The 72,089-nt window shown below is 41.9% G+C and overlaps 2 protein-coding genes across 3 annotated transcripts; both read left to right on the forward strand.

Annotated features, from left to right (window-relative positions):
• The first annotated feature begins 9,781 nt into the window (after positions 1-9,781).
• On the forward strand, positions 9,782-13,084 carry HSPB3 (heat shock protein family B (small) member 3). Of its 2 annotated transcripts, XM_072860085.1 has the most exons (4): positions 9,782-10,252; positions 10,374-10,436; positions 10,821-10,992; positions 12,680-13,084. In XM_072860085.1, exon 1 carries the CDS (start codon positions 9,782-9,784, stop codon positions 10,229-10,231), a length of 450 nt encoding a protein of 149 aa, XP_072716186.1. In that variant the 3' UTR covers positions 10,232-10,252; positions 10,374-10,436; positions 10,821-10,992; positions 12,680-13,084. The 2 variants fall into 2 exon arrangements, with proteins under 2 accessions (XP_072716186.1, XP_072716185.1); XM_072860084.1 differs by lacking the exon at positions 10,374-10,436.
• Positions 13,085-30,189: 17,105 nt separating this feature from the next.
• Positions 30,190-51,973, forward strand: SNX18 (sorting nexin 18). The gene is made up of 2 exons (XM_072859698.1): positions 30,190-32,033; positions 49,561-51,973. Exons 1-2 carry the CDS (start codon positions 30,461-30,463, stop codon positions 49,812-49,814), a joined length of 1,827 nt encoding a protein of 608 aa, XP_072715799.1. The 5' UTR covers positions 30,190-30,460; the 3' UTR covers positions 49,815-51,973.
• The last annotated feature ends 20,116 nt before the right edge of the window (positions 51,974-72,089 follow it).

Here is a 72,089-nt window from a genome sequence, read left to right on the forward strand (position 1 = left end):
TAAAAATAAGCCTAAAATATGTGAAAATAATGCTGGACAATTTTATATCAGGAAATTAAAATTATTATCAGAGTATGCAAAGTGACTTCAAAGACTAAAGAAATTGAACATCTACTGAGAATTACTAACTTTGAGTTTCTACATAATCAGAGTGTAGAACTGCAGCACTAGAATAACTAAAAAACACTTTTCCAGCTTGCAGAATAGTCTGGTGTCTTTTTATAGTATAGTCAGGATGCATCGTTAACTCTGTGAACAAGTAAGATACGAAGAACAGGAAACTGAGTTTGATCTCTCAAAATAGCAGAGTCCTTTTGCACTATTCAAGTAACTAACCTCGGAGGATGCTGCTTTTCTACGGTGCTAGACTAGACCCAGGATTACAGAATCACCAGTTGTTTGCATGTTGGTTCCAAATCTCTATTGCTATGCAGTCTGTGCTTGTTAGTCCTCCCAGAATTATGGTCCATACAAGAGTTCATTACTATTGTTTGCTCACTGATTGCTAATGGCTCATATGGCTTCCTATACCCAGGAAGAATGAAGTATGGCTTGGCAACTGAGGACCTAATTCTTGTTCCTGAGCAGAAAAAGGGGCCTCTCTCCTAATTACACAGATTCAGGTGGGAGAACTAAATCAAAACCAACATACAAACTCTATCAAAGTGGACCCTTACCTCCCAGGAAGGAACTAGAAAGCATCCCCTCCTCAGTTGGGTCATGTGCTTAACCCTAAAATGCTGTACACAAAAACATAAAACCATTGCCAAAAAAAAATCTAACATTGCACCAGTGGAAAAAAATGCCATAGGCTGTAAACCACTGGTATGTGGCTTAATGGTCTGTCATTGTTCGTAATCCTGTTATTGTTTTCTTTGCTGTTTGTTTCCACAGCAGAATTCCAGCAGTAATAGAAAATGAATAACAGTGAGACAGAGTGGAGTCCATCTGAAACTGTTTGGTGGTTCTTTTTCTCCTAGATTGTTGCTAGAATAAGGTTTAATCCTGCAACCTTTACTCCTCCAATATCCCCACTGAATGCTGTAGGAATAGCAATGCTAGTAGGGAGCTGGCAAACTGGGCAATCACTCACTATTCAACATCCAGCTGCCTCTGGCTACTATCATTTAGTATATTTTGCTGAGTGAGAGCTTCCTTGTACAGTAGTAATCAAATTTCTTCTGTTTTAGAACATTTCTCTCTATCCATTTTGTCTTTCACTCTCAGTCTCTTTTTCTGTCTTCTTTATCCATTCATCAGTCATTCTCCATATAACTGAATATATTTTGAATTGACGCAAAATGCCAACAGCACTAACTCCTTTGACTGGAGTCAAATCCCCCTCTGTGGTTTGTGGTTCTGCTTATGGTTAACTCTTCTGAATGATCTTCCTGTGGCTTTGTTCATCCCTAGCACAAAGAAGCCCCACCTCACTTTATAAATAACAGAGTCCATACTCTTTGGCCATCTGTAAGTAGCTTTGACCGACCTCAAAGAATGCTACAATCTATATGGAATAGCTAACACACTTAAAAATGCCCAGTAAAGATCTGAATTATTTTTAAAAACTTCTCTCCAAGAATAGGTAATCATTTAAAAGTCCAGTATTACCAATATAACTACAGAACTATCCTATTGGCCTGCACAGACCTAATTTACCTACTTTGTACAGCAAAGATTAATATGGAAAAAAGAGCTTCTACTGTGAAAATAAAACAGTTTCTATAACATGGGAGTTAAATCTGCCTTTATAAACATTATTGCTCTCTCATGATCTCACTACAAATGTTTTATTTCTTGTACAACATGCCTTCTAAACATAAACCTTAGCACAGTAAAGTTTAATTAAGGATCTTCTGACCTTCAGTAGAATATTATACAAGCAATAGATTTTGCACAGCAATTCTGCTCTATATTATCATAAAAGTAGCTGTATTGATAAATATTTGTTGGGAGGAAAGTATTGTAGTAATGCAAAGAAAATGCTACCTTACCTACTAACCAGGTATCTGGTTATATGTTATAAATGTTTACATGTACAGAGATCATTGCTTAGAGGGCATGGTAAAGACTGAGTGAGATTCTGCCGGTATGTTATATGATATAATGACTTTTTTAAGAAGAAAAGCAAGTCTCCCATTATTTTTTCCCAACCTATGTGGCATAGAGTCAAGGCAAGGGTACAAAGCAGGCCAGAAAACATATTTTCAGATTTTTCAAATATTAACATGTATGAACAGAAGCTCAAGTAAGAGAGAGGAGAAATAAGTTTTAAATTTCAGGCATAACACTTCATTAAAGCATTCACTACTCATGTCTGTGGAATATCATAACTGTCCAAGTCTTGTAAACTAAGATTCACAGTAAACTTAATCTGTGATCTTAAAGAAAAATCTGGCCAAGTGCTATCTTCTGAGCTGAACCTGTACTACAAAAGCACATGTAATTTCAGAACTAGTATGGATGATAATGTTAAAATCAAGGATGTAAATTCTGCACTGATATAGACTATATACAACTCCAATGAAGATAAAAGGATTACGTGTTTTATACGTCGGAATTTGGTCCTCAGATTTAACTGAAAACTCAATCTACAAAAAAAGATTTCTAACATCAGATTTTAAAACCTCTGCAGCCTTCCTGGCATCACCAAAGTCAGGAAATTAAGACAATATGAGAATATTGTTCTAACTCCAATCCTGAAAGAAACAACAATTCTGACATAGGAGCCAGATTTTGGTTGGCTTTCTCCATGTGGACAGGCAAGTGGAGGCAGTATTTTTGCCAATGAACTACTGGCTTTGCTTCTAAGACTGGAAACCTGGGGGAGAGGCTGGCTTTGTGATACAAATAGGTGGCCCATAGAATGGAGACATGGCTACCAACGAATTTCACATGATCCACTAAGTCAGCATATGAAGACAATATCAATCCCCTATCAGTCACTCTGAACTTGAGATTTTGGGGCAAGCCTTCCACTCTCATTACTAACCCACCCAGTCTCCAGCTGCTCCTTGTCAGTTAAACATGCTCAACATAGAATTTAATTCCCAAGGTATGTTGACATCAAACAGCATATTTATGTCACTCCAGCAAGGAATTGTTCGCTAACTATAGCAAAGTCTTCCTGTAAATCTTTCACAAATCACAGCAGCTGCTCTTTAAAGACTTCCTGGATGAGGTGCTTCTACCCTGGAATCAGTCACTGGCCACCTTCCAGACGAACATGTTGACTCTCAGCCTCAGTGAGTTTTGGGCTGAGTGATCAGGGATTCTTTGCTTGGCCTAGGCACCTAACCCACCTTGATGACACATGGTGGTAGGTGACTTTTATGTTATTTGGACAAATTTTTATGGATTCTTGATGTTAAAGAAGAAACACACTGATTCCAGTTGTGCCTACAAGACACAGTCACAAAGGACACAGGATGCAGCAACACAGGATGCCTTAAATCAGTGGCTTCATTTAGCATCCAGTGCTGAAGTTGCAGACTTTAGCTAAAGCCGCAAGCGACCTTCATATCAAGGGCCATTCAGCTGATTGCTAGAAAATACTCAGAAAATACTGCCCACAGCTCTAAAATTTACCAAGTATATGGAAATATGTATTCTATAATGTAGTTTTGACTCTAGCAATCATGTCATAATACAATATTTTCATGGTAGCTGAGCAATGAAGTATGTTCAGTTATACCTTTAGTCTCTTCCAACACTTCAACATAGTGAAAATTTTAAATCTTAAAATTCATTTAGTAAGTTCAATTATTTTCTGGGAAGTAATTATTTTGACAAACATATCCAGAGCATCAGTACATCATAGGTCTTCAATTCATTCTAGCTATTTAACTTCAGTATTAACTTTGTGCTTAGAAAAAACTAAACAAAATGAGATCATGGGGGTTTTGAGCTAATTACAGGTTAGCATGTTTTATGTGTAATTTAGGTCCTAGATTTTCCAGCCCTTACCCCTAGAAGATTTAGGGACCACCTAATTTTAAACAGCAGAAATATTCCTACTCCCAAATATTCATAGTTGAGATTTTCAGTACTTCTATTATTTTTATTAAAATGGTCAACCTCAAAACATGCAAACCTGATGATCTGATCCATGGAATAGATGTTTCACATCCTAAATAAGCAAGTGAGCACACTTACTATGAAGTTTAAACAGATCCAAAATAAATACATCTGTCTTATTTTACTCAACTGCCTTGAGTTATTGCTATCAAGTCTCAAGCCAAGATTTCAGTGAGGCAGAGGAGGAGGAAACCTGAAAATTGGCATTCTTCTTGGAACACTAGTTAATTTTTAACTGGTGAAAAATAAGACTGTTTCTACAGCAAGAGTGCATTAGATCCTGCCTTTCAGTGGCAAAACAGAGCTTCCAAGCCCTTAGGCACATTATTCTCTTTTAATTGTTCATTTCCTCTCTACTATTCTGTGTGCAAGAAGCAAACAGATTATTATTACTCTAATAAATACTATAATTTGCTTTCTAGAGGAGTTCCTCAAGAATTTGTGAGGCACAGATGCATTTGCCTATAACAGACATAAAAATGTTTAGAAAACAAGCCATGTGAATAACAGAGCAAATACTTGTAAAGAGTTCCATGACATCACTTTAAAGTACCTTTTATAGTAACTTGAAATTTTAAATTCATTATTATACAAGTCTCATTTTTATTCCTTCACTGTTCTGTAAAGATGCTGCTCCAGCAGCAGCGGCTGTGGTCCTGTCATCCCTCATCCTTATCCTTCATCTGCCCCTCTATCATCTGAACATGTCAAAAAAAGTCTTGTAATAGTGCATGTAACGTGTTAAAATGATGGTCCTTCCCATGCTTACTTATATTTCTTCCATAGCTTCCAAACAAATGAGCAAGCACTTGATTCTTAGTGCAAAAGCTGAGATTAGTTTTCCACTTCTTAAGAGGCCCCTACAATTAAGAGATCAAGTTTACAGCTACAAGTGAGCATCAGTGCCCTGGAGAGATTTTCCAAGAGGCTGGGCAGATCCAGCCTTTTCTAGGTTTTGAAGGACGTGACCCACGGACTGAAGCCTTCCTTCAGTTAAGCTGGCTGTGACAAAACACAGCCTTTACAACTTGCAGGAAGTTTTATAACACAGCATGAAGTCTTGCTGCAGAAAGACTTATGTTGTGATTTGCTGACCAATATAAATACCATGTGATTGGAATAAGACATTAATAAAAAAGAATCACTCAGTATTTCTTGAAAACAGAACACCTGACATCTGCTGATTAGACACTTGAAGTAGTTGTGATTACATTTTTGATTCCTTCGAGCTTATGTATATCCAGATCTAACAATCCAGCTAAAAGGACAACTCATAGTTCTAAGAAGTAATGGACTCAAAGTGACACAAGTAGCAGATAATAATTTTCTCACTCTACAAAAATATATTAAATACCATGTGGAAATTAGCTCTTTACCATCCAGTTTCCATAAGTGTCATGCCAAGTTCCATTCTCATATACATTTTATTTTACTATCTAGCTCTTTGGTATCGCTGCAAAGCTTAAACTCCCATATTGCATGTAACAGAGCCAGCACTGGTAAAACCCACCAAGTCCTACTCTTCCTTACGTTTCTTATGTATTGCCAAGTCTGAAGTGACAGCATCTCTTTTGAATGACATGTGAAGTAGATCATGAGTGGCATCCTTGGGTGCTTTGGTAAAAGTAATTGCAGTGCTCTGCCTAAATTCATCTCGATAATTACATGGCTCTCATTTGAATTTAGCCTGTTAGCTTTTGCTAAAAGAGTTCTTGTTCACTTCATCCTGCCAGCCTTTTTGTTTTTTTCCCCTTTCAGCAGTTACTGATTTTCAATGGTAGTTGAAATACATACTTCTCTTCAGGAAATCAAGCATGCAGAGAATTGCAACAAGGCAATCTATTCTTTTAAAGTTGTGTCAAGCAGGATGCACCTGTATTTCTTTAAGATATTGTCCTGGTTTCAGCTGGGATAGAGTTAATTTTCTTCCTAGTAGCTGCTACAGTGCTGTGTATTGGATTTAGTATGAGAATGTTGATAGCACACTGATGGTTTAGTTGTTGCTAAGTAGTGCTTACCCTGGTCAAGGCCTTTTCAGCTTCCCATGCTCTGCTGGGGGCAGAAGAAGCTGGGAGGGGGCACAGCCAGGACAGCTGATCCAAACTGGCCAAAGGGCTATTCCATACCATATGGTGTCATGCTCAGTATAGAAACTGGGGGGATTTGGACAGGGGGCAGCGATCACTGCTCGGGGATGGGCTGGGCATCGGTCAGAGGGTGGTGAGCGGTTGCATCACGTGGGTTTTTTTCCCTGTGTTTTGTTCCTCTCTCTCTCTCGTTGCTTTCCTTCTCATTACGGGCGGTGGGGGGGTGGGGTGGAGGGTGTTCCCAATTATTTAACTGTTCTTATCTCAACCCACGAGTTTTCTTACTTTTGCTCTTCTGATTCTCTCCCCCATCCCACCGGGGTGGGGGAGTGAGTGAGCAGCTGCGTGGTGCTTAGTTGCTGACTGAAGCTAAACCACGACAGATACGCATCAAAAATGTGTTATTCTCCTGAGTTTTTGCAAGTTACAATACAGCTTTACCAGGATGCCTGCTTTCTGTATCTTCCACGAGTTCAACACGAACCAAATATTCATCTTCTTCCCCCGCCCCCCCCAATACTGAGGAAGAAGCTTATACTAGCTTGGAAATAGCCTGTTGTAAGCTAAACTCTTGCGGTTCTCGTCCTCTGGTTCGCCTTCCCACTCGAGCGTGTCACGGAGGGGTAACGGCACCTGCCCAGCGCGCAGCCGGCGCTGGCGCTCCCCCTCCCGCCGCTGTTCTCCCGTCTCACCACAAGATGGCGGGGCGACCCACGGGTACCGGCACCGCCTCTCTGCCAGCCAACCCTTGCTAATCGCCAAAGGACCCTGTTCCAAAAATCCCCAGAAGATAGTGAGGCCGTACATACGTGCGATCAGCGAAAGAGAGCATGGGCTGACAAGTGCAAGGCCACGATCACCAGTTGCCTCACTTCAGTTTTGCAAAGAACAGCTCTGCCACACTTCCCACGCCGGTGGGTGGTTTCCCACCCGCTGCGCAGCGCGGGGCGAGGCCTTCGCGTGCACAGAAAAACGGGGAAAGAAAACCCGAGGCACCGAGCTGGCAATGAAGGACATCGATCCTGCTCCTGCCGGATCTGCTCTGAAGGTTTAAAATGACCTCAGTAATCAATGGTTTTCAAAATGTGTTGTTCAACTCAAGCGTCGTATAGTTATTTGAAGAGTATAGCTGCATAAGCATCAAAAGTTTCTCAGTATTGCAGCACCACGCCCGTATTTAAATTTGAAAATATATTCTAAATTGCTGGGATGTTTGCATTTCAAGGGTGTTTTCTTTTTCCAGTTGACATATTCTCCATGTTAGCAACAAAGAGATAAGAAAGACGGTGCTAATTCCTGAAGCCCTTAGATGGCAAACAGAGAGAGGAGGGGGCTGGGACCACGGAGAGAGCAGGAAGCAGAAAGAGGGTACGCGGCTTCATTACCAAAATCCTTCTGAATCCTTGTCCAACAGAGTAGAAAGGGATCCTATAAACTGCTGCAGAGCTTTGCGCACGGCATGAATTTAAAGGATATTCAAAGCACCTTTCATGCAATTAGCACAAAATTAGACCCGACAGACAGTTCCAAGTATGCTTAACATAGACATTTGAAAGACTAACACAACTGTCTCTGGGAATAGATATAGCTGTCCCACAGTGAGCTGCACTGAGGTGGTGGTTTCTGTTTTCATTTAAAATGTAAGCATAGGCAAGTTTACCTTTTTCCAGAGAAGATGGGAATAATTAAAATAAAATAAAAAATAAAAGAATGCAGTATTCCTGCACAGTGCATTTATTAATGAAGTGCAAAACTGAACTAAAATAAGTCAGGCTATCATCACAGAATTCACTAGGGACAGTAATAATTTTCAGCAATCTCTAAAAGCATAATATCACAACCAACCAGGCATACTGCTTCACTTCAGGGTTAAAGTTTCCTCATCAAGTGAATCATTGGCTAACAAAACAGAAAACAGCTGCTGAACAGATAATGGGCAATGCTCCACGTTATTTTATCACTATTTTAGCAAGCCATACATTCAGAATTGCATTTTTAAATTATTTCTGGAGGACAGTTTGACAGGAGAAGAGCCAATAGTTAAATAAAGTAGCATAACTCTCCTTTCCTACAATACTCAATTAAATGCTTGGCCATTAATGTAAGTTATCCTGAACCTTTGATCTACCTTCAAAATTTTTCTTACCTTTAGATGAAGCCTTCATGAGTCTAAAATAAAATAGCAACCTTAGAACTTTAATTATAGATATGTCTGATAATCCTGCTCTGCTATTGACTCAATATAGAACTTCATTTCTGGTAGTTATCGAAATTCAAATGCCTCTTTCCTCGTGAGTCCATTAGCAACCAAAGATCCCACAGAAAATGATTTGCCATTTTCATGGTAATGGAAGGTGTAAGGACAAGAGAGGGACAGAGCTCTGAACAAGAAAAGCCAAACAAGAAGGAATAAAAGTATCTCGTTTGATTATTTCTAGCATCAGTGCAACTGGGGGAAATAAACAGTTTTCACCATCAGTTGCCATAGTGCATTCTGCTTTACGTTACCAAGCCTAGCTAGAGGGATCTTCTAGCAAACATACTAAAATTTGGAAACGCTTTTCCCTTTTCACTGCACTTTCCTCTCAGGTCTTGTTAACCAACCTTTTAACACTTGTAGGCATTATTTGCCCTGAGATCACAGAGTAGCAAGAAGATTATACCACAGAGAGCCTTTGAGGTCATCAGTCCTGCTCCCCAGACACATGCAGTAGATGGGATCATAGATTCAAGCTGTTAAGCCCCAGAAGATGAAGTTTACTGGGACAATGTGATATCATTAAGGATTTGGAGTTGTCTTTACTATTCTACTGGGGAAAAATAACTCTGCCCTCTCCTGGAAGCTGTGAAACATGAGCTTTCACTGTATTCTCCCCGCACTCTTGAGCCTGACTCCCTGGCACGCTGTAGAAGGCTCTGCTGTGTTCGTAGGTCACTAAGATTGCAGACTCAGCCCTTCAGGCACCCCTTCTTTGGGCAGGGATGGTTACAGTTCCCTCCTCCCGCCAATAACATGGTTAACCATGCCTGTATTTCACCTGTGCACAACTTCTGCAACAAAGTCCAATGCACTTGATAATTTTATAGTTTACTTAACCTGAAATCTGCTCTATTCCTAATTATATCCCTTAAGCTAATTATATCCCTTCCCTCAGTAACTTTGCATTTCAGTTAGCAGAAATACAGAGTTTGTATCTATTGCCATGTATCCCTTGGAAAAACAGAATTATTAAACTTCCATTTAAATCAAAGAATCTTTCACATTATTTGTCTGCTTATTATTCATAACGACAAACAGCACAATATTGCAATAATTGGGGGTGCATTAAAATTTTGCTTTCACTACTTATGCATGAAAGCTGTGCACATGTTGAAGCCACTCAAGACCCCAGCACTATAAATAGTGCTCTATTGTTAGTGGATAAAAGATGAAACAAGTCTTCCAGCACTGGAGCACAGCATGCCCTATTAAACGTTGAGCTCTGCCTGTGCCAAAAGTGAAAGGCGACATCAACTGATAGTCTGTGGGTAAGGCGTACGACTAGGAAGAGTTTGCTCTGACTCTGCAGCTTCCCCAAAGCGACACAGGAGCAGCAGCTTATCTTTCTGCCTCAGCAATGGCAGAAGCTGTTATAAGACACTGGGTGGAAACTCCCATACGCTATCAAGAGCAGTTTGCTGTCCAAGAGCTGGAAGCACACAAACTGGACCACTCTTTATATGCTTTGCCGGGCCCTTCTACAGCTGCACTGAGAGACAGAAGGTGTATTGCTGAAAATACAGGTGAGGCCGGGAAGAGCGGCCAGAAGGAGGAAAACACACACTTTCAGGTCTTGCTGGACGTTGTGCAGTTCCGCCCCGAAGATATCATTATTCAGACTTTCGAAGGCTGGCTCCTGATTAAGGCTCAGCACGGACCCAGGATGGATGAACACGGTTTCATATCCAGAAGCTTTACCAGACAATACAAGTTACCTAATGGAGTGGAGAACAAAGACTTGTCTGCGCTTTTCTGCCATGATGGCATTTTGGTTGTTGAAATGAAGAACTCAGTGGGAAAGAATTAGAGTCTTGTCCATAGTTCATTGGTGAGATAAAATCATTCTTAATACAACAAAATAATATCATTCAAGCAACACTGTAGAGTGTACTAACCATGTGGCTGTATTTATGTTACAGTAAAGGAAAATCTTTATATTTTTTTTTCAGTATGCTGAGTTTATTGTTTGATGTGAAATGTTAGACTGCTTACCTCCAGCTACATATATGTTGGTAAGCCAGGCTTTTTGAACAGTAGAAAATTTAGGCTAGTCACAGCAAGAGAAAAAAAAATCAATTTGATAATATATTGAAATAATATATTGAAATACAAATAATAATAATAATAATATATTGAAATAATACAACAATTTGATAAATTATTGAAATATAATTTCAATAATAATATTGAAATAATAAAATGAAATAATACAATAATAATATGTTGAAATAAATTGAGTTCAGTAGGAGGAGTTTTATTGCTAAGGAATAAGCATTTGTCATACATAGTCATAATCATTAAACAAGCAATAGACAGGTTGTGAGTCTTATGGAAATTTAATTTACGTACCAAAAATTCTGTTTTCTAATTTTTGAGATTAAATTTTTCTTCCTTAGGCTCTGGAAAAGCACACAAGTTGAAGGACACTATCAAGAAAAAAACCCCTATTTCCACAGTTCAAGCTTGTGTACAAAAAAATCCTTGAGAGATTACTTTTTAGAAGTGTGTTGTGTGTTTGAAACTGCAAGAAAAAAGAATAATCGTTGACTGTATTTGCTTGAAAGCAGAGTAAGTAGAAATGATACTTTCTGTCAAAGACAAATTAATTTGAAAGAAAACATTCAAAGATGTTTAGAAAATTGGTTTTATTTAGCATATTCTGCTATCTATTAGCAACTGAAGAAAAAATATATTGCTTACAAATACTCAAAAGGATCAAATTCTTCCTTGTGAAGCCCCAGTAATAAAAAGGCATTAGTCTAGCACAGATGCCTTTATTCTTACACATTTTAGGTAGTCTTGTTTTTCAATCAGATCAATATTTTATTCTTTGTGCTGCTTGACAGTTTGTGTCTTCAAGAGCAATTTTTCTGCCTATGTGTAGTCCCACTCTCCCTGTACCAACATGGGCTCTACAAGAATCTAATTTTAAGAGCGGGGGTTCCTTACTACAGACACAGGTTTAATTTCTGTCCCAGTTTCCCTCATTTCATGAGAGTGGTAGAGATGAAAAGGAAATCCACCCACTATATCTAGTATCCGGTCTTCTCAACATTAAAAAAAATAATGCTGTAAGTGAGTTTGGGAATACTCAAACATTTGAGGAGATCTGCAGCTGCAAGTTGAGCTGCCTCCTTTTATGTTTACTGGAGATGAGTATGACTGCTGTGCTATGAATAGTAAAGGAATGTGGAATGGAAAGTGCCAAGTTAAATACAGACTCTTTATGATAGCCATCTGCTGTTTGGACAAATCAAAAACATATTCAAATGAAACTGAATACAAATACAATTTTAAGAATATGAGAAAAATCTGATAAACAAAACCCAGGCTCTCGCTAGCTGAAGCCAGAGAGTTCCTTTAGTTTAAAATGAAAGCCCTAAGCTTGTATTTCTGCACACACCCATTCATTAGAAAGATTTATGTCATGGTCGTTTAGACTTGAAGATATTTGAAGCAACTGACTTTAGAAAAGTTGATAGTCCAATTTTTGCATTTTATTTATTGTTTGTGCTAAAACTCACAAGGAATTTGTACAAGAAATCCAGAATAAGGTCTGGATTGTAAATTTCCATCATGTACAATTATTTTATTTTTTAATAGAGCAGAAGTCAAGAACCTAATGTTTTCTAACAAACCAAACCAAATATAAAATATATGTCCCTACATTTCCACTCAACCCACACTTTTCCCTCGTATTGTCTGTGTTTAATTTGTGTACTGGTTTAAGATAATAAACGATCACAGTATAAAATCAGATCTAGATTTTCAACAGTTTTAGGTCAAGAAGCTTCCTCAGCCAGGAATCTGAGGGAAGATGTAACACAGATTTAAAAAAATGAATTCTAGATACAGCTCTGGATTTAAACTTTATACGCCAACTTTATAAAAGCTCACAAGTTTAGACCCATGGTTACACACCACCTTATGGCCCAACTGTTGGGATAGAGTTCAGGATCACCAGTTAGTAACCTGCTTTGGTGATTTTTGTTTACAGCGGATTTTGTAAATTTCGTCACTTAAAATGATAGGTTATTATAAAAATGATTCTAGCTATGATTGCAGTGATAGTATTCATAGGCCTAGAGATGAAAAAGCAGTTCTAAAAAAACATAACTGATCTAATTATTTCAAATTAGATCATGATTAAACTATTGGAAACTTGGCAAGGAATTAGACCAGACAGCCGAAATCATATCGTCTGTTCTATATATGTTAATACCATGGTTACACACAGCCCTGCTTATGTACACAGGCCTGCCTCACAAAACTGGATGGAGAATTTGGCATTTGGCTGTTGCATATCGTAGGTCTCTTCACATCACTCTGTGCCCAGGTCGGTACTTGCTGACGATCTCATCAGTTAGAAACCACTGGTACGTACTGACCCAAACACTGCAAGGAGATGCCCAGGAGGTTTTTACCTTCTGTAGTACCCAGAGCTTTACAAAAGCCTAATGCATGCTCCTTGGTGAACAAGACCTTGCCCTGGCCCAGCACCAGTGTGCTCATGTAACGGGGACCATGCTGGAGTTTGGACCTGCTGCTGGCTACCTGCGTTTTAGCACCAAGAACAACGCAGAGGAAAGTGCTCCTCTCCTTTTTTTAGTGCCAGTTTATCGAAAGTTCTTGGATTAATGATTTTGATGTGTTTCCCAGAACAGCCTCAAAGTACTTGGCAGAGCATTTCCGAATTGTCTGGAAAGAGCTGTTTTCACATATTGTATGTAATGTTTTACTTTTATAATCTGATTAGAACTGAATGTGAATGTCACAGAGAAAGATGCTAATAATGCTCATGGACAGCAGAATGAGAAATTTATCAACAGCAAAGGATTTCAGAACAGCTACAGCTTAAGGCAAATTTAAGACATGCTAATGTGGTTAAATTAAGAACCCTGATATTGGCTGCCTACAGAACCCTGGCCCAGAATAAGCGATAAATGCTGCTGCAAGCCCTGCAGAGCAAGTGTTATGGAGCCTTCTCAGTTCCCATCACTGAAGGATTACCTTTGTAATTAATCAGACTGCTCCTCCAAATGGATAAAGATGATTTCATGTATGAACCTAAGCACTGTGAAAAATGCTTTCATAGAAGAAGAAAATGTCTCAAATCAGCACTAGTCTCCAAAAGCAAGGTAACAAACATACGTTTCCATGTGATCCCTGTGGGCAGAAAGCCCACAAATGCCTTGGAGTTGTTGCCTTTTTATAGTTTCTGCTGCATCCAGGGCATTTGAGATCTCTCTACACAATCCGATACTTGTGGTGCAGTGAACCGACGCTGACACCCATCAGCCACTCAGTAATCGCTCAGCTACAGCCCTGGGCATTGAAAAAGAGGAAGAGAAACCCCTGGGGTACCATGGTGCCAACATTCCCTCTAAGAGGGGTAGGTCTTGTGTTCCTTACTTAGTTCATAGTCAGGAATCAAAATGTGCTTTTTCGTTTTGAGTAATGCTACAAGATTTGGCTTTTAATGGGTGTCATGGACTAACCCCAGCCAGCAATTAAGCCCCACACAGCCGCTCACTCGATCACCACTCCCCGGTGGGATGGGGAGAGAATCAGAAGAGTAAAAGTGAGAAAACTGGTGGGTTGAGATGAAGACAGTTTAATAATTGGAATAAAATGAGATTATGATATTGTCGTGGTTGTTGTTGTTGTTATTATTATCAATATTATTATTATTAATGAAAGGAAAATAACAAAGAGAGAAATAAAACCCAAGAAAGACAAGTGATGCAAATGAAAACAATTGCTCACCACCCGCTGGCCAATGCCCAACCTGTCCCCGAGCAGTAGCCCCCCAGCCAGCTTTCCCCCTAGTTTATATGCTGAGCATGACGCCATATGGTATGGAATATCCCTTTGGTCAGTTGGGGTCAGCTGTCCCAGCTGTGTCCCCTCCCAACTCCTTGTGCACCCCCAGCCTCCTCGCTGGTGGGGTGGGGTGAGGAGCAGAAAAGGCCTTGACTCTGTGTAAGCACTGCTCAGCAACAACTAAAACATCCCTCTGTTATCAACACTGTTTCCAGCACAAATCCAAAACACAGCCCCATACTAGCTGCTGTGAAGAAAATTAACTCTATCCCAGCCAAACCCAGCACAATCTCCACCCCTTATTCCATACCATTTATGTCATGCTCAGGTCTCATACTATCCAATACATTCTCATTACCCACTACCACTTTCCCCATCCTTTGATATAATATACAGATATCATTCCCCTAGCCTATGGACCACCCCTGTAAAATGCCAGTAAAATGTCCATAAATGTCCACAAAATGTCCACTGAGTTCATTTAGTCCATGACTTTGGGCTCCATCTGTTAACGGTGGTCACTCAGGACAGGAGGGGTGCTGTGTTGCGTGCAGATATTGGCCACCAAAGCCAGCTCAGGTCGGGTCATTGCTGCACTTGCACTGCTTCTTGTAAGGCTGCTTCTCCATTGGTTCAGGTGGTTCCTGCTATAGTAATTCCCATAACATGCAACTCAAATCCTGGGTTACAGCAATTTAAAAGTATTTCCATTACAATCTCCACCCCTGGTCCCTTTGGGGCAGGTTATAGGGCTTAACATTGCAATGAACTCCTCCCATTGCTCCTAGCCTGGCTAGCAACAAGGGGTTCCTGCTATAGTAATTCCTATAACATGCAACTCAAATAATGGATTATTTTCACTCAGAATTAAATCACCTTAAGGTATACATCGGACTCCTACATCCTTCTGCATTACCCACCAAGTGCACCCAGGTCCTTGAGCAAAACAATCCCACTAATAGGTTTACCCTTTCCTGCGGAAGGAATAACCCAGACTGTTTTTCCCAACAAGTTCTTTGTATGTACTATGGGGGTCTTATCACTCCCACAGTGCACAGGGGTTGTGATTGGGCAGGGCCAGGTCGGCTGGCAGATCCTCTAGTGTTAACTAGCCAAGTGGCTTCTGCTAAATGTGTATCCCAATGCTTGAATGTCCCAGAACCCATTGCTCTCAGTGTAGTTTTTAACACTCCATTGTATCGTTCAGTTTTCCCGGAGGCTAATTGATAGGGGATGTGATACATCCACTCAATGCCATGCTCTCTCACCCAGGTGTTCATGAGATTGTTTTGGAAATGAGTTCCTTTGTCTGATTCAATTCTTTCAGGGGTGCCGTGTCACCATAAAACTTGCTTTTCAAGGTCCAAGATAGTATTCCAAGCAGTGGCATGGGTCACAGGGTATGTTTCCAACGATCCAGTAGTTGCTTCCACCATTGTAAGTACCTAGCGCTTGCCATGGCAGGTTCGTAGTAGTGTGATATAATCAATCTGCCAGGTTTCCCCATATTGATATTTCAGCCATCGTCCTCTATATCAAAAAGGCTTTAGCTGCTTGGCTTGTTTGATTATGGCACACATTTCACATTCTGGATAACCTGTGCAATGGCATCAATAGTCAAGTCCACCCCTCAATCACGAGCCCATTTGTACAATGCATCCCTTCCTAAATGTCCTCATGTGTCATGGGCCCATTGAGCTATAAATAGCTCACCCTTATGTTCCCAATCCAGATCCACCTGAGCCACTTCAATCTTAGCAGCCTGATCCACCTGCTCATTGTTTTGGTGTTCTTCAGTGGCCCAGCTCTTTGGTACATGAGCATCTCCGTGACGTGCTTTTACAACCAGGTTCTCTACCCGGGCAGCAATATCTTGCCACAGTGCAGCAGCTCAGATGGGTTTGCCTCTGCACTGCCAGTTGCTCTGCTTCCATTGCTGCAACCACCCCCACAGGGCATTTGCCACCATCCATGAGTCAGTATAGAGACAAAGTACTGGCCATTTTTCTCGTTCAGCAATATCTAAAACCAGCTGGATGGCTTTCACCTCTGCAAATTGACTCGATTCACCTTGTCCTTCACTGGTTTCTGCGACTTGTTGTGTAGGACTCCACACAGCAGCCTTCCACCTTTGACGTTTTCCCACAATACGACAGGACCCATCAGTGAAGAAGGCATATTGCTTCTCATTTTCTGGTAATTTATTATACAATGGGGCCTCTTCAGCATGCATCACCTCCTCCTCTGGCAATATTCTGAAGTTTCAGCCCTCTGGCCAGTCCATGATCACTTCCAGGATTCCTGGGCGGTCGGGGTTTCCCATTCAAGCCCGTTGCGTTACCAGTGCGACGCACTGACTCCACCTAGCATCAGTTGCATGATGCATAGAGGGGACCCTTCCTTTGAACATGCAGCCGAGCACAGGCAATCGAGGTGCCAAAAGGAGCTGTGCTTCAGTACCAACCACTTCTGAAGCGTCTTGAATTCCTTGATATGCTACTAATATTTCTTTTTCAGCTGGAGTGTAATGGGCTTCAGATCCCCTATATCCCTGGCTCCAGAACCCTAGAGGCTGACGTCGAGTCTCTCCTGGTGCTTTCTGCCAGAGGTTCCAGGTGAGGCCATGGTCCCTGGCTGAGGTGTAAAGCACATTTTTCACATCTTGTCCTCTCTGGGCTGGCCCAAAATGCTACTGCACAAACTATCTCCCATTTAATTTGTTCAAAGGCTTGCTGCTGCTCAGGGCCCCATTCAAAATCATTCTTCTTCTGTGTCACTTGATAAGAGAGGGCTTACAATCAGATTGTAATTTGGAATATGCATCCTCCAAAAACCCACAACACCTAAGAAAGCTTGTGTTTCCTTTTTGTTAGTTGGTGGAGACATAGCTGTTATTTTATTGATCACTTCCATTGGGATCCGATGACGTCCATCTTGCCATTTTATTCCTAAAAACTGGATTTCCTGTGCAGGTCCCTTGACCTTACTTTGTTTTATGGCAAAATCAGCTTTCAAAAGAATCTGTATTATGATTCTCCCCTTCTGAAACACTTACTCTGCTCTGTTGCCCACACAATGATGTCATCAATATACTGCAGGTGTTCGGGAGCTTCACCTTGTTCCAGTGCACTCTGTATCGATCCATGACAAATAGTGGGGCTGTGTTTCCATCCCTGGGGCAGTCAATTGCAGGTGTACTGAATACTCCTCCATGTGAAAGCAAACTGTGGCCTGCACTCTGCTGCCAAAGGGATCGAGAAAAATGCATTTGCGATATCAGTTTGGCAGCCTTTGACTCGTTCATATTGGAGTTCTAGCATGTCTGGTACGGCAGCACTCAGCGGCAGTGTGACTTTGTTCAGGCCTCGATAGTCCACTGTTAGCCTCCAGTCTCCGTTATATTTTTCCACTGGTCATATTAAAGGGTGAATGAGTCTTACTGATCATTCCTTGACTCTCCAGTTGACAGATCAACTTATGGATGGGAACCAGGGAGTCTCGATTGGTGCGATATTGTCACCAGTGCATTGGCATGGTAGCAACTGGCACCCGTTGTTCTTTAACCCGCAGCAACCCCACCACAGATGGGTCCTCTGAGAGACCAGGCAAGCTAGACAGCTGCTTAATCTTTTCCGTACTCAAGGCAGCTATACCAAAAGCTCACCAGTACCCTTTTGGATCTTTGAAGTACCCTCTCCTGAGGCAATCTATGCCAAGGGTACATGGAGCCTCCAGACCAGTCACAATAGGATGCTTTTGCCACTCGTTCACAGTTAGGCTGACCTCAGCCTCCAACACAGACAGTTCTTGGGATCCTCCCGTCACTCCAGAAATACAGACGGATTCTGCCCCTTTGTAATCTGATGGTATTGGAGTACACTGTGCACCAGTATCCACTAGAGCTTTATACTCCCATGGGGCTGATGTGCCAGGCCATCGAACCCACACAGTTCAATAAAGCCAGTTGTCCCTTTCCTCCCTCTGGCCGAAGGCAGGGCCCCTCTATTTCTGGCTGGAGCCTTCATTACTTGGTTTTTGTAACTGCGAAACAGAAGTCCCTTCATCAGGGTCAAAAGTACAATCAGCCCTCCTACTCTGCCCAACAGACACGGGAGCAGTAATTTTTCTGGATGGATGCTTTTTGGCTGTTGTTTTTCTTTGCAGTTCCTGTACCCGACCTTCTAGTCTCCAGGGAGGTTCACCATCCCACTTCCTCATGTCCTCCCCCTGGTCATGCAGGAAGAACCACAGGCTTGCACGTGGTGTGCACCACTGGTACCCTTTCCCTTGAACAGAAAAAGGCTGATTCTTAATAGCCGAGACCTTGGTTGGAGTGCATGAGGAAGACCTACCCTTCTCGGCTTGCATGAACATTTTTTGGGTCAGTCTATCCACAGCTGAGACACAGGCACACATGGAGGAAGTGAGATTATCTTCGTAGTCTTGGAGTTGTCCGGCCAGTTCATCTGTAGTTGGTGCCTCCGTGTCTGTCACGCTCATTATCGCCAGGGTGTGGGTGTATGACATCGGTGCATTTCATACAAACTTCCACCACATGGACCGCATGATCCGTATTTCATCCAGGTCTTTGAATGCCTGGTCATTATAGATCACCTCCAATACAGCTAATTCCCTCAGATACCGGATACCTCCCTCAATGCTGGTCCATTTGCTTCGGGAATTTGCAAGTTCTTCCTTGAAGGGATACTTGTCCTTCACACTTGACAGGAGTCGCCACCAAAGACTGAGGACTGCTGCCTTTTTTCCAATCCCTTTGTCAATGGCCTTATCCCTAGCAAGGGATCGCAGCTGCTGGGCTTCCTTACCTTCTAATTACTGACTACTGGCCCCAATATCCCAGCATCAGAGTAACCAGCTGAGAATTAGCTCACCTGGTTGACGGCTAAAATCTTTTTGCATATCTCGCAGCTCCCTTAGGGATAGGGATCGGGTGGTTTCTGTCTCATTTATGATTTCAGTCTCTTTCTGCTCCTGTTCTTGTGACTGCTCTGCTGCAGAACAGACTGCCTCTTCTGATTCTTTCTCCTGCTCCCTCTTAGGAGAAGCTTCTTCGTCCCTTACTAAACGAGCTGACTTCCATTTCCGTTGTTTCTTTTTAGTTATAGGGGTGACTGATACAGTGTCTGGTTTAGCCACAGTGTCTATCAGTTTCTTTTCCCTCTCTTCTCCTGAGAGTGCTGCATAATATCGAGCAGTGTTTGGTAGATGCTGGCCAGGGTCCGGCACAGTGCAGTAAGTTGTGCCTCTTTGGAACAGTCACAGCATTTTATTTTTTTTCAAACATTCTATCACTTCATCAGGATCCTGTAGTTGTTTGGGAGTGAAGTTCCAGACCATTGGACTTGAGAAGTTCTCTTAGATACCTGCCCATATTCTCCCACATGCCGTGCCACCCATGATCATACTCCCACAGAGCCTGGGTCATATTCCTAAATTGCTTGTTAACCTTTGACAAAACCAAAGCAGTATTTCTAAGAAATACCAATAGAAGAATTTTAACTACCCAAGGATGCTCAAGATACTCAGAATTTATTGTAATGAGGGAGAAAACATCACAAAAGAAGATACCAAAGGTGCCATTCTGTATTTCCTCCACAAAAAACTCTCAGAGGAAGAAGTATAATTGTTAATTGTCTCCATGAGATGGTACCCAAAGAACTGTAATGGCTTCAGTACAGAGCCCAAATACCAGATTAAGCTCAAGGTCAGTGTTTTAGTAATGAATCTCCCAGGCAAAACATTACTAATCACTACAGAGAACAGCAAACTGCAAAAGCCAACAGCAATCTTTAACATGTACAGCAAAAAAAGAGCATGGCGCAGATCAGATAAACTAGTATCAAGAACAGATGAATCAATACCGTGACCTGCAACTGTTAAGAGATATAAATCCCTTCTAATATGCTCTGGTCAATCTGTTATTATATCAAACCCTTCAAGCCCCACATTGGGTGCCAAAAAGGACTGTCGTGGTTTAACCCCAGCGAGCAACTAAGCCCCACGCAGCTGCTCGCTCACTCCCCCTGCCCCTCAGTGGGATGCGAGAGAGAATCAGAAGAGTAAAAGCGAGAAAACTCATGGGTTGAGATAGAAACTGCTTAATAATTTAAATAAAATAAAATATTTTTTAAAAATAATAATAATTTGTAATGAAAAGGAAAATAACAAAAAGAGAGAGAAAGAAAACCCCAGATAGACAAGTGATGCAAATGAAAACAATTGCTCACCACCTGCTGGCCAATGCCCAACCTGTCCCCGAACAGCAGCCCCCCAGCCAGCTTTCCCCCTTGTTTACATGCTGAGCATGACGCCATATGTTATGGAGTAGCCCTTTGGTCAGTTGGGGTCAGCTGTCCCAGCCGTGTCCCCTCCCAACTCCTTGTGCACCCCCAGCCTCCTCGCTGGTGGGGTGGGGTGAGGAGCAGAAAAGGCCTTGACTCTGTGTAAGCACTGCTCAGCAACAACTAAAACATCCCTGTGTTATCAACACTGTTTCCAGCATAAATCCAAAACATAGCCCCATCCTAGCTACTGTGGAGAAAATTAACTCTATCCCAGCCAAACCCAGCACAATGGGAGTAGGAAAGTTTCTGAAAATATTGGGTGCACCTTCTCTTATATGAAAGAGACGCTGACCTCTGTCTTGCTGACTACCAGAGACAACGGCTGGCCCCTGTCATCCAGAGGACAGCATCTCAATGGCCCCACACTGTGAATGCAGGGGGTAAGTCTAAGGACTTAGACCTGTACTTTACATCAGAGATACCTGAGCTGGCCCCACTCATGCTGACTCTGGAGCCAGAAGTACTGTCCCTGTGTGCCAACTCAGATCCAGAATGCCCGGACAGTCCATTGCTGTGCTCAGGCTAAAAAATCATCACGTATTAAAAGTACTTTCACAGATGGAGAGACAGGAGAAACACGGCACTACAGCTCAGGACTCCCCAGCCAGGTTAGTGCTAGCGTGGGGGTCTTGGCTCTCTGTGCCGCAGTGGGCTGTAACCTTACCACAAATCCCATCAATCTCCTTAAAAAGACACATTCTTTAGCCACGTGGTAATACCACTGATGCCAGCATTTTCAGGGGGAAGTATGTCTAGTAGCCGCTTGCACAAGTAGAACTGATGCAAGTAGACAATCATTTACATTTCCTCTCATGCTCCTCGGTGTGTTTACTGTGCTTTTGGCTGGCCCCGACCCCAGCCAGTACCCCTCTTCTGCTGACAAAGCATGCTGCTCCCAAGCCCTGTGAGCTATTACAGAAGCAGCAGGTCTGTGCATGGAGAGGAGACAGAAAACTATAGGACCACAGTCAGCCTCGGCACGTAGCCAGCAAGGAAGCCCACCAGAGGTGTCTTAGGCAAGGATGGGGAGCAGGAAAAACACTCCAACTGGTTCAGAGTATATATATATAGTGTAAGCACTGTATATTGTGTAAACACTGTATATATATATATATATATATATATATGAAGATTTTAAGGCATAGTATTTAAACTTCTATGAGAAATATTTGACTTTTTGATAAAATGAGCATTTTTAAGAGCTGAGAAACACATTTCAAAATGACTTTTAAAAATTTAGGTTGTTAATAGAAAAGGAATACCATACACGGACTAAACCCTTGGTGTGCTAGGATGAAAGAATGTAATCTACTCTCTTAACCTACATTTCTTTCCAATTGCACATCCCTTCAATTTTCCTATCCATTAGTTGTACATTCCCATCATGTAAGCAGAGATACCATGGCAGAATCTCCAAAAGTTTCACTTGCTCTTTGCAGAGTTAGATGACATGGGGGTTAAAGTGTGAGTGCTCTGTCTGAACTAGCCACCCCAAAATTTCTACAGTCAAGTCCTCATCACCTCAAGCTGGTTTACTGGTTCACTGTAAACTAGTCAACATGTGCAGTCATCCCTCTCGTTGGCTCTGCGTGGAGTTGGTCTGATCCAGGTGCCGCCGTGCAGGCTCCAGGGACGACTGGCATCTCGCTCTCCCCCGCCACAGTACCGATGCAGCCCAGAGCTCAGCTGGCTGCTCCGGCAGCTGATTCAGATGTCCAAACGGTACGATGTGAGTGGTTCTCTGAGCGTGTGTGACTCCACATGAGAGGTAAGATGGGATCGGAAGACATTTTGGGTTCCAGTGGCAATAATTCCTTCATTATTAGTTCCACTCCTCATTTTCCAGGATATCCTGCTCTCCTCTTAGCCCGGACAACTGGAGTTAGCTGTTCCTGGCCACAGGAACAGTTAGCTGGACACAGACGCCGCAGCAGCGCAGTGGTGTAGAGGCAGGCAGGCGTAGCTTTTGTCTGTGCATGAGCTGATTTTGAGTTTGGATGTTGGGTTTAAGTCCAAGTCTTAACTAAAAGCAACAGCATTACATCATAGCCGTAATGAAAAATTAATGAAGGGAAATGATTTTCAGAGCGTGGTTTGACAAATAAAAATGTAATTCTTGTACTCTATCTTAGAAGGCAGACAGAAACTCACAAGCTACCTGCAGCGGTGACAGCTGTGTGCATTTTAATAGTATTTCAAGTATATTTTTGTAACTTTACCACAATTATCCAAGTCCTGGTGTCATGATCAGTATGTACCGTTCAAGATGAACCATAAATGCAGTCTATGCCTTGATGAATGAATCCCTAGGGCTTGATCCTGGAATGAAACTGATAGGGACTCAATGCAGATTAGGAGACTCTGAGGCAAACACATGCAGAAATATGAACTCTGAGACTCATTCTGTTATACTACCCATAACAATACTTATCTGAGACCTTCTAGAAACTTCAGCCTGAAATGGTTACAGTGTGGAGACAGTTAAGGTTTCCAGATTTATGGGTTTAAAGGTCAGAAGGATCAGTGATGATCCCCAGTGTGATCCCCTGAACAGAACCCACATCGCCTCACTTGCTAATTTCCTCATGAAGCCCATAATATGTTTGAAAAAGAACACATATTTATGACATCAAATCTTTATTTAAAGACTTCAGTTGATGGAAAACTCATCACACCCCTCTATAAATTGTTCAAGTGTTAATAATCACCATGGCCAACAAAAAGCAGGTTTTCCCTAGCCCTCTGAGATTTGCTCAGTGATATAAATGTTACCCTAAAACTAAAAGTACTAGTCTGGACAGCTCTTGGGACAGTCTTTTTACTATCCTGATGTTGTGAGTTACAAAGATATAAAAGTTTAACACCCGCTGCTAAATACTCTCTTTATTTACTAATAGAACACAAAGGAATTAATCAACACGAAAAACTGTGAATATAATTTTTCCACATACAGAGCAGAAATATTTATTGAATAACCTTGGACATATTTAATACCTCTTCTGTATCACCATTGGCAGTTTTGTCATCTTCGTGCCATACTCATCTAAACTATTGTTAGGATTTTGTTTCTTCCTGAGTGAGTCCTACCTGTTGTCCCACTGGACATATAATTTTTAATATACCTTTAGCTTTTTCTTATAACTATCAGTTGGTATTGCTTGCTATCAACTTCTTAATTTTTCCATTTCTACTTTCACTTGCCCTTTTATAACAATATATTTTAAATACAGATAATTCTGCCTATATGAATACAGTTCTGTATTTATGGGTAGCTAATAAAACATTCTTCTAAAAGCATACAGAATGGCCACAGGCAGGTTCCGGCACTGTTTCTCTTAGGAAATTATCATCTCTTTAACATTTCACTAATGGTATGGGATGTCTGGTATGTCTCCAGCACTGAAATCCCTTCAAAACAAGGGTTTAATATGGAAGAGACAGGCTGTACCACTTGTGATAAGGAATTCATACCATTCACCTTCTCACCAATACACAGCCCAAACCAAGCACAGCATGAACCTTCTTCACCACTGCATCCTTTGCAGGCCTCTATGTTTGCCAAAAGACCAGCAAAACCCAGAAGCTAAAACATTTACCTTAGAGTAACTTAATGCCGTTTTCAGCCACCAAGCTTCTCAGAACTTCTAATCTCTTGAGCTGACACAGACAACATGAGCACCTCCTTGACCATCCTTTCTGTACTCCATGTCCTCAAGCAACAACACAAGCTAAGTTTTTCTCCTTGAAGATAAGACAGCAATCTCACTTACTCAGAATTTAATGTCACTGCCTCCTGCTAGCAGAACGCACTGTCCCAGCTTAAACACAACAGCTGAGAGAATGGAAGATACTTTGATAGTCAAACTGCCATTGAAACTGGTCTGTTGCCTGAGTTAGTGAGAACTTGTTCTGGTTTCCAGGCTGAGACTGAGAAGTCACTCTCATAAGGTTGCAAAATGGACCATTAAAACTCACAGACACATGAAGTCGAGTTAAGGCTCAACCATCCTGAACAATTGACAGGTATAACCCAGGAGCAGTATGTAACTAGAGTGACTAGTCCTTCACTCTGAGGCCAGCCTCTGCCTCTCAGCTCTCTGCACAGGGTCAGACCAACTTCAGGGTTGATGTGAACCTCTTCAGCCTGAAGGACCCAAGTCCCATGGATTTCTAGAACCCAGCAGTATTTATTTTCCCATGACAGACCCCTGAGGGGAGTGGCTGGAGTTAACACAGGTACAGAACCCACTAAGGAGGTCCTCTCTGCAACTTCTCTCTCCTGCGTGAGCACAGAGATATCTGCATGTGGGAAATTAATGCTTAATCCTTCATTCTTGCTATACCATAATTTATTCATCCTATACAATGGGTTTATTGCTGAGATAACTTTAATTTTGTGCCACATTTATATGACACATGGACATAATGTTGGTCTCACCTGGATTTCCTTGCCAGTTACACACTTAACTCACAGTCTTGGTTTTTATAAAATGTTTGTTATCATGAAAGGTATTGGATTGCAACATGTAAGACTGAGATTACTCCTCAAGGATTTGTGCAGCTTGGGCTAAAGCACAGTAGGCTCATGCATCCTCTTTTGCTGTGTCTCAGTCTTTACGTTTAGGAGGTAAATTCTGCCTGTATGCATGTCAAGGGACTGGCAGTTGACCTGGGCCCATCGTCTGTAACCACGAAAGACTCTCAGCACTATCCAGAATGTCTGTCTAGCACATACCCCCACTGCCACAGCATTGAAGAACTGCATACGTAATGGATTTATCTTGACAGCATCCTTGGATGGTTATGAAACATTATCTCTTCAGACAAGGAGCGGAGACAGACATGCATTCCAAGCAATATTAAATGGAAGGTTGAGAATTTCTGAGTAACAGCCATCTATTATACAGACTGGGATTGAGATAGCTAATAAATATCGCAAAGGTCAAAGAAGAACCTCAGTGTTTCTCCTCAATTACCTCTAATTTTACACAAACTAGTTTGAAAAAAGAATTGCAATTTCTGCTTAATTTATGTTCCCACTTGAAAAATACTTTCTTTTCTCCTAAATTCCACTGCATCTCCTAAATTCCATCGCACACTATAAAGTGTCTCCATTTCTGATACCTGTTTTATGTTTGAAAGTATGATTCTACAAAACATTTAAAAGCTAACCATATTTGATCTTTTAGAAGCTGAAAGAAAGAACCCTAAAATAACATTTTTGTCGCATTTACTGCATTTTCTTCCCTGCTTTGCTAGTTCAAAGTCTTTACTTGCTTTTAGTCTGGTAACTTCAGTGTTTAAAATCATTTCATGCCCTCTAGTGGCAGCCCTGCCAGGAACCCTGAACTGCTGCTCTGGGAGGATTGGGAATTGGACACTACAATTACAGATGATGTAGAAATGGAAGAAAAACAGTTTATTCACCTTTTAAGTGAAATTTATTATCCATCTCTACAGTTTAAAAAAAATACAGTCATTTCTAGTTATGATGAGAAAAAAAACCGAAGTCCAGCAAACAACAAACCACCAAAACAAAATCATCTAGAGATACAACACAAATAGCAACAACAAAAAAATCACATACTGAGTAAGCATTTGACTGCGTTTCCTCTTAAAAATTATATTGATGAAAACTGACCTATTTGTAGCCATTTCCTTGCACAAAGCACTGTTCAGTGTGTTTCCTACCAGGACATTGTTCAATATCCAGACACACAGGGGGTCCACAAAGGGGTATCATCATAACGAAAAGGCTAAGTGCCACCAGAGCTTCATCTTCTCTCATGGAAAATCACTTTGCTTTTCATACTAACTCAGCAAAGTGATAGCATAGAGGAAAATTAACAAAATAAAAAAGGAAAGATATGGGCCCTTCAAGGAAAAGTTACACAGGGGTGATACACACTTTTATTATTTTTGGTTTCAGAGCTTCTAGTCATTCACTTTTTCCTAATTCAAGATAGCCTAAAATCCTTACCTTTCCCCCAAAATGTTCCCAAATTTTTTATTTTAAGCTTCTGCACCTGTGTAGAAAAATAAATCATGCTGCTTTCAAACAGCTCTTTCAGCATACATTCTTAGGGGTTAGATGCCCAACTCCAAATTAAAACAATGAGATATCCCATACATAGACATCAGCAGCCATTTGGCTTTAGTTTGGCTTTCAGTTTCACCCCCCACATTACAAATCTGCAGGAACGCATTAAATAATAAACATTTTCACTGAATTATAGGTTATTAGTCTCAATAGGATCAGAATAACCTCCACTTTGACTCTGAAAATTCAGTTTCCAAGGAAGATGGTAGAAATTCCCAACCAAGCAAAGCATTCAGATACATACTTTGTGCAGCTAAAATGCTGTAAGTCAATATGTGCTGTTCGTATTCTGAAATCCTTACCTCTGCTAGTCTGAACAACAAGAATCAAAGCTCAGTCAATCCAGCTCTTCTACTTGGCACTGTAGATGGTTACCGAGGGCCTAAGAAGCTGGTTTCTTCAAACCCTTTAAAAATCTTTTTTATGGTGGCTTCTAATTTTGCAGGTTGGTTTTCTTGAAAATAATTGTTGAGTTTTTAAAAACGTTAATTTTAACATCCACAGCAGAGTGCCTGCACACAGTGGTAATCAGAGTTGGCTCACTGGTAGGAGAAACATGGAAAATGCCATTTACAGCCTCGTTATTGTTCCAAATTCTCTTTGCAGTTTTGTTCACTAGGGAAATAATATAACACACTTTTTTTTTTTTTTTCCATAATTTTGCCTTATTGATGGTGGTACTGCCTGAAAAACCATGACCTAATTTCACATAACTTAATTTTTGTTAAAATCTCAAGATAAAACTGGAATATTTTAGAGAATAACTACTTCACTAGTTTACACTTATTTAAGAAATATTATTCTCATTAACTTTACAGATCTTATCCTTTCAAATTCTCCTGGTAGCAGTTTTTGCACCTGTTGAACTCGACACCTTTGCTTGTGTCCATTTGAGATACAAATACTGAGCCAGTACTTACTAAGAAAACGTCAGATCTAATGCACTAAGGGGGGCAGGAGAAGCAGGACAGCTGGCACCTCCACCACCTCCACCACCAGACCCAAGGAAGTAAGGCAGGCACCCAGCTCAACGTTGTCCCTTTGTCCTGCCCTGGCCGTGACAGCCACAGCCTGACAGGCGCCAGCACGACCACTTGGAGCAGGAAAATCCCATTCCTGAACTGGCTTTGCAGTTGTGCGAGGCATCTTGTTTGTCACTCCAGGTTGTTCAATGAAAGCAAATCTTAAATGTGTCTATTTCTACAAATCAAGCAGGTCAGCCTCATTTCCAGTACTGATCACCTCATGTGAAAAAAAGACTGTTTCAGAGAAAACAACATTAAGGATTAAGGACATTGAAATTAAGATGAATAGGACTGAAAATTTTGAGGAAGGAGTTGAATCAGGTGCAGTAAAATATACATAAAACAATTAAGTCTTATAGAAAAGGCAGACCAGGAGCTAATTTTCTGTAGTTTAACATGTGAGGATTCACATGCATGCACAAGACTGCCCAGAGCAATGTTAGGAGTAACTTTGGAAGGAATACAAAATCCCAATCACTTATCTTGATTTGCAGTAGTCAGAATTTGGGATGAAATCTAAGACTGAGGTTAAACTCATCCACATCTATGTCCTGTTGGGGTTTTAGTCCTTACTCTAGGTTGCCCCATAGGTGGAGGGCAGCACGCTGGACCGTGGATCAGGTGCCATGGCAATCTCTGCATTTGGCAGAGGAGGACCACGTCTGCATCAAAGACAGACACTGACAGCACACCGGCTGCAGCGGCAGAACGCTGACAATCACTAGCTTTCTTGGAAGAAGACCCTTGGCAGTTCCAGGAGCACTGACAGATGCTGATGCAGGACTTGAGGAGCTCCTCAGAGCCTGCTAAGGGGGGTTAATCATGACCAGGCCAGGTCAGGGTGCTTCCACCAGTACCAAATGAGCTAGCAGGGAAACCCAGAAGCCTTGATAGAGTTGTCTGAAGTCAAGGTCTTCAGCTGCACCATCCTGGGCAGCTGCCAGCTCTCTCTCGGGATGAGACTGCTGCTTCTCGCTTTAGCACTGATGTTGATACTCAGAATTGCTCTCTGTAAACTTGCTGCTGCAAATTTAGTGCTTGGGTTTGGAGATGGTGGCACAGGTGATGCAACAGGAACGTGTTCCACTGGGCTAGCCACCGAGGAGCTGGTTGTGTGGTGAACTGTGGGATTCTTCGGGCACTACTGGTACTGGCTAATTAAAACAGACTTCCAGAGTTAAGCAATAAAGGAATCTGGGGCTAAAATGCTAGGCTGGGGTGAGCTGATATATTCAAAAAATGTTAAGTATACAAGCCAAGCAACAGTAACAGAAAAGCGCTGTGATCATATGTGCACTAACATTGGAATAATGAAGGTCAGAAGAAAAAAGTTAACAAAAGCAAAACCCAGGTATCAAGCACTAAAACCACCAATGAAAGGAAACAGTAGGTCTTGTAGCATTCCAGTGAATCATCCCCAGATGAAGACAAATTGTCAGAAAGACCTTTGAGAAGCAACATACACTTGGAACTACGTCAGAACAACAAGCAAGAACTGCGTGTCTGGCAGGATGCTGATGGGAAAGCATGAAGAACCGGGGACCAAACAGGCACATCTCCTCCAGAGAACTTCTTTCTAAATGTTCATGAACAGGTGGAAATCTTGAGAAAAACTTGTATCCAGGGATCCAAAGAGAGCTAAAAGATCATTAGTGGGATGGGATCTATGTGATTAGACAACACAGGACCAGGTGCCACAGGAGTTACATGGGGAAATGATCAGGGCAGGGAAAAAAGGTCAGGGATGGTATTAAGGCTGTTGCACAGAAAACCAACACCAGCAGCATGACCACATTTTTCGAGAGGGCTAAAATACACATTATCCACAACTAAAAGGCACGCTTTCCTAACCTTAACCTTACTTTTCTTTGCAAGCAACAGCTAGCTGGAGGAGGACCTCCAGAAACAGTGCAGCCCCCCATAGCATCTGCGTGATGCACCTCCTGCGGAGAAGCTGAAGCAGCCATAGCGTCCATTCGTCCTGCCCACCACGCGGGAACCCTGGAAAGAAAAGCAAACACCGAGAAGGCGCACAAGGTTCTTGGCCAAACCCGGAGAAGTGCTGAAACACCTTTGAGGGGGGTCGGGAGGTTCTGTGTTTGAGCGGTGGAAATCTGGAAGGCTTATGAGAAATCAGTCGACGGATTTCAAGAGGCTGAACGTGCAGGTGTGGCAACCTGGAAAACTTGGTATGCGACACCCAAAACGGGGCAGCTCGGCAGCGCTCCCGCACCGTGACCGCGCCCCGGCCCCGGCCGCCGGCGGGAACCCCGCGGTCCACCGGACGCCAGGGGGCGGGCGGGGAAGGGAAAAGGGGAGGGGAGGGAAGGGAAAAGGGGAGGGAAGGGAAAAGGGAAGGGAAAAGGGGAGGGAAGGGGAGGGCCGGGCCCATCGATGGGGGCGGCCGCTCTGCGCTCGGCTCCTCCGCCCTGCCTCTCGGCTCTGGATTAGCGAAACTGGCGACGTGGGACGGTCGCCGGCCCGGCCCCCGCGCCCTGCCTCGCCCGCCGGGGTGAAGCCGGGACTCGGAGCCGGCCGCGCCGCAGCGCAGCGGAGCGGAGCCCGGGCAGCCAGCCGCCGCAGCGTCCCCGCCGGCGGGACGCGGGGGCAGGAGGCAGCAGCGGCGCTCTCTGCCGCAGCCCCGCCGGCGCGGCGCGGCGAGGCGAGGGGCGGCGGCACCGCGGCGGCGGGGAGACCCCGGGGGGCGGTCGGGCGGCGGGGCCATGGCGCTGCGGGCCCGGGCGCTGTACGACTTCAGGTCGGAGAACCCGGGGGAGATCTCGCTGCGGGAGCACGAGGTGCTGAGCCTCTGCAGCGAGCAGGACATCGAGGGCTGGCTGGAGGGCGTCAACAGCCGCGGCGACCGCGGCCTCTTCCCGGCCTCCTACGTGCAGGTGATCCGCGCCCCCGCCGCCGAGCCGCCGCCGCCCGCCCGCTACGCCAACCTCCCCGCCGGCGGCTTCGAGCCGCTGCCGCCGCCCGCCGCCTTCAAGCCGGCGGCGCAGCAGCCCCCGCCGGCGGCGGCGCCCGAGCCCTTCCCGCTGCCCCCGGCCGCCGCCGGGTACCCCTTCCCGCCGGCGTCCTACGGCGGCTCCTACCAGCCCAGCCAGGGCAGCGATGACGACTGGGACGACGACTGGGACGACAGCTCCACCGTGGCCGACGAGCCGGGCGCCCTGGGCAGCTCCTACCCCGACTACGAGGCGGCGGGCGGCGGGGCCTCCGGCCGCTACCGCCTGTCCACCCGGTCCGAGCTCTCCCTGGGCTCCCGCGGCGGCGGCGGGCACCCGGCGGGCCACCCGCACCCGCCCGGCGGCGGCGGCGGCGCCAAGAGCTCGGCCACGGTGAGCCGCAACCTCAACCGCTTCTCCACCTTCGTCAAGTCCGGCGGGGAGGCCTTCGTGCTGGGCGAGGCGTCGGGCTTTGTGAAGGACGGGGACAAGCTGTGCGTGGTGCTGGGCCCCCGGGGCCCCGAGTGGCAGGAGAACCCCTACCCCTTCCAGTGCTCCATCGAGGACCCCACCAAGCAGACCAAGTTCAAGGGCATGAAGAGCTACATCGCCTACAAGCTGGTGCCCAGCCACACCGGCCAGCAGGTGCACCGCCGCTACAAGCACTTTGACTGGCTCTACGGGCGGCTGGCCGAGAAGTTCCCCGTCATCTCCGTGCCCCACTTGCCGGAGAAGCAGGCCACCGGCCGCTTCGAGGAGGACTTCATCTCCAAGCGTCGCAAAGGCCTGGCGTGGTGGATGGACCACATGTGCAGCCACCCCGTGCTGGCTCAGTGCGATGCCTTCCAGCACTTCCTCACCTGTCCCAGCACGGATGAGAAGGCCTGGAAACAAGGCAAGCGCAAGGCTGAGAAGGATGAGATGGTGGGTGCCAACTTTTTCCTGACCATCAGTGTCCCCACGGGCCCTGGGGCCAGCCTGGACTTGCAGGAGGTGGAAAGCCAGGTGGATGGCTTCAAAGCCTTCACGAAGAAGATGGACGAGAGCGCCCTGCAGCTTAATCACACGGCCAATGAGTTTGCCCGCAAACAAGTCACTGGTTTCAAGAAGGAATACCAGAAGGTGGGGCACTCCTTTAAGTGCCTCAGTCAGGCATTTGAGCTGGACCAGCAGGCCTTTTCGGCTGGCCTCAACCAAGCCATAGCCTTCACTGCAGAAGCCTACGACGCCATCGGGGACCTCTTTGCAGATCAGCCCCGGCAGGACCTAGATCCTGTGATGGATTTGTTAGCGCTGTATCAGGGGCATTTGGCCAACTTCCCAGACATCATCCACGTCCAGAAAGGTAACACCTTTACGTGTTTTCTGAAACAGTGAAGTTTTATGTATCAGTGGTATGCACACAGATGTAGCGACCAGGGGCTAAATTTGCCCTGTGTCTGGCTTGCTGGCCTTGGGTTAAGTCTTTCTGTGTTTACTCAGGTAAACTGTTGCTAAAAATAAAAAAACACGTCAGTGACAATTTTCATTCTGTGCCAAAGGTCTAGACATAGTTGGGAATTTTACTGGTCAGACGTTGCTGCGTTTGGCTGTGTGTCTCTGAAAGAAACCACATCTACCTATAACTGCTGATACGTTAAAGATTAATGGGCTTGTTTACAAACCCTGGAGATCAAGTGGTATGAAAACATCTATTACTCTTTGATGTATGTTAGGTATCTTAAATCTCTGATCCAGTAGGTAATAAATATGAAGTGATCTGAAGATGCAGGTATTCCTCCGATTGACCACCTTGTTTCAGGTGTGTGTGGTGGTGTGTGCATTTTGCAGCGTCAGTCAGATGAGATGTTTAAAGCTGCTGGGGTTTCTCAGTTTGGCCGTGCATTAAACTCTCTTGGTGCCTTTGTAAGAATAATCTTCTGCCACAGTGTTCTTAGTGGAGTTGTTCATCCTTTGCCCTTATTATCATAAAAAGATGTTGCTCACCTTTTATCCTTTCAGCATCTTTCTAGCTGAAACACGCTTCTGAGGTTCAGATTGCTGTTTGTATGTCGCATTGTGATCCATCGGAAAGAAACTCCAAAAATCAAAGAATCATCTGCTGTATAACTAGTGACGCTTGTTCAGATTAATAGAAGTTTTTAGCACTATATATGTGTAGATGATTTCCCTGCTGTGAAATTAATGATATTCATATATTCTTCACCATTGTGAGAAGACTAGCCCATCATTCATTCTTTTTGCTGTTATATTCCTTACCTGTAGTTTTCAACTTGAAGATCAGCGGGGTGTGGGTATTGGAGCTGTAAAAGAGACCAAGAAAACATTCTGCTCTGCAGAAATGGGTGTGTGTAACAGTTACCTGAGAAATTGCATGAGCTTTATTGAACAGTATTTTGGAGATTAATAAGTGGTGTTCTGCATCCCAAGAGGCAGAGCTTGAATTGTCAGTCATGGTGAATCAGTCTTTTGTGCCCTTACGTGACATTTCGAGGGGTTTTGCATCTGGAACAGTACCTTGAGTTTGACAATAAAAGAGTTGGAAGAGTTTTTTTCCAACAGATCAAAAAGTCCAGCTTCTGGAAGATATGCATTATTGCTGGGGAAATCTGCAGAAATAGAGTTTGTACGAAGTGAACAATTTGTTGTTATTTAAGAAAGTAAGCTTTTCATAAAAATTGCATGCATCAAAGTCAGATTTCCATTCTCCTGTTGAATCGTGAAAATTGTGAGTGGAAACTTAAACAATCTTAATATTATTTTGAAGAGAAACGGGAAGTCTGCGGTCTAACCTTTGAGGAGGAGTTGTGCTAGGTGCTGTGGCCTTGTGTTCTGATAACAACTTTCAAGTATTTTAAATTTGGGGAGAAGGGTGGCTTTGGCAATGCCTCATGTTTGAGAGTAGAGCATTTTAAAGTGAGTTGTCAACTAATAATAGGATTATCTGTAAGATTCTGGAAAAAAAAAAGGGAAATATTTTTTATTAGGTGGAAAAACCCAGCAGATTATATATACAATTTAAATAGTATATCCTCAAGCTTTAAAGCTATATAGAGTTTTCACTGCAGTATTTTTGGAGACGAGACTTTGAAGAGAGGACTGGGAATAAGAAGATATGTGCTTGACTCAACCCTGTTTGTTTTATAGTTCTGTTTGAATTTGTGCTTACTGATTAGATTTACCTTGCTGAACTGGGGAAAAGTTCATCTAAATGATCTTCCACTAGAGCGGTGCATGAGCATGACGTATGTGGAGTTGATTTTGTGCCAGAGCACTGTCCTGGAGCTGGTTGGAGAAACGTACAGCCAGTCTGTGTGCAGGTGTTAATGCTCCAGCACCTCTGGGCTAACACTGCCTTCAACATGGTGTTATCCCTGCTACATACTTGCCATCAGAAAATGGCATGGGCTTGAGAGGTTGGACTCTTGAGCATCCACGTTCATGATAGGAACAGGTTTAGAAGCGCGTTACGTTTTTATTGTTGTCATTCCCATTACAAAGTGGGCAAACTGGAGGAAAACTTAGAGGAAGATTATTTTTTTTTACACCCAGTATACTGCTGTTTTATTACTCTTAAGAGTCACTTGTAACAAGGTATAACTTTTCAATTCCAAATTGTAAACTTCAGATTAAAATATGAACTATTTGGTGTTCTTACAACCTAAGAGCTTTCTTTTAAATCTACTATCTGGGATAGTTGCCAGTTTTGAGAATTATTATTGTCTGTATAGACTAAACAAATATCTGTTGGTGATAATAGATCATCTGAAAAATAGAGTTGACATGTGTTTCTTCAAGTGTTTTATTTTCTAGCGTACAACTTCTTCATGCAGTAAAATGACCCCAAAGTGTCCTTAGAAGTGGTAGAAACAGCAGCCTGATTGATGCATTGCTTACATGGCCATGCCTTTAAAAGGATCAACTCTGAAGTTAGGAGTACTACTCCTTTGTTTTCTACATAGTGCAGATATATAGTCCACTTGGGATAGAAACCAAATCCTTTTCTAGACTCCATTTCTGTATTCCCGTAGACCTGAGAAGGACCAAAAAATAAAGGCAGCTGTGCCCAAAACATTCCCGCATCTGTTGGTAGAATATTCAACTGCATTGTCCCGTTATGGGTTTGCTCTGCTGCAGATAGTTGAACAGCTGCTGAATGTGATTTGGAAGTGTGTTTTGTGGTATGAACTGAGAAGTCTGCACCTCTGGGGTTTTTTAATAATTTCTGCAACTTCTGCAGAATGAAGGACAGAGAATCCGTAAGTCAGACACAAAAATTTCCCTCTGTGTGGGCTTTGTCTTTTTTCCTGGAATTATGAACCAAAGCCATGTAAGCCCCACTGTTGCTTTGTGGGCGTATCAGCAGGAAAATATGTTAACCGTTGTGCTTCTAATTGCTCTGGGGTCCAGGTCTTTCTGCCTCCTGTGCTGAGGACATCATACCTGATCTGAAGTGTGCAGAAAGGGATTGGCATTTTTGTCACTTATGTAAAACACGTGAACCAATGGACTGTGGGAATATTTTCAAACTGTTTATTGTCTTATTAATGTTGTAAGTATTTTATGAAATGGTAATAGCTTCAATAGGACATTGTAAAAGATTCCTTTCCCTCTGCTTCCTTCATCTTGAGTGCCCAGTGTTTAAGGAATTTTCTGTGAGGGAAGGAAGAGTTAAAGTTCCTGCTCCAGAAGAGACGGAGGAAGGATGTGAACTTTTCTGTCCCACATGCCAGTTGAGGATCAACTTGTCAGTGCTTTGTGAGAGACCTTACCCGGTTTTGTGTGCGCTCCAGTCCAGGTCTGAAGATTCATTGGATTGAGCCCTACAGTGAAGAACACTCTGAGTTGCAAACCCCGTGTTTCCATCTGGAAATGCTTTGTTTGAGAGTCCCACTGAGGCTGGCACAGAGCATATCAGCCCCAAGGCATACATCCCATATGGGCAACTTGACGTTTTACAGGTTTTATTTGGAAAACTAAGTGATTAGGGGAAAACTGGCCCTGTACAGGTAGATGATGGCAGAGTGGTGTCTCGAGCATCTAAGCACCCAAATACTTGTATGAATCTAGCTGTCAACCCCCTGTAGGTAAATGCTTCTAAAGTGCTTGCATGAAAGTATCCCTGTTCATACCTGTGTTTTTTGGAGTGGAAGATCCAAATACGTTAGGCAGATATACTTGTATTCTGTTTTCTTTAGCCTCTGGCAAAACATTTGTAGAAAAGGAATATTAAGTTCAGTAGGCTCAAAAACTAAGCTGTACTTTTGTCATTTCTTCTGCAGAACTGGTGTGTCTTTCAAGAAATACTAGATTCAGTTGCTTTAATTTTGAGAAGAAAAGCAGCTACTTCATTTGTAATGGATAATGCCTTCTTTTCTGTGTTTTAAGGTCTCCTTGTGGAAATTCCCTAGGCATTCTTGGCAAAATAATTCCTAAATATTAATTGCTAGAGCTTCACTCAACTGATGAGATCTTCTGACTGCAATAATCTTCAACATAAATGCTCACTGCAGGCCCATGCAAGTTCAGGTTCAGAAAATTTATGCACATATAAGAATTTGAGATGGTGTATGCTAGTACTGTAGCTCATGCTTGTCTGGCTATCTTGTCTTGCTTAGTGAAAGTAGAGAAGTTACGGGCTTTCGGGTTTGCTTCTTTCAGGTTTTGTTTGAGGAATTACTATAATTTGCCTTTTGTGATTCCTGAAAGTAGAAGAAATACTGACTAACTTGCTGTTTCATCTCTGCTTTCCAGATTTCTCCTTTCTCTTAACGTTATGATGTCAACGCTAGACAAACTTTTGGTTATGATTTTTGCAAAACAGATTTGAGAAAGGGGTCTAAATATCTTCTAAGATGTAGGCAGCCATTCTATTTCCTTTGCATGCCAAGATTTAAAAGATTATTTTAAAAAATATCTGAATGACCTCTTTGCTCCTTGATCTCTGTTTGTGAAAAGTAAAGTAAGGCAAATGGTCATATTTACCTGAAGAAAACTTACTTCTAGACATTGGCTTTAAAGAAAGTGCTGGGTGTGTTTTTCGAATATCTTACAAAATTATAGGCAAAAAAACATTCCAGCTGGAAATGCATCAAAATTTCAAGCATCAAAAAAACCCAAACAACACTGAAACTTGGAACTCTTCTGTAATGTTTTCAGCAATGTTTTTTTTGCATGGGGAAGGAGGGGTATGTGTGGTCACAAATAAATCAGACTGGTCAAAATTCACAGCTAAAATTTTATATCACAGTGTAAAAGCAGTGCTTTTCTCTCTTGCTTACTTTCTGACCTCTTAAATTTGTTGTGCAGACGTGGTTTTTCCATCCCTGTTTTTCCCTTTATCCACCTTTCCCCCAACCCCATCCTACCCTGTCCCCCCTGTCCCTCAGATACATACACTTTGCATGGGGTTCAACTCAGGTAGCCACTGGCTAAGAGCTAGGCATGTAATCCTAGCCAGATGACCCTTACAACAGTAAAAAGAGATGGGTACCTACATTTCATCTGTTCAAGGACTTTGATGAGAAAGGATGTCTTGCTCCAGGATGACATGTATTTTTTGCCCTGTCAGGCTTCCCATTGCTGTTCCAGCGATGATGTAGTGTTGTCTGCTTGCTGCTGAATCACCCAATGTTACCTCCCAGTATTTGAAGGTAACCTGAAGGAAACTGAGACTTTTAGATGGCTAAAATGGGAAAGAATCTTCGCATTTAGAAACTGTATAAAATTATAGCTTCATTGGTGTGTGTAAAATCAGAGGACAACAATAAACAAGACTAAAATTGAGCAATAGCCTTACTTGAAGAAGATTAAACAGAAAGAGGAAAAAAAGGACTTCTGTGTCCTGTCTGCCTAAAAGATGCACGGGTCTTTTTAAAGTATGGGGTTTTTTTTCTTTTCCACTACCCCCGTAATGTCTTGTCTTCTTACCTTAAATTTCTAAGGGAAAGATTCATGCAGTCGTGATGTCTTTTCTCTTTCCTATTACCTTTTGAAACCCGCTAGCCTGATATCATACACATTTGATGACAGAGAAATGTTTCATAGCTGATAAAACCCCAGTGATTTTTTTCAAAACCAGCTGGTAGCAGAGGAAGAATATAACTGTTCTGCTCATGGGAGACTGCATGCATTACTGCACACCAGGAAGTCTGTCCAGAATGCCCACTTAGTCCCAGCAGGCTGGAGAGGTTTTGATCAGAACTCACACCTGTAGTAGGTTCGACCACAGGCAGGGCATTGTCAGCTCTTGTGCTCTTACAGGTACTTGCTCACCGCAGGCAGTAAGGCCCTGCCTACTGGGAAAACCTTGTGGGCAGCTAGGGAGTAGCAGGACAGTGTAGATATTGAAGCATTAAAAATTATTTTGTAGAAAGAGGAAGTAAGTTTATTTCAAATACTACGTAATACCTTTTCAGCTCGAAGCTTATGAGGAATCTAGATGGTGAGATGGTTCTCTTACAGCTCGGAGAACTCCAGGTCTTGGTAAAAGGACTTCCATCCAAACGGGGAAAACAAGAATCGGTAGACTCAAAATGGAAAGTAGCTCTCAGAGCTCTTCCAAATCTTTGTAACCACATTATCAGAAACAAACAAGCTGGCCAATTTTTCTGTTTTGCAAGTCACCTTTGAAACAAGGACATGTTTCAGCCTTTCCAGCATCTTTCCATGACTTCATTGTTAGACTTTGTTTGAACAGTTAAAATGCCAAGTTAATGTGTGCAGACTGTATAAATTCATCCACCTGGTACCTTACTTTTAAATTGCTTGGTTCAAATAGCACAGAATTTGAAAATTCTAATTAAAAAAATGAAATCACATTTGGCTTAGCCTGCAAAACATGTCTTATGAGACTAGAGCAAACATGAAAAATGTTTCTTTCTACACAATCTTGCTTATATCTTTTATGAAGGCCATGAGGATTTAAATAAAATAAAATAAAAAAAATCCTAGTGACAAGTGTGTTTTAAATTTTGGAGTGGAATCTCATTAAATCGGTGACAGAATGTATACATTTAAACAATCTGTTCAGTTCTTGTCAGTGACTTTAGGTTGTTATTGTAGCAGAGCAGGAAGAAGTGATGGTTTCAGCCTTTGTTTTAGGTAGGTACACATCACGGGTGGACAACTTAAGTAATCGTGATGAACTGAACTACCCTTTTTATGCCTACATGCATTTCTTTCGTAACAATGTGAAAAGCAGATTCATGCTGTGATTGGGAGCTTACATTGCTTTTTTGTCCAAAAAGCAACTTGCTGTTCTAGTTTTTTCAGGCTTACCATTTTGAATCTTTATATGCATGAATAGCTATGCTGACTAACTGGAGTATACTGGAGAAAGAACTATTTTACCAAATATCGTGATAATGACACTACGTTTTAAAGTTGCTTGCAGTTTTATGTAAGCCCGAACTCAAAGGGGCAGATCGCTTCCTCCTAAAATGGCAGACAATTCTCTTCTGCCTTTATTAAACTATAATATTCTTTATGTATTATAATATGTACTGTATTGATACATTCATTAATGAAGTTATATATTTACAATTTTAAATTAATTAACATAATACCACAATATATAATGTATAGTATTTCTTATAATATGAATATAGCATATTATTATAATGTTCACGTGTTCTGCTTTTGTGTTATAGATTAACTGGTTACATTAATGATGGTTTACCTTGCATATTTTTCCTGAAACAAGGAGTCTACTTCTTTGTATCCTTACAGAGATACTGTAGCATTCAGATTTCTGAGAGAGAGCAGTTAAAGGTTACTAGGGAAAAAGTGCAGCAGTATTTGCATTTCATTTGGATCTTGACTCTTTTCTTATGAATTTATGTTAAACTGTCTATGCATGTTGTATTTGCTCACCTTAGGACAGTAGCTGAGCTAAGCAGATGATGATGGACAAGCAAACACCATAAATTGTGCTCGCTGTTTGCTTCCCTTCAGCCTTTACAGAGAACAACATCTAAAAGCAGGTCTTTCATAGTGCCCCAATAAAGAAGGGATGTCTGAGTCCGTGGAACCTGTATTTATACTTGCTTCTCTCGGGAATGGTATATGGATATCGATATGCAGTGTTACGTGTCTTCTCCTGTCCACTCACATCCCATGAATCTCAAGAAGATTTTGAAGAATTTACCATTTGATATAATGATGCTTACATCCATTTTGGCTGTGACTTATATTTGTCTTCTATAGATCCAGAGGAGACATTTCTGCTCACATGCTGTTAACCAGTTTTACTGAAAGTAAGTTTACCTCACACATGCACAGCATCATTTCTGATGTAGGTTGTAGTCTTGAAGTCAGCATCATGAACAGGGCATTTACAAAAGCTGTTAAGAGTCTGTAGCATCATTCTAGCAGAAAAGTGCCCGTTCTTAGCATCCTAATTGGGAGAAAGCAGTGTTCAGAACCTATGACGACTGGACTGTAATAGACCAACTTAACTTCTGGAAAAACAGAGATTTATCTTAAAAGTCTGTTTGATGCTTTGTTTGGATGTAAGCTAGTAAGAAGTACTTAAAATAACTGAAAGGTTTCATCTTGGTACTTCTGCAAATTGCGATCGCTTAAATTTTCAAGTGTGTCCACCCTGAAAAATGTGACTGGCTTTCTAACAGGCAAATGTACCGTGTTTCTAGTGACCAGCCTAGTTTAAGTTTCACTCCTTTCTGTCCCCCCAGTCTGCAATGTCAGCAGAAGCCATACAGAAGAAAAACTCCTTACACGGTACATGTGAGTGCCAAAAAGTACAGACTACCTTAGAACTGGGCAAAACCTGCATTACCTGGTGTTCGCCTCTCAGGCTGTGGTGCAAAATGCTATGTTTGTGATAACGGACAGCAATATATACAATTTAGCTGTATTTTAAGATGAAATTATTCCTGACAGACCTCCTTTCAGACGTCACTTAGGTACCTGTAAAGTCAGGACTGCTCATGAACACAGTTTAAACATGATTTAGTGGCTGAAATAAGGTCATTTGTTTGCTTAAAACACTTTTTGTGTACAATGCATCTAATGACATGTTAGTTTTAAAGTTGCTGCATTCAAGATTTGAATGGAAAACTTCCATCCAATTTTGCACAGTTTTTACATGTGGTTACCTAGCATTATGGGCTTTTTTGGTTTTGTTGATGGGGTTATGCGGGGCAGTAGGTGCAAAAAACTGATAATTCTGTAATGTTTCTTTCATTTATTTTGACATCTTGCTCCCACCTCCTGTTATCAACTGTTTCAAGGGCAAACTGTGGCTTGTTGCTTGCATAGCAGTGTGGTGTAACGTGGCCCAGCAAAACATTTGTACTGGAAGTGCTGCACACCAAAGCTTGTAGATTCTTCTGGGGGACTCTGGAACTGAAATGCATATTGCCAATGTGATAATTTAAATATTTTTCAGTAGCATGAGCATTTTGGAGGCTCTGAACATGTACAGGTATGATTACAGTCCTTGTAGATCTGGATAAATAAATTGGCTGTGTATGCTTTTCCTATGTGTGTGTACACCAACTGGCAGATGTACACACAATGAGTCTAATCAGGTCTTAAATATCACATTATTTAAATTAAAAAAAATATTAGTTAGACATGTATAGTATTCATTAACCCTGGTAGTTCTTTAAAATTGAGTGACATTTGGCGCTGTGCCTTCTAACACCATCATTAATCTGTTATAGATTAATTAAATCAATGTTTATATTAAGACCACCAGATGAGATTAGAGTTAATCAAGTTTCTGAAATCTCTAGCAAAGACTGTTTTATTTGTGGATGATCTCTGACTTGTGTGGATTAGAAGGTGATTTCATTTTGAACTGAAGAATGCATCTCTGTGTGACAGCTTTCGATGAGCTTTGCAACATGGTAGCTGGAAGAACAAATAATTCTGTCTGACATTAATAATCCTGCAGTCAGTCAATGTTAACCTAGATATTAGCAGAGTACTGTGATTTATGAGCCGAGATTTATAGGATAGTATTATTTTATTCTGTGTTTTTTTGAGCAATGGGCAATGAAATAATAAAAAATAAACCTCACTTTTTTTTTTAAACTATTTTTAGGCTGCAGATTCTAAAAGCATTATAGCCATTTTCACATATCTATACAAAAAACCCCTTGTAATACTAAAGTAATTGAAATTTGTTATCTTTTATTTTTATATTTCTAACTTTGATTATGGAAAATAGAGCGTTGTTAAAGTAGTTTTGCACCCTTAAGGCGAATAATATAATCTTTGAATTAGAAAGACTGGTTTTGAAAACTCTGTTGTGTTGGCACTTTCAGAAAGAACAAGTGACTTCATCATTTTGCCTTTGATGTTGGAGATCACTTGTTTTTTTCTGTTTAAAGCTGTAGAAACAGATTTTAAAGTAGCAAGTCATTCCTACATTGATTACTGTAATGGTAGTTTTTCTCTGTGACATTTATTTTATACAGTTCAGACCCTACTGGAGAAGTCTGCTGGTTTTAATTTCAGGCAAGTTCCCATTATGCCACTTTCCATTCTAAATCTTGGCCAGAAAATGTAAAGAATTTGCAGAATCTTAACATAGGCTTCTTTTGTTAATCTGTGCTCAGAGCGTTCTTAAGCAAATAATCTGTCAAGGTAGTAAAATCTCTATTCTGCTACACACAATTTCGTCTTTTCACTTTGAATTGAGAGAGGGAAGTTCGGGGGCTTTTTTCGGCGTAGGATTTCACGTTATGTGTAATCTCCTGTGGTGCTTCTGCAACTTCCCTTGCGTTGGAGCTAATGATTGTGTAGCCCTGGGCTGAGCTGGATCACATAGCTAAGCCATTGATAAAACTAAGCCACCATCTCCTTCCCCTTCAGGCCAAATGCAGTTTTTTATTGGATTAGTCATTTGAGTCATCCAGTAACAACATCTTTGCTAGATCTGGTGTAAGCAGGACGGCCATGTAGACAGGCTTGTTCTGGCAGCAGTCTGCTGGATTAGAGTTAACGTTGTATCCCCCACAGTTGTTTCTTTCAGATGGAGGGTAAATTAAAACTGTGCTACATGCACGCGGGCTACCCAGGGTTTGCCTTTTCAAATCTTTAAGCAAAGAGCTGTAGTTAAATAACCTCACCATTAGGTAAGGAAAAAGAAAACTTATCTCTAGTTCCATTTTCTGCTTTTGCATCCTTTGAAAGCAACATCATGAATATATTGTTTTATACCTTTCTTTTAGGGATGGCGTCTCATATTAGAACAGCGTATTGTAATAAAAGTAAAGCGTATTGTAATAAAATTTTTAAAAAGGGAGTTATTAGACTAGTTCAAAGCTCTCCCTTCCATAGCATGCTTTGAAGGACACATCATGACTACTGTTAAACCATTTAATATGATGGGCAGCTGAATGGCATGGAAATGTAAGTTTTTTACTATCTAGTAAGTAATGCACCAAATCTTATTTTGTAGCTTGCTGATAGTAGAAAGGTGAAAAATAGTTTATTGCATAGGTCACTTTATTCACAAGATTTCTGAGGTACAACTGGTGAGAGATTTTCTTTGTCAAACTTGTGAGTTTCTTTGACGATCACAGTGTTTTCTGACCCCAGCTATACTTCCCCATGAGGAAGCCATCTCTCAGAGGAGCCTTTGGACTTCGACACAAGGTCTTGCTGTCACACCGAAGCCTGTTGGCCAGAGAACTTCTCAAAGTCAGTGGTCAAGAATATGGTGCTCTTTTGTTTTGCCACAGTTACCACTGATGTCAAGGCCAGAACAATCATCCTCCTCGGGTTTTTTTCCATTCTGCCATTTTTATGGCTGTTGTCCTTTTCAGTATCATTTACAAATAGGGTCTATGAATAGAATAAGTACAGGTTTGTGGTTGGAGGAGTTGCTGGCCAGGTGCCTCATTTCCATCCCTTGGGACAGTTACTGCTTCTCACCTGCAGCACGACCAGTGGCCCCGGTGGTGTGCTGGCCCATGCTTGCCTCCCTCCTGGCAGTGCTGGAGCCAGCGGGGAAAGGCAGCGAGCCATCATTTGAGGAGCAGCACATACTGTTGAGCTGGCACCCAGCTCACTGCTTCACTCTCCCTTCCTCACCCAGCTCCATTAAAAATATATTTCGGAAAATAATGTTCTTTGTAAGATATCAAGGGGAACCAGAGGACTACCATTTTGTCTCCCATGTCTTCTTTCAGTCCCTTTGTAGTTGTTTTGCTATAATTCTTTAACTCAAGGTATGAAGTAGAGTAACAAGAGCATGGGTATTTGCTGGAAGAGTGTTGTACGAATCATAACAGTTTACATGTATGTCAGTTATCTCACTACTAGTTAAAGAAATCTATTTGCTCTATTTTAGCGTGATTCATCACTGAAGTGAAATAAATATTTTAATAACTGCAGTGATAAAGGCATTACAATTATAGGATCTAAAAAATTAACTTGTTGGCTCCTAAAAGCTGGGTGAGTTTTTAAGTTCAGTATTTTGGAGTGAGATACTGAAGGCATTGATATATGGGTGACTTAATGGATGATACACATTCCTGAGAGTGACTGTGAATTACAGACCTCCCTGACTTCAACAGATACTTACCACTGCTTCAAGTGCTGCGTTCTAGCAGTGTTGAGCTGTTGCTTCTTTGTGTTTCATCCCATCAGTATCAGTAATTACTGCTCGTGTTTAAGAATCAAGCAAGCCCAGCCATGAAACAGATGTCCTCTGTAGTAAGCATTGTGCAAATACAGAGCAAAAAGGGCTCCTGCCCCAAAGAATTCCCTTTCTCTAGGCTTGTCTTTATTTGGATTAGTAGCTTCAGACACAGCTGACATTTCACTCCTGACTGCTGTATGCAGCACTTGAAAGCTGATGTTCGGGTACTTTGAGGAGAGGTGGAGATGGGGCAGTGGGGAGATGGTATACCCTTAGCAGTTACGGGTGATCTTCAACTTCTGGTCGCCTGTGCTGGCAGGTGCAGGGCAGACCTGGCTTCAAGTGAGACAAAGGAGCTGAGTGAAGAGTAGTCTTGATTGCAGTCTTCATGAGCTGAGCCCCAAAACTTTTGCTTTCTGGTCATGTTGCAGGCTGCAGCTTGGACTTGTGTCATGTACTCTAAGTGTGAAGAACCAGTCTAGGGCTGGCTGCTGGTAGGCTGATCATAGCATGCAATTGGAGAGCTTGGAGACACATACGCATCAGCATGGGTTTACATCTATATATGCATACTTAGAGTGTGGAGGGAGAGTGGGTACTATTTCAAGGAAGGATTCAAACCCACCCTTAGTTGACTCTTCACACAATCTCAAAGTATTTATTAGTGTAATAAAACTGCAGGTGATGTGAAATTATATTGTTTGACCCAAACCTGAGTGCTCTCAGGTTCAGGAATTCTTTTTTTTATTTAATTTTCCTGAATGTCTTTGACTCTTCCTGCCTCATTGCAACCTCATGTTTGCATAGGCAGCTTACTGACTTCAATACACTTTTTTTTTCCTGATAACTCCTCAGCACCCATTTAAGTTGCTGTTTGTATTGTGTGTTTTACAGCTTGGAAGTATTTATTTCTAGCAGGAATTTTACATTGTCCCTGTCTGCTTGGCTGCTAGCACATTACTATAAATGTCCCTTGTTAAATGTGTTTATATCACCTTGTGTTGTCTAATCTCATACTTCAAAACAAGTACTGAAACCTGCGAGTTTCTCTTAAGCCCTTAGCAGCATTCAGTGAGCACCACTGTCTGTTTAACATCAGGTTTTGGGCAATGAAAAACAGCATTCACATCTGCTTTTCCCCACCTTTAAGAACAGAAATAGATATAGCACAGCTTTTTGCAGCGTCCTTGATCCAGGCCCTCTTCGCTGTTTGAAAGCTAGTCCTGATCACTGGAACATGATCTCCTAACAGAAGGTCTTTTCATCGGACCAGAAGCTTTAAATGCACAGGCAAGACTTTACAGAATCTGTAGAGCTGGAGCTAAAAAACCCCAAGAATTTATTTTTATGTATTCCATCCCTCTGGGACCAGTGCATTGGCAGATATTTATCCCAGACATGTACTCAGCAGGAGGTTTCCCTGAGCTAATATGCATTAGGAGGTGGCTGCTTCTGTTTCTTTTCCCTAAAATGCGTGTTAGTCTTTTCTAGGGCTGCCATAATTCTGCTTTTGTTTTTTAAATACGTCTTGCTTTCGCGGATTGTCCAAACCAATACTAGATGTTCACATCGTTAAATTCAGAAACCAGGAGATGTTTCTGCAGGTGTACGTGGGCCAGAGGGAGCTCGCTCAGCCTCAACAGCCTGCAAGGGCGGCAGCGGGGAGGTGCTGGATTAGGTGCTGAGGGCGATGGATAGATTAGTGAGGATGGAGGTGGGGCAGTTCATGGTGTACGGCCTGGGGTGAGACGGGTTAGGAGTTGTGGGCTGGGGAGCATTAGAGGTTACCATGGGACCCGTCCCCTGTTTCGGCATCTCTGAGCAAGACCGTTGCTTTCAAGCAGGGATGCACACAAGGGGCTGCTCTCTGCTCCCCAATTCCCTCACCTGGTCCTCCTCCCCCTTTTTGCCACTAGAAACCTGCATGGATCATTGCACCCTTGACATCAGTGCATCTCTGCTCCGGCTCAGAGTTTTGCTCATGTAGATTCAAATACAAGGGCTGTAGGCTATGGAGAAGTGTTTGGAGAAAATTTACGATGAAATGTGTTACGTTACTGTTAGTAAAGCTGCTTGCAAACTAACAACACTTTTTTCTAAGATTTACTAAACTAAGTCTTGCAAACTTCAGTAGATGCTGAACAAATTAAAAATGACATTTTAGAACAAATGATCGTTTGCTTCTTAAAATAAAGTACATGGGCTTTATTTCTGTGTGTTTGGGGAAGGTTCTTTGATTGTCCTAAAATAAGCTAAAATTTTCCTTCTGTTAAGTTATTTTAAGATTAATTGTTTCACTAATAATTAAACACTTCATTTAGAGGCACTTCAAAAAACCAGGCAAATTTGTACTTAAGCATATGTATAAGCTCTTGTCATACATTGCTGACTTCTGGTTGTAGTCTGCCTGAGTTTTACAGGAAATTCCACTATAGGAACAGTATGAATCCATATGCATTAAGAGAGCAGTATTAATGGTTGCAAGTTTTCCCCTCTGATTCCCTTCCCTAATTATAAATCTTTTTTTTTTTTAATGGCAAAAAATGCATAATGCATAATATGTCTAGTCTGGAGGGGTTTAGTGTTTGGTAACGTATGGTTTTTATTGATGTAAAATAATTTGGAGATTATGCATGCTCCAGAACTTAGTTATGCTTTCAGTTGCTGATGCTGTAAATTTCAGTATTTTTCTTCCAGTTTGGTCATTCTAGAAATAACATCTAAAGCTGTTTCCCACATCACAACTGAAGAGTTGTCATGTTTATTTAACCAGCTCCATCTGGCTTCCAGTAAGTCCCAAATTTCAGTTTTTCACAGCCGTGCATGGATTCATGCCATGCCCACAGAATGCAGAGAAAATTTATGTTAAGCCTGATTTTGTTTGTTAAAAGAGGCGTCCTTTTTGCAGAAGAGGGGATTAAATATTTTTCAGATCGTGCCCTACCTCGCAGATTCCTCACTCCTTAGAGGAGAAAATACAGATGTTCTGGCATGGTCCCACTGCTGGCACCACTGCATGTGGAAAAGGTTTTTTGGTGGTGTGTTTTTAGGGCAGGCTGGAGATGATGAGGTCAATCAGCTGTAGCAGCCGGTGCCAAGCTTTTGGTCACCATGCCAGCAGGCCGTGGGGACCAGGAAGGTGTGGAGCCAGGCCCTGCCACCACCTCGCAGCCCTGGGGAGAGCTGCTGCCCTTGGCCCCCGGGCAGCTCTTTGGCACACCGCGTTCAGAGCGTGGCCTCGACTCGAGCACCAGCGTCCTCAGCCATGCAGGTCTGTGCTTACCTTGTTAATAACCTCCCTGCCACAGTTTAAAAAATAAAAGGAAAATCTCTCATATGGTCTTTCTGCAGGTATGTTACACGGGAGGGGAATTTCTTACGCTCGTGACTGAGAGTTCATACCAGGGCTGCAGACAGGAGATGCCATGTACAGCACAGCCTAAATGCAAACTAGGCAGAAAATATGATTTTAAGAGTAGAGAAGTACTAATAACAGAGGAAGTATTTTCCAAGTGTTTGCAATTAAAAACACCCCTTGCAACAGTTAACAAGTTGTTGTTAGAAGTTGAATGGGGAAAAGTCACTCATGCTTCTCTGATTTTAGGAATTCCAGATTTTATCTGTAATGCAAAATGCAACCCCCATTTCATTTCAGAAATGCAACAAACTCTGCTTCCCCAAGTCTGCCAAATCATCTGATATTTTAACTTGCTTCCAGTAAAAGCGTACCTTGTCCCTCCATTCTACCTGACTGCCTGGTGAGGGGTTGGAGATGGGCAGGGGATGAGCTGCAGCAGGCAGGGGAACGTGAGAAGCGCCTGAACGAAATGCAGCGAGCAGTGGCCATGCTCTCCGGTTGCCTCCCAACCCACTGTGCATGCAGCAAACCCAGACGCGTCCGTGCACGAGGTCGTGCTCCAGATCTGAATTGCAGAGATGTGTCAGGCTACTGGCGGGAGGCACATTCAAAATGGCTTGTTAAACAGGCACAGGAAGGAAGGGACGGAAGGTAGTATTACTGCTGATGAACTCCATTTTTACTGTTTAATGATGTTTCCTACACATGTGGGTTCAGGCTGTCGAGAAGACAAACCTGCACCTCCAGCAGACAGAGTGGAGGTTGTCCCCCTGGAATATATAGGCAGAGATGTTTCTCTGTTAGCTTGCTGGCTAGTGTCACTGTAGGGAATACAGAAAAGCATTTCTTCAACGCAATGTAAAGGGAGTCCTGTCAGTGAACTGTAGTCATGTGTACGGTAAGAAGCGTAATCTGAAAGGAAAGAGAGTTAAGACATTACAAATAGTTGAAGGAACAAGTAGCTTAAGTGTGATCATAAAGAGGTGAAAAACGTCCTATCACTAACATCTTGTGGGAAGATAAAAGCTGTATTGGTCTGACTGGTTTTAGTTACATGAATAAAATAGGTATATAATATTTAAGGCAAAGACATTGCTCTATGGGAAATTGAGTCCAAGAAAATGAGTATCTTAAGGCATATCTTGGTACTCTGTCATTATATGACTCTTCTTTGGGTAGGTCTGTTTTGGGTGATATTTCGTCTTCGTAGGATGTGTGTGCTTTAGTTAGCTATTTGGAGGAGGACTGTCACTTCTTTTGCTCTGTTTTTCTTCTAGCTGTTACAAGACAGCGTTAGGTCTACCTGGACGTCTGTGACTTTGAAATAAATTTTTAGATTTTCTGGTACTCAATAATTAATTTTGGGGTGTCTGTGGTGTAAAAGCAGAATGGTGTCTTGGCAAGATTTTGTGTATTCAGATCTCCTTTTGACGTTTCACAAAGATTGGGAAAAGTGATGTTTCACAAAGTCTGATTTCTTAATGAGGTTATTTTTCTGGGGTTTATGTAGGCTTAAATTGATCTGACTAGTTTTCTAGTGCTTTCATTTTTTCCCACTACTGGTATATTTATCAGTTATTCTCTGAAGGACACCATCTGATTTTTAAGATTGTGAAATAGGCATGTTTTACTAACTTCTGCAAGCTAGAGCCTTAAAAAAGTGGGCTTTTTTTAAACAAGAGTCACTGTTCTGTGATTTTTTTAATATGAAAAAGCTTTTATTCCTTTTCATTCATATATATATATATATATATATGCACACATATATATATATATGCACACATTTAGAATGAGCCTTATACAAATCCTTGTTGTTATTAAATGACTTGTTAAAGTACAGTAGTCAAGTCTACCTTGTCCTCACAGTTCAACTGTTTTGTTTTGTTCTTTACACAGGAGCCCTTACCAAAGTAAAGGAGAGTAAGCGGCATGTGGAAGAGGGGAAGATGGAGCTCCAAAAAGCTGAGGGCATTCAAGAACGCTGTAACATTATTTCTTTTGCGACCCTAGCAGAAATTAATCATTTCCACAAAATTCGTGTGAGGGACTTTAAATCACAGATGCAGCATTTCTTACAACAGCAAATACTCTTTTTTCAAAAAGTGACACAAAAGCTGGAAGAAGCTCTTCAGAAGTATGACAGTGTTTAATCTCTGAACTTTGATTTGTGGACTTCCCTCAGCATGAACGTCACCCAGGTGGCGGAGCAAATGCTGCTGCTGAAGAACTGTTGCCAGTGGTAGACGGTGGTACAAGGATGGTTTTGTGTTCACCTGGAACCCTGGTTTAATCTCCGATTATGTAGAAAGGAAACAGTTATAGGGCTATGTAGTAGAAACAGTACCACGCATTGTAACTAAGTTATACTGTATATGCCTACACTACCATTGTAACTTTTTTGAAATAAGTATACTATTTGCCTTATTGCTTTTTGAAATATGGTATTTTAGTGCATACTTTGTAGACCTCAAACCCTTTGGGTCTTTAAGGAAGTTGGCTAGATAAAAGCCTGCTTCAGATGCCTTTTTACTTTCCTAGATTTGGATTTCCTAAATTCAAATGATTCTCTGTTTACAGACTCCTACTAGACCAGCTATGTGATTCTGTGCCTTTAGACTCTATTTTTCCTTTTCTAGTAAGTCACATTTTTATGATTGAATGAAAGGTTGATGCCTATGACAGGAACTGATTATGAAACCTCACATTGACTGGAAAAAAAACAGCTGCCATCCAGTTTGCACAGCAAGTACTGTCTTACGACAAATGTTGGCTCAAAAGGGAGAACTTAAGTCTATTCACACTTTCCCTGGAAATGGGGACTACTTGTTACATGTACTAGGATGTTAAGCACACATACAAAAATACACCATTTAAGTCGCTTTCCGAAATGAATAATACAGCGAGGGTTTTTTTTCTGTATACAGCATTACTGTGAGTGGAAATTTGAAGAGCTAGCCTAATAAAAATTATGTATATTAAGGGGATATGAAGGCAAGCTATGTGGCTGGAACATTTTTTTAAGTTTGAAATGATCTGCTCATTGTTCAGTTGCTGATTCAGTTTAACGTCAGACTTCCATCTACGTTGCCAGTTGTCTGAGTTGAAACTCCACTGTGATTCATCAGTTTACTGAGTTACGAATTTTCAGGGATGTTCAGTAGTATAAATGATCTGAAATAAGTCTTGGCTGAACTGACTTGGAAAACAGGTGGCATTTTTATGTTTGTAACACTCAAGAATTAACAATTGTCTTAATTTTTGTATAAATATTTTTGACAAGCAGGGTGCATTTATATATACGTAAACACTATCTTCTAAAGAGTTTCCTGGCTTATTTCCCTTGAATTAAGTCTGAAGTCTGTGTTTCTTACCTATTGGTTTCCTTCTTACAGGTCAGTATGAAAGAGGGTTTTTATTTAGCCTATCTTTTTTCTCCTAAACAAAAAAAACAAAACCTTCCAAGGAAGCAAAATGTTTACTTTTTGTTTTTAGTTAAATGAATCAAAGATAGCTTAAACAAATGAAAGCCTGGAAAAGGAAGTTAAGCAACAGTTACATTTAAGTACAAATCATTCCTCACCTATGCAGCAGAAATGTGCAGTTCTTTCGCTCGATCATGTGAGTTTCTGTAGCTTAACCCCACACCTCTGTTTTAGAGGAATAAATGTAGTTTTGAATGTAGTTTTAAGATTCATCCCCAAATGCTTGGAGATTGCTATTTTGCACAAGTTGTGTTTGGCAGTGCTTCTAGTACATACCCAAAGAAGAAAAATACAGAATAACGAAGAGAAAAAACCCCAGTATTTTTAAAAGAAAGGAAAATCGGTGAGGAAAGACTCAATTTCCAGGCTATTAAGAGTGCTGCAAACAACAAGGTTGACCATAAAATAAGGACCATAGTCATAGGGCTGACTTGCTCTTTATCTTCCTCATGGTGTCTCGTTCTACATTCAAAACTCACAACTTCCCCTAACAGCTCTTCCCAGCAGTATTCCAGCTTCCCCTATGTCGTTAATTATGTGAGACAGTGATGAGCTAGGTTTGAGCTGAGTTCCATGGCTTATGTTTGCTTAAGCCAGATACAGTTTTATTAAATGTCTTTGCAATAATTAGATCAGACTACAATCAAATTAATTCTACATGGAGGTATTAAGACCTGTTCAGAAATTGATCTTGGTCCAGTTGAAGTATTCTAGGAGGTTAGTATTAATGACATGTACGTGTCCAGGAGGAAATTAAGCTGTGATATGTATACATAAAACATTATCAGACAGGTACAGTTTTCCCAAATAAACTGTCATGGCCTTCACCTTACTTTCTCATTTGTGAATTTTTGGGGTGGCGGGAAAGTGGGGTTGCTAATTGGTTAAACTTGATGTACGAAAAAAGCTTGACGGGAATCCTGGATCTGAATTGTTGCAGAGTTGGGAAAGGTTCAAATCTGCATCCATATTAGCATCTTCCTTTCTTCCTCACTCATTACAGAGTTGGAGTTAAACTGATGTAGGGCACCTGAACTCCATTAATGCTTACTGCGCTATGCGAGAACTACGGTTTTCATTTTATTTGGAACAAGTACGGCATTGACCACTCGTGACTGATGAACTACTGGATGGTGTGGTCTGAGATCTGAATGTACTCTACAGTAAAGTGAGTGTATATTGTGTGGGACTTAGGAAGCATCAAAGGAAATCTAACAGAATCCTTTTGAATAAATAAATGTGGAGCCAAGCAAATTAGCTCTATAGCATAATGTTAAATGCCTTTGTTTTATTCAATTCCTGTAATTTGTTTTTGATGCAGCACAATTTTTGCCCTGACAATTAGTAAGTATCTGGTATACTTACTGGGGGCTAGAGAGGTTGAGCGAGCTGCAAGAAGATCCACTGAGGTATTGGTTTCTGTTAAAGTGCTGAATCCAATGAAAACTGTGGCATCAGGGGAATAAATCTACTTAGAATCACCAGCAAGTGGAGTGTGAATAAAGTTTCTATTCAAATTGTAGGGTTTATATTTAGAAATTAACAACCTGCTAAAATGATTCGATCAGTTCGTTTCCTAGCCCTTTTGTCGTCTGATACTTGCAGAGAAGACAGTTCCCTCTATTTATGACTTGTGCATGTTTTCTAGATTCTCTCTACCAGTTTCCAGGTCCTGGGGCTTGATTTAGAAGTGTCGTAAGACCCAGCTTAGAGACATCAGTAGGAAAATTATGTGGTGATGAAACATTCAAGACAAGCACCAATAAAATCTGAAAAAAATTTCAAAATGGAAGAATATGTTGCATATAAAATTGACGTGTTGTTAGAAAATGTTAATCAACTGCCTACACTGAAAATACCTACATTATTTGGTGAGGCACAGGTTTGCAGTACCTTATTATTTTGCCAGACCTTCACTATTGCAGCTAACGTCTTGCATGCTGGTTGTCTGCTCCAGCCTGAATTTTTCTGGGAAACTTAAATGAAAGTTGTTCAGCTATTTCTCAGAAGATCATAAAAATAAAAAAGTTTTTTTCCTCTTAAATTCTCTAAACAGTTTGGCTGGAAAGCTTTAGTTCTTTCATACTTTGGAACAAGGACTTGAAATTTGGCAGACTCATTACCTTTTGCATCCTTAGATATGCCTGCTGCACTCCCTGTGAAAATTTGTCCAAATATTTCCAAGTTAAACTAAGGTTTCTCCAGGCCCTACTGTGCTCAAGTTTGATATAGATAAATTTTCTGTAGCTCCCCTTTGCTCCAAGGAATCTCGGTTCTAACCTCAGCCAGCAGCAGCGAAGTGAGACTTTCTCTGTAATTGTTTTTCCCTTCATCCAGAAGGCACTGAACCTCCCAGACCAGAAGCTGAGTAATGAAGCTGTTGGTAGGTCCTGGCGTGGCTGCTCTTGGAGCCTGGCCACAGGAGGAGAGAAGCAGCAGCCTGGAACACAAGTTTGAAGTTGGGCCTGGCAGCTATAGCAAGGTGGAGGTCAGAGATGGTCGGAGAGGAACACATAGGGACAAAGATCAGAGAAGGGTGAGGACAGAAAGCCCTGTGACTACAAAAGCCTGTTCCTCCAGTGCCTGATTACACCTTGGGCTTCCAAAGCGTCTGTGTCCTTTTGCTGTTACTAAATAGCCATAATGAGCAGCCACAAAATGGGTAACTTAAGTTCTTCTGGGGGTGAGAACCGCAACGTTTTGTTTCTCTCATTAGAAATTACTTTCTTTGCTCAATGGTAAAAGGTCTGATATGGCAGTTGAAAAGTTTAACTGTTGGTGAACTGTAGGTTGCGGGGCCGAAGGAGATGCTGTAATGCAGGCTCTGTGAGGCGGCACTATGGGTGTCGGTACAGCTCCGTATGTTCTGTTATCTGTTTTTTTCTTGGGGAGGGAAGACAGAATCAATGCAAGAAGTCGCACACAACAAAAAAAATACATTAAAGAATGCCAAGATTGATCATTCAGTAAAAAAAAGTTAGGAAATTTCAGAATTAAAGTTGTCTGTGTAACTAATATATCAAGGCACATCACGATACACGGTCACAGAGCTTTTTCCACCACTTCCCTGCCTGATTCAGTGCATAGGACGTACAGCCATCTCCTAGTCAACGAAGGTCTTTCAGGGAAGGTGTTGTCTGTATAATCCTTCCTTCTTTTGCAGCATCAGTTGTACTGTGCACAGGGAGAAAGAAAGGCAGCATGAAGACCAAGTAAGGGTCTCCCTCAGCCTGCAGAGCGGTGCTCAGAGAACTCGACTCTGTCCTTGCCAGTACCCAAGTTCTCCTATGCAATATAAGCCACACAAAAGAAATAATTTGTGTGAAGGGTGTGCTCTCTGTTTTGTGTAGGCTTGAGTTTAAACCCAGGACTTATTCTGAAAAAAGTGCTGGGGATTCACAGTTTTCACTGAAGGTTATGGACATTCTGCTTTGAATAAAGAAAATGCTACAAAATGCAAAGTTCTCTGGAAAAAAATAATCAATCAGGAATTCATTTCTTTAAGTACACCACCACAAATTAGAAGACACTTGTAATCTATCAGCTGCAAAAGGGAAATAATAAACTCAGCTCATTTTGCTGGAAAGTTGCAAATATAAACTCCTTGAAATAAATAGAGTTTTCAGACGTTGCTTTATTAAGGTTCAAAAAAAACCCTCAAACCCTCCTAAGGAAATTAATACTTAGTCTTCAGAATGAAGTGTGGATATTATTTGGGAAAGAAGGGATGGGGCCATGTGTAGAGCAGTGGGGTAAAATAAGCCTCTAGAGGAATCTCAGTCAGGTACTGTTCATTCAGTGAACAGAAAGAGAAAGGCCTTCCCAGAAAAACCATATGTGGTGTGGTCATTGGAGCCCATTTTTGATGCATAGTCACAAGGAAGCTAAATTAGCCACATGGGTTACCTTACTTCTGGATTTCCTAAGTTGTGAGATGCTGCTTTTGTATTTTCAGTAATTTCTCAGTGTAACACAGTGCAGTATAGTATGCGCTATACATAGAAACATAAATTGTGTAATATATACAAGTACTGTAACTTCAGTATCCTTCAGACTCATGCAGTTAGCAGCAGAGCTCAGGCATGCACAGAGTTAATTTCAATACATATGACTTTTAGATACAGTAAACCACTTAAGTTTCTAAAGTTAAAAGGCATCTCCCATACCAACTGTCTGATAGACTTGCCACTTGGCAACTCCATTTAAAACTAAGCACTTAAATTTGGTTCCACTTTGAAATCAAGGGGAATTTTTTTGCTTGACTCCTCTGGGAAGAATATCAGGCTCTGCGAGTTGAAATTACATCCCTCCCTCAATCCAGTAGCAGTCAGTCCAGAGTATTCCCCTCCTTTGCTGAGGTACAATTGAACGTAACCTACAGAATTTTGAAGTTGCCTGTCAAAAAGCTCTTTCCTGGAATTTTAATAAAAATCCACTCCTGCTGTTTTAGGGAATATGGCATTATCATCTGAAATAACAAGTTGGAAGGAACATGGTTTTTTACTGGTTTTAGTTTTAAAAGGCATTTCCAAGGAGCATGAGAACATTCCAAGAGAAGATAAAATCAGGAATTTTTAATTCCATCTTTTTTCTCTTTTGATCCTTATAGTTGACAGTAACAGCTAGGTTTTTATTGACAAAATAATGCTGCACATGAGGAGCAGAACATAAACACACAAAAAATTAAAGAGCTAGGTGAGGCAGTACAGAGTTTTATTTGTAGTGATTAGGGTGGCTGTATTTCTCATAGTTGGTACTGATTCACCCCATGCTATTTTTTAAGATTTTCCTTTTGGAAAATAAGCAAGAGTCAGTTCTTTCATTAAAAATAAAGATAGTGATATAATATTATAAGAGTATCCCCCCCACTTCCATTTTTAATCACTAGCTCTCAGGTAAGAGTTGTAGGAGACATTCAGTTCCTTCTCTGACCTTGAGGAGTACTTGGCAGTCTCTCTCTTTCCGGAGGGTACCATACCCATCACCTCCGCCCCAACGCTTCTTAAGGTGACTAGGGGGAAGAGCCACAAGCGCCAGTTTCAGTTTCTCAAGCAGTTTCTGGTCTCATTGCAAACACACGAGCAATGTTGCAAAATATCACTTGTGAAATAAAAAGTGTCAGAGTCCTCCAGTGCCATCCTGGCATGGTTCTGCCATGTTCAGTGGCTTTCGTTTTGCTTCGCTCAGAGAAATATTGCAGACAAGAAGACTACCCTAATTGTTAAACTAAAGAAATTGAGGACCATGCTGCTGATTTACTTGCCAAGTCGAGTCGGTGCCAGTTTTTATCTGTCATGGGTAGATTTCACTTCATACAAAGTTAAGAAAAATAGGAAGGGTTTTTCAGAGCTTAATAAGTGTTGGGAATGCAAGCAAACGTCTTGTTTGCTTGCATCCTTGTTCAGGGTCTGTGAAGCAAGGTGTATCAGAGGGAAGGTCCCTGCTGTCGGAGTGTACCAGTTTGGTGCTGTGCCCATGTGTAGCTACAGTGTAGAAACACGGTCTGTCCACTAGATCATGCAAACAAGACTGAATGTGCTAATGAAGGATTGCTAGACAGTAAGGAAAGTCTGTCTACTCAAGCTCAATTACCTTCTTTAGCAGAGTCTTTAATTTCAAAAATTTAGTGTATGCATTTTCTTGTTTTTTTCTTTTCCCCTTCCCACTGTCTCCCTGGGACTAACTTGTGAATAAGCACAGGCAGTTGCTCTCAGACAGCTTGGGCTGTGCCATAAGCAACATCCATTCACAAGCTATGTGCCAAAAGGCAGCTGGATCTCTGCTTCAATTAAGGTAAACAATGTGTCAGGATGCCTTTAAGCTGAATTTTGAGTGGCATGAAAGTCAGATGGAAAATTGAAGTTGTGATGATACACATTAAACCCTGAATAAAAATGTGGCTGATGCATCACGCTGCAGAGGTGAGCAGCTGGAGCTGTTGTGCCATTCTGCCTGTCTTTTCGTCCGGGTGGTTGTAAGCAATGACGCTTCAGTCTCGCGGTGTCTCGAATAGGTAATTTTCCAGGCTTAGCTGTCCATACCCCTGCAGCACACGCAGTGATGAAGAAGCATGCCATAGTTCAAGAACTGATTGCTCACACTTTGAACCATAGTTAAGGAATGTGTTTGGCCAAAAGCATTGAGCAATATGCATCCTCATGCCTGGGGGTGGGGAGGAAAGACATTTAACTGCTCACAGTAGTAATCAGATAAAAGGCAGACTCCGCAGCTTGGAGCATTGCTCAGTGTACCAATATGGTGAGAAAAGCCTGTCTGGAACTCATTAGGGCAGGAGGATAGGAAGGAAGGAGGAAGCAATTGTCTCTTTCCTTGCAGTCCAAGGAAGTGCAGACTGGGGAGCTGTGTGTTGACAGCCAGAGAAGGAAGCTGGAGGATGCTGCACTTTCATTCTGGACCACTCTGAGATCACGAGTACCCATCCAAAGGATGAAGTATCCCACAGAAGGCAGTTGTGGCCACTTTCTGTTTAAAATCCATTATTGCTTGGTGTAAAATACAGGATCAGCCCTGGGAGAAGGAACCTCTGGCAGTAAAAGCTCAAAGCAGTAGGCTTCAAGGTCATCTCACAACCTCCCTTGGCATTCCTCTGCACTTGGAGACAATGAGGGAAGGAGGAGCCCTAGCTCACACTGATCACAGACGCTTGCTTCTGGGATATATGCACCTGAACCTCTGAGGCCGAAGGAGCTGGGATTCCCCTCCACGTGGGTGAAGCTGCTTTGCTGCCAGCCAGTGCAGTCTGCAGGAGGCAGTGGCAGTCCCACTAGCATCTGTCAGGGCTGAGCTTTACCCTGTTCTTCAAGAGGACACACTGAAGGTGCCCACTCACCAAAGAGGACTCTGGGCTGTAGGTCCCCAGGTTATAAAAACTTTCATCTGAAGCTGTGTAGGAGGTACGTAGGCTCCCAAGCCTGGTGTGCTGCCCATGACCCCAGTGCTCATTCCTTCAGTGGCTGCTTCTAGATGTCCTTTTACTTGTCTCTCTGGGAACTGTGTATGCAAACTGTGCAGGGAGCCAAGTCACCTGATGCAGAGGTCCCCTCTGAGAGCCAGGCACCTTAAGCTAGGCTTACAGGATCTGCATTCCTTATAGGCTCTAGCCTTAAACAGTTGTCTACTTGGAGAGTCAGGAAAATTTGTCCAAATTAGATCTAAAGTAGATTAGCTAAACCATGATAAAGCCTTGTGTTCATGTACTCATTCAGGATTCATGTTATTTCCATTTAGCTTAATTTACACAGCTAATGAATTAAAGCAAATCAAATTAAGTTTAATTCTGAACAAGAATGTCAGATTCCCACTAGGAGCTGTAGCTGCATATCTACAGGAATCCCAAAACCAGAAAAGGCAGGAGGAAAAAAATGTAGCTATCATGCTCTTCAAGCCTTTATGGTGCTCAGCATTACTGCAAATACACTACCTCGTGTGTGAGGCATGACATGCCTTCTGCCCTTCCCACCACACCATGCCATTCTTCTGCTAGCAACCCTCTGCTGAACCGCATTCCCACAGAGCAGTCACCATCCTTGCTGCCTGGAGGAGGAACAAGGGTAACAAAGAAAAACAGGCAAAAATGGGCTGGTAGAATTAAACTGGCAAGTAGGGTCTGTGATCTGTAGCAATTGGCAAAGTTAGCTATGTGTTTGTGTGTAGGGGGGTGACTCAACTTTTTCCTTATTATTGGTGCATCACGCATGTTCTGTCTGAAGCAACTCTATTTTTGTATAAATTTACCATATATATATATCTTTCCGACATTTACTTTTTACTCCAGTTTGGCAGGTTGCATTCTTAGAGCTTGCATTAAACATTCATTAAACTTTTTTTCAAGATTTTACCTGTCGGATACTTTTTTGTCTCTTGTGAATAACTGTCACTGAGCCATTGTTTCAGTGGTGAATTTGAACTCTTTCTTGGCTCATTTTTAATTCCTCCTCAAAGGTTTGCAATTTGAAAGTAGTCTGACAATGAGCAGCACCTAATCTCTATCCGTGAGAAGGGAGATAACCTGGCTGGGTTTTTTTTCCCCTATCTTAGCGTCCCGATGAACACCAAGCAGCCCAGAGCAGAGGTGTGTCCCAGACTGCAGTGAAGCCTATATACAGGCTGCTGCAGTGAGCTACAGAACAAGAATATTTGGGACTACAGTCAGCGAGGCACTTAGGCACCTAATTCCCAAATTAAGTACTTAAAATACCTTCATCAGCCACCGCTCAATCCTGGAAGTGCCTAATTCCCTAACCACCTACCCTTTCAGGTTTATGTTCTTGGGGCTGTTTTCAGGTGCATTTTGCATCTCCCTCAAGGTTGCTCAGGTCTTTGTAAGGTCAAGCAGCTCATTGCTTAATGTGCATCTAGAACTCACCAGCACAGATTAACCGGGCGTTTCTCTGCCTGAGTTTCTTAGACTTGTGATGGTTGTGCTAGAGGCCATCTAAAGGAAAACAAGGCCTAGATTAAAGAGCACTTAAGAGCCTGCAAAGTGAACTCTAACACACTTTTTTTTTAAGCATCTGGTCCCTGAGTGCAGTGCTCAGAAACTGAAACCCTAAACTGGGTTCAATTTCCTATGATTGACTCTGCAGGCATTCCTCTGGGAGGAGAGTTCATGGCTCCAGAGGGGTGAGTCCCAAAACTGACATGCCAAGGGTGAGACCCAAGACCTACCAGCTAAGCCTAGAGCCTCTCTCTAGGAAATTCAAAATACAAGGTTCATTTGAACTCACGCTCAGCTGGAAATGCTGGTTATTTGTTTTGCTGTAACCTGTCTTTGAATTGAAGGTAGAAATAAGCTGGAAAAAAGTGAGCAGGTGGTAAGACTTCTTTCTTCTCAGATAGCAACCCGGTCAACAGAGAGAATGTGAACGACGACATGTCGGGGTGTGCGAGCTGTGCAGAGCCAGAGGAGCCCATCCTGCTTCATGGATCCCAGGTGGATTTAAAGAGGGTCTGGGAACTTGCAGGCTGAAGGGAGGCTGGTTTTACATGCTGTGGAGGTTGAGTAGCCACTGAGCATAGAGGGGTTTGAATCACAGTTTGAGGCTCCTCACCTGATCTGCCCAAGTTGTGTTTCGTTTCTAACCACAGGCATCACAGGGAGTTGCTGAGGGAAGAAATAACCCATTGGTTTTTAGGTCCCTGCTGTGAGCCAGTTTTTGGTCCTGAGTAATTCTGTGTGATGGCTGAAGTCACCCTCACACATCAGCGGTGGGGCACCTGCGGCCGCCGCATGAGCACACAGAGATGGACAGGGTGCGGCCAGCCCGCTGCGGCGATACGGACCTCTGTGGTGCCTGAAGCACCGCACTTCATTGGAGACTGGCTCTTCACAGGTGCTTGTATTCAGCAAACAGAAAAAAAAAAGACTTTTTTTTCTGTATTTGGCATTTATAATAAATAAAATCTCCTGTTGTGTGAACTTTAATAGTATCAGGTTAGCTCCCACTCTTTCAGTCCTGAGACAGCAAACACTTCTATCAATTTTTTACTCCTTTCCCAATTCACCTTCTTCAGGGTAAGTCTTGGGCTAAGACTTTTTAAAATCATCTCTTAGGCTCCAGAGAAAAGACCTATAAAACGAAGTCATTAGTATCAAACTTGTTATCAAGTAACTATTAGAACTGCCAAGTACAGTATGATAGCAATAAAACACCCAATATTTCACATATGAAATGTGGTGATCTTGCGTTGTGCTAGCTCAGACAGTAAGTACTTCTGAAACCAGTGACCAAAGTTTCAAGTGTTCACAACAGAGAATTTCCTCTAGAGAGAAGGTTTCCAGTCTGCCCAAGGGTTACTTGATATGTTTGAAATGTTCTTACCGAAGAAACAAATCCAGATGCACTATTTGTCTGCTTGGTCACTGATGTTAGGAAGAACAAGTGATGGGCATGCCACAGAACATGAAGAGCTGTTCTCCATAGAGTTTTCCTTCTGCTGCCACCACTCATCGGGGAGGAAATGAAATCTGTAGACTGAACACATCTATAGGACATTAGATGGTTTATTGGCCAGCAGTTCATAACTATTAGGAAATGAGTCTGGATCAGGGTAAAACAGAGACTGCAACAACAGTGCTTTCTCACTTTCTTTTAGATCTGTATTTTTTAAGATAGTAGAGGGTTAATTATCAGCACGTTATTGAATTGGACTCTACGCCTGTGTCAGTGCTTGCTGATCTGGGTGTCACTGAGCAATTTGCTAAGCCTGCTTTGTGAAAACGGTTTGTTGTCCTCTCAGCAGCAGGTAACATCTCTGTTTTAAGGTTGGAAGAAAACAAACGATAAGAACACACTTGCTCAGCTCTTGAGCACATTTATTTAGCAACATATGTTAGGAAAGTGGCATCCTTTGCTAAAATGAAAATATTCAATTAATGTTGACAGCAGGATCTGCCAGCTATGGTTTGTTGGATATTTATTACCCACGCTGCTGGTAGTCAGCAGATGCCTATGTTTCTATTACTGATGACTCCCGGAAAAAAAAGGCAAAAAGGCTTAAATGGGATGATAATGTGCTGAAGCATCTCTTCACTCAGGTGGTAATTTCTTGTCTTAACTAGAATTCTAAACATCAGGCAACATGTCAGTATACCTATACCCCCAGGTCAGTGCTGGATTTTTAGGTCATTTTATTATTCTTTTCTGCTAATTGGTTTGTGACTGGCAGACTTTGAAGTAGTGTGTTTTTTCTCTTATGATACAAGCTGGAAAAGTGCCCAAAGCATATTAGCTCATCAGCCAGCCATTTGTACCTGCTGCTCACTGTCTGCTACTGCTAAATATATGCTAATGATGCTATCTGAATCCTGGGAGGACCGGGATGAATCTGTAAATTGTGCTCATGCCAGGAAAATGAATGCTACTTAAAAAGATGACAAAGAAAGCAGCTTCTTTTAGATGAGATGAATCACCACATTACACATTACTCTGGGGTAATAAATTATATTTTCTCTCTTGAATTCATTTTATAGAAGCATGTAGTTATATGGCAACTATAGCACGTGAGAAATCTTTCAAAGCCTTCTGAAATGGAATAAAGAGGCAGTATCCGATTTATTATTTTTTAATAGACTTTTGTTTAAATACATACAATTCTGTTATAATGTGGGTTTTTTAGAGATCTTTTCACATATTGTGTCCTAACTAGAAAACTGCAGCCTTCAAATATTTTATAAGGGTTTTTTCCTTTCTTTTAGTTATTAATTACAGGGTTTTTTTCAGCAACAGTGAGCAATGTTTGGCATGTCTGAAATGCTTATGTATAAAATATATCCAAAGCAACGGAATAATATGAGAGCAAATCAAGCCAATTTGAAATTCCAATGTGGTGTAAAATAATGCAGTCTCTGTTAAATATGTTTGGTATGAAAGAACAATTTAAGCTAATTGTAAGTACAGCTGGAGTTTGAATTTGTTTTAACATTTTTGAAATATGATTAAGTCATGGAAACAACTGTCTGAAAACTTAGGTACTGCATTTGACAAAGATGCAGATAGGAGCTGGACTGAGGAATAGAGGTGGAGATTATTTTGGAAAGCACTGCAGTTCCCCTTTCTGTGGTATTTCTGTGGTGCCAGGGCAGGCAATGCCCTTCCAAAGTGCTTTTTCCCACACTATCCTAACCCCCCAAACTAAAACAGGAACAGAAGAGGTGAAGAGAATCGGTCAGAGACACAGAGCAGGTATTTTGGCCGTCCCCCCGTGAAGTTGGCGATGGGCATCCCAGGGCACGGACACTGCTCTCCCCTTGCCTGGCTGCTGGGCTCAGCAGCTCCCCATGCCTGGCAGTGCCACGGGCTGGGCTGGGAGGCAGCGTCCGGGCAGGGGGGACTCCTGGGGCGGTCTGCAAATGAACCATGCTGTTGTCCAGGCCCAGACCTGGTGAATCGCCGGGAGCTGGGCTGGCACTGGGGCCAGGGTTGCCGTCTCAGGGGAAAGCCAGCAAACACAGCTCTAGTTTTCAAACCCTGTTCCCATGAAGTGTCCAAAACATGCTGGGCCAGGCAAACGGATCAGATGATCTTGTAAAATCCTTTTCTCCAAAGTCTTAATACTTTCTGAATAAGTTATAGGATTTTCTTTCATATGATAAACCACTGGGATTAGAAACTTTTTTATTTGTCATTGCTAGGGATGAAACAACATGAAAGGACCTTAAAATATTTCTCTTTAGCCACAAAAAAACACTTATCCAAAAGCAATGGCCTAAAATACGTGCAGGAGGTGTGACTGAGAAACGCAAAAAGAAATCTAAAGGAGTAAACTTAGGACACCAGGTTCTGCAGGGGGTATTGCAGCCCCCTGAACACCCCAGACCACAAAAGCACCACAACAGCTTGTGGTCGTCATAGCCCACAGTCATTCTGGCCATAGGAGCTGTGCTTAACTTCTTAGACACAGCACTGACATTCACTGCATGGGTTTTAGTACATCCCAGCAGCTTAAACAGAAAAATTGAGCTTTCCCAGTCCTTGCACACACATCGCCACTGGAAGATGATTCTCTGTGAAATGTTTCAGGTGCTGGGTGAATGTATTGCTATTAGAGAGTGATTATGGAAACACAAGTATCTCCAGAGACAACAACATTTTGCTGTGTAGCCCTGCAATGTAGTACTGCCTTCCAGCAAGAGGCAATGAGCTCTGCAGTGAATTTGGAAGGCCTCAGGACTGAGGCTTATCAGGCATGCTCTGAACATCTCTTGGTCTGCCCGCAGCTCTGTTTTACTTTGTTTAGCCGTGACAGCAATTTCTCTAATTGACCAGGTGTCTGGCTAATTTGTTCTACTTTTGTTTGTCCTTGCATGGTACAACCATCATTTTATATAGCTGGCAGTAGCAAGCTGTGATGCTATGTTGAATGAGATGCTTAAGAGTCTGACACAACGATGTAGGGCAGAGAAACGGAGGCCTGATACGACAGCAGAGGATTTGAGAAGCAGAGACACAGGGTGCATCACAGAGGTGTACAGGGATGGAGTGATAAGAGATGGGGCACAGGCTTGGCACTGGAGACAACTCATCAGGGGTCAGTTTTAGAAATACAAACCCAGAGATGGACAAAACTGATTTTAGGGATAACAAGAGAACAAAGAAATAATATTTAACATACATAAGTGGTCCCATATATAGTAAATAGATTTGTAACATGGAGCTGTAGACCAGCAAAGAAAAAGAAAGGTGTAAAACTGTGTTGGCAAACATTAAAAAAAGATCCTAAGTGCATCTCAGGAGAAAGAAGAATCCAGCACCACCACCATCACATTCCTCACAGTGAGGGACTCCAGGGGCTGATGATCCACACTGTTGCTCTCTCCAGTAGTCCAGAGCTCCTGAAGGTCCAGAGGAGCAGTGGAAGGGTGAGCATAACTCCAAGGAAAGGGATAGAAACTAATAAATATATGCATTACAATTTTATTATTGGTATTATTGGGACTTTTTCTGTACAGAAGTGCTCTAACTGCATTATTAGTCTCCCTTTTCCTGCAATAATAACATCTAGACTAATAATGATTCGTTAAGATTTACATTATAGTAACAATAAATTCTTGGCTTTATTTATATGTATGGTATGCTTCCTTCTTGCCCACAAAGAAGATTTTGAGCATAATGGTGTGTTATTTCCCACGTAGAAGGAAAGGAAATGTTTACTAGCATCTCAGGAGTGCCTAAGCCAAGGCAGACAAGCCCTCCGAGCTCATTGCCCCAGTACCAACACTGACTGCATGGCTACGCTGGAGCTAGCATCCTTTAAAAGTGTTTTGCCAGGTGACACTTTTCTTTCATAAATTCATTTGCAGACACTGTTTCCTGAAGAAACAAGATGCTCCCCGTCATAAGCCACCCTGGAAAGCCATGGCTATTGCTCAGTTTGCTGGTCCCACCCCTGGCCCAGGTCTGTGTCTCTGATCTCTCTGGATCATCCCCACCACAGGCCGTTGACCCTAGCCCATACCAGAATAAAAGTCGCAGGGGAAAAAAAGACATTTATCTTCAGTCACGTGGGCTGGGGAGTGGGAGGTAAGCAGGCATGATAATAACCACGTCAGTCCCTGCCTACAGTAATGGGAGGACAGGGATTTAACAGCCATGGAAGCCACCTGGCCTTGACCTCAGAAGACAAGGTGTCATTTGTTTCTTCCCTGGTTCTGCCTCAAGAGCTGTTACCCACATCAGTATCTCAAGGTAAAAATACAACTTTCTTACCAGTAAAGACACAATGCTGAAGTTGTGTTGGGGTCACCAAAAGGAAATTTTGGCTGTGTCTGGAAGACTTGCACTTCCATTTGGGAAATGATCTGTTTATACATTAAACTGAGTTCAACTGTGAAAAATACTACTGTGCAACTGTAAACATCAGAGGACCAGAGTGCTGCTTGAAATGTCAGGGAATAGTGGAAAAATCCTTACAGCTTTGGCAGAAGAAGATGGATGTGGGAAGAGAGGTTTTCATTACAGATACCATTTGATGGTAGTTTTACCAGGAAATAACTGTATATTTATATTTTTGAAGGCGGGTTTCCAGTCTAATAATACTACTACTGCTGTCCACTGAGAGTTGCTGTGCCTGTGAGAAGGCCACACACTGAGCAGCTTGCCATAAAGGAAGAACTGTGCTGCCATGCAAAGTGAGGGCTTTGCTCAAATGGATCAGATCAGCTGCTGTAGGTACGTGGATATGAGCATGCACACGTGTAGTGGGTGCAGAACAAGCCTGCAGTTAAAATGAACCCTTATTTTTAATTGCTTTTTCTGTTGCCTGAAATATCAGGACCACCACTGCAAGTTATGAATGCCTGTATAGTTACATACACATCCATACATTCACATCCATTCTTTGTACTTTGAAAATAGCTGCTGATGCAAAATAAAGTCTTGTGCATAATAATCGTCACCAGCAGGTGTGCCCCATTCTGACTACTAAGTGCTCCCAATGAAATATCCTACTGCATACCCACTGCACAAGTCAAGTTTTCTTTTTGTTTTCTTACAAATATGCACATAGTTTAAATTTTGTACTGATTTGCAGTTTCCTAGATTCAGAAGTCAATTACACTAACCTATACACTTGTCATATGTTCTATGCACAGTGCTTTGAGAAAGTACCAGAATTAACTGTAATAGTTTCAGAATCTGCATTGAGTGTAGTGGGTTTTGATGTATTTCTCAAAAAAATCCACTTGCCTGAAATGTGTAATTTGCATCCATATTAACTTTAGAAAGGGTTACTCTCTCAATTGTTTTTCTCTGGGACAAATGAGAATTCAAGCCTATCGTGCTGAAATAGCAGTAATTAGATTAAAAAATGAAATATTCAATGTAGTATTATCCTTGTTTGGGATTTCAGTTAGGAGGTTAAGAACAAAATAAGATATATTTCCCAGCATTATTCCTATTATAACAAATCTTTTCTGTTATGGCTGACATGAATGTATTTTTTATTCCTTACCCGAACAGCCCTCCAAATCTGCCTTTATTTAGGTCCTACTAGAGATTTCCTAATATAGTCAGGTCAGTAAAGTTATTATTGAGTTGAAATTTATGTTTTAACTAAGACATACACAAGCAAGATAAAAAAGCTATCCTCTGTCCTTCTTGCGAATCTAACTTGAGGCAACAGGTGTGCATGGCTTCCATACATTTCCATTAGATTTGAAAGACTCCATCCCACACCCTAATTTTAAAGCCCTGTTATGGTTATTGTCATGATGGTCTAAGACTATAAAAGAAGCAGTATTCATAAATGTAGCAACTAACACTTGAAGAAAAGAAACTGAACAACGATTCATAAGGTTTGGAATATGCAAAATCTTTCTCAGCTACCTCTTCAGGACATAATGGGGGGAGCTGCATATCCAGAAGTGCACGTGTTTTTCTCCAGTTGCATTACTTACTCTGATAAAAGATTTCACCTCTTCCTTCCTTGTATTTCTAAGGTGGTTGCAAACCTGGTGAATTTTTCAAAGAAGACAATTACTTAAAAGGTAGCCATCAGTAATAAAATTCTGTGTTCCTATTAGGTGAAAAAATAAGTGCGTGAATCTCAGCTAGAGAATTTGTGCTGAATTTGTGCTGAATGAAAGACAGGCCAGGGAGTTGACACCACATGGTAACACCAAGTAAATCTTATGTGGAATAGGATGCTGGATTGAGATGTTGATATGCCAATCCATAAAGCCACAACTGAGATGTACGGGGGTATGAAGAATGGTATGGTGAAAACAGATTACACCTTACCATTCTACTTCATTGCACTGCTGAGTTAGCCTGACTTTCAATTCATAAAAGTCTGTACTAGCCAGATATCTAAATGGATATCAAGGACATGAGGCTTCAATAGTGACCTGTTGCACATATGCATAAGCAGAGTTTCTTTAAAAACAGCAGATTTCCAGGGCCAAATACAGAGCTGAAGTGTATTTTCTTGGGTTGGAGCCAGTCGAAAAAAATTGGGATGCTCCTTCAACAATGCAGAAATCTCAGGCTCTGCTCAATGGGCCTGATTTTGCTCTGCCTGCGAGTCGCTGTAAGAAGGGAGCAAGTCTGCTCCTGGTAAGGGAATCAAGTTTGGGGTCAGACTCATATGAGCCGACTTCAGCTCCAGCAAAGTAGCTGTGGATGAAGCACAGCATTATAACTGATGGAAAAATACAAATGACAATTTGTGATTTGTAGTGAATGATTCCACCTGCTTTGCATTGCACAGACCCTATTCCTCACATCATTGCTAAAATTATTAATAGGCATCTTAATAGACAAAGTGGAGGTTGGCATTCAGAGCAAGAGAGGGAGGTCCCATTGGAGGCTGAGCTGACCGCGCTGTGCTGCCTTGCTCTCCATCTTCTCACCAAAGCTAATGTAAGAAAGCTGCCAGATATGTTTAATTGCTAATTTACTAAGTGAAATGTTTTATTATTTATACTTTCATCAAGAAGGTACACTTCCAATATTTGTTCCTCTCAAAATGAGTTTCTTGGAAACATCTGTCGTTGCTATAAGTAGAACAAATGCACCAAGACAACCAGATATAGCAAACTAAGGCAGAGCCTACCTAAGGTATGCAATGATTTTAGTGTAAACTGTGCTGACAACTAAAATGAGTTCTTTCTCATGAATAAATAAAAAAGAAAATGTGAGGTCTTCTCTATTGCAATTAACGTACTGGGAACATTTTAGTGGAGCTTGAATCTTGCAGGGACTAGCAAACATTCTGTACAAGCTGACCAGTTTCCTGCATTAATAGACTGGCTGCTGTCCAAACTGAGCCTCCTCTATGAAAATAGACACGGTTTTAAAGAGATTACTCAGCAAATTCTTCATTTTTAACAATGAAATAAACAGTATAGTCAAGAAACACCTTCCCAAATCCTTGCAGTGTTCACGTTACAATAGAAGATAAGAGTGTATGAGGGAAAATGATATTCACAGACAGTAATAACTAAGCTGGGTTCCTGAAAAAATGTAATTATTTCAGGGGACTTTATATTTTGTGTGTTGGATACTAACAGTGCTCTAACTTTTAGCCCCAAATAAACAGAAAAGCCTGAAGAGTTGTGTTGTTTATGGAACATGGATTTGACTTTATATCCTGGACTGAGAATCTATGCACAATTTGGAAAGGGACTGCAGGGGCGGAAGAAGAAAGAGGAAAGAAACAGGATAAAAAAAGATTCAGAGGCAGACTTTATTCAAAACCGCATTCAAGGACACAGCCATAGTACATGGCTAGATATGAACTGGCTGATGAATAAGTTCATTGCTCCATAGTGCCTGTTAAGAAATCACATTTTATTCCTGCCAGAACGTACTTACTTCCCACAAAGATATTTTTCCTTAAAGTTTTTTCTCACTTTATAATCACTGAAGTAAGAAGACATTAAAATAAAGAAGCAGGAACCTTCCCTTGTTGAGGTGGCTGGCTATATCTCTGAAACCAGAAAAGTTAAATGCTGAGAAACCTTGGAGGAACTGAGAATCTGAACCTGAATTTTTCAGATGGAAGTTCCCTAACCAAAACCCAAAGCTGAATGCTTCTTGAATTCTGCACACTTGAAAACCTACTTTGAATCTTTAATAATGTGTTTGAGCATAACTTCAAGTTAGATGTTCAGAAATATCACAGAGCTCAGCTGTGTTGTGCATTAAACAAGGTGCTGGAAGGAATAATTTTCTATAAAGGCAGGTAAATTTCTGTATGTCTTTCTTACATTAGGCAATTTTTTGTTTTCTCCCTCATTAGCAAAGCTTGACTTCACTTTACAGAGCAAATTAATGCCTGTCCAACACATAGTTGTATCATTTTAGGTAACTCCTGCTCTTAAATTTGAAAGATAAAAATTACAAAAATGACCTAATATTTACAGCTAATTGCAAACACATTCATTATAGATTTTAAAACCTGATATTTGCTCTACAAAGTCGTAGTGCCAGTGGTGAAGTTATTACTGGAAAACTAGATACTTTGGCATGTATTTGTAAGAGACATTACTAAGTCAAAACAGCTCTGGCCAAACTTGGACTCTGCATTAAACGGCATTTTGATGTGCTCAAGTTGGCATAAGAAGAAATTCTTCTGGCCGCTTCCAGTGTTAGCTGGGGGAGATGAAAACTGTATTCTAAATGCAAAAATCTCTGCCCTTGAAGGTGGAGATGCTCTCTTAACTCTTCTTGCCCTGCTCCTTTCCCCATCTAAAACAGCCAGATGTCAGAGGGAGCACAAGATGCTCCCCCATCGTGTGACAGCAATCTTTCCACAAAGGGGATGAGCTGATAACTTTATTATGAGCTGAAATGTATTGTGTCACGGGGTAAGGTGCGTTACCCTGCAGGTGGAAGGGCACCTGGGGTGGCCACGGGGCACCAGGACATGTAGCAGGGAAGGAGAGCAGCCATTCCTCCAGGCTGGGCCATGGGCAGAAAAGAAGTAGGTCAGTTTGACCCACCAGTGACAATCTGGTTTCAAATCAGGCAAGTTGGAGTCGAGCAGATTTGCAGGTCAGAATGGAATTTGCCCGGCTTGCGGGAACTGCTGGTCAAAATGGTGCCAGACAGGCAATTTTTCCCTGCTGACAGCGGGATTCCTCTCCCCGTGGGGAGCGGCGGCTGGAAGGGGGATGCTGGACGGGGCAGCCAGGGCTCGGAGGCAGCGCAGTCCTGCAGGGACGGCTGGCGGGTGCCTTTGGCACATGTGCTCGCACAACCCGGCTGCCAGGTGTCAAAGTGTTTCTGAGCTATTTACAGAGTTGGTCCAAGCTGTTTGAAGAGAAGCAGGGTGAGGCTGCACCGCCTGCACAAAAAAGAGCTAGCACAGTTGCCTGTTTCTTTAGCATAGAACAAATAAATACAGAGATCAAATAATTTCTTTCCTTAGGAGCAGTTTCTTAGTTTTAACGGTTGATAAAGGAAATGGACCTGCAGTATAAGATGGGCCACAGTTTTCTAGCTCCAAAACACTGACGCTTCAGCAAGCCTCAAAAGCCTAGTATATAGGATGGATTTGTATCCCAGATTATGTCCCAGAGAAATGAAAGCTAAAGATGTTTTTTGAATTTTCCATCAAAGATAAAATATACTTTTATTACCTCTAAGTGCAACTGAAGTGAAACAAATTAATATGCAGTAGCTACATGTCCTTTGATTTGGACCCATCAGGGAGGTAGCACCATAGGGAAGAGTTAATATCTATACTCTATTGGTTTGGTTATAATTTAATCATAACTCCAAATGACAGGAATTTGAATATATTTCCATACATCTTATTTACATTTTGGAATGTGAAGGAGGAAATGTAGTATTTGGAAAACTATATTGCTTATAACTTGAGAGATAGGTACAGTTAGATTTCCAAGCGTAGATAAAAGTAATTTCAAGCTTAATTTTGAATAAATGAACAGAAAAAAGCAAATACTAAGCCAACTAATTGCACATTAAATTAAAACAGGGCCTTTTATAGGAGCACAAGAGGAGGCGGTCATCTCTAATGTGGACCTGACCAGGGAGATGAGTAGAAGCAGGCTTTAACATCTGCAAGAAAATGCGGCTGATTTAGGAGCCAGAGCAATCCTGCTCAGGCTTGTAGTAGAGGCAATCATGTTGCCACTTGCACGTAAGTACTTGTTTCATGTTGATTAATAAATGCTTCACAACTTGAACTGTGCCTGGTTAATATGTGTAGAGAATGCAGATTTATACAGTAAGACGCTGCAAAACAAGCATGTGTGTGCTTTGGGCCTCAATCTCCCCACTACTTTTTCTGATTTCCTTTTGGCCATGTACCTCCTCCAGTATCCACAGTGAGAAAGCTCCTCTGCTCGGAGCAGCACTCCCCCAGCACCAGAGAAGGAGAAGGAAGCAACACTGGAAGGAACACAAGGAAGCAACAGAATTTAGCTTCTGTCTTTTCCTTGCTGTGTCCCCATGACCAAATCAAGCAACCTCAGCCTTAAGGATGCAATTTTGTTGTTCTCTATCCAGAACACCTCATTTGGCAGGAGCAGACTGAATAGTTGCAGGCTGGGTTACTGAGCTGAGTCAGCTCACTGATGGGTCAGAGGAACCCCGCCGCTGGCCTGAGGAGGGTGGCACACAGGTAGAAATACCTCTTAGAAACACCCCTCCTTAGCAAACTACAGCTTCTTCACAGACCCAAGCAGCCAGCAAGTTTTCTTTCTTGCTCTCTGAATTGCTTCTTCAATCTTTGGCTTGCTGCTGCATGACAACACTCTGCCAGGCACCTGAAATTTCTGCCATAACCAGGTCTCTTCGAGATTACCATTATCTTCCAAATTATGGTTTCTATGTCTATATCTTATCCCCAGAGCCCTGTGCAGTACCTGTAGAAAACTATGACATGCTAAGTTCTAAACTTGGCCAAGAGACAAGTTTACTCCAAGTGACATCAATACAGATCAAGCATAGTCAG

The sequence above is a fragment of the Ciconia boyciana genome, chromosome 4, assembly GCF_034638445.1.
Source record: "Ciconia boyciana chromosome 4, ASM3463844v1, whole genome shotgun sequence".
NCBI lineage: Eukaryota > Metazoa > Chordata > Aves > Ciconiiformes > Ciconiidae > Ciconia > Ciconia boyciana.

Coding starts and splice junctions, on each gene's coding strand:
- HSPB3 (XM_072860085.1), top strand. CDS start 9,782: ATGGCAGAAGCTGTTATAAGACACTGGGTGGAAACTCCCATACGCTAT.
- SNX18 (XM_072859698.1), top strand. CDS start 30,461: ATGGCGCTGCGGGCCCGGGCGCTGTACGACTTCAGGTCGGAGAACCCG. Junction 32,034..49,560: donor CATCATCCACGTCCAGAAAG/GTAACACCTTTA, acceptor TTCTTTACACAG/GAGCCCTTACCAAAGTAAAG.